We start from the raw sequence: 59,750 nt of genomic DNA on the forward strand, positions 1-59,750 counted from the left end.
GGGGGAGACAGGAGGAAACTTTAAGAGAGAGGAGGAGACAGACGATTATAGATGGAGACAAACGGAGACCGATGGAGTCAGACGGAGATAGTTGGAGACAGACGGAGACAAACGGAGACGGTAGGAGACAGAAGATTGCAGACGGAGACAGGAGGAGACAAACGGACACGGGGAGACAGGAGGAAACTTGAGACGGAGGGAGACAGGAGGAAACTTTGGGAGACAGAGGGAGTCAGACGGAGACAGTGGGAGACAGGAGGAAACTTTAGGAGACAGGAGGAGACAGACGATTATAGACGGAGACAAACGGACACAGACGATTACAGGCGGAGTCAGGAGGAGTCAGTTCTCCCTGACCTGCCTGTTGTTCAGTCCCCAGATGTAGAGCTGGTGGAGCAGGAGGTGCTGCAGGTGAAGGAGGAGGTGCTGGAGGCCAACATGTCCCGCGGTGAACAAACAGAAGAAGACGTTCCGCTCATTGGAGATGACGGTGAGTCCAGACAAAACTCTGCTGCATGTGTCCCCACTGACGGTCCTCAGGGACAGACATCAGAGGACAGACTGTACTAAGTGTCCTGCTCTTGTCTCTCTGAAGGACTGCTGGAGTCGGTCCCTTGTGGAGCTGCAGGTCAGAGACAGCAGGACACTCAGTCTGCTTCCATCCAGATCCAGACCCAGAACCAGAACCAGACCCAGACCCAGAGCAGCAGGAGGAGTCTGAGCGTCAGCAGCAGAGGAGTGGAGGTCAGTGGCTCCTCTCCTCTCCTTGTGTGTGATCTGGGTGGTTCGGCCCGGCTGGGAGCCGTGGACCCGGTCCGGTATGTGGACGAGGGCAGCAGAGACTCTCGGTTTGACGTGTTGTGTGACGCCGGTAGAAGCACTGCCTTGCTGGTTCCCGGGTTTCTTGACGAACTGTCGGGCGGTGAAGCGGCGGCTCGGAGGCCGTCGTGTTCGTACTCGCTGGCGGCGGCGGATTTCCCGTCGACCTCCTGCGGTGTTAACGGCTGGACTCGTTACGGCCCCGCCCCCCTCGCATCCTTCAGTGACGGCAACAAAGGGCCTCCTCGACCCGCCAAGGAGAGACTGTTTGTCTGCAGCTACTGCGGCAAAGCTTTCAACCGGCCCAAGAAGGTGGAGATCCACCAGCGTGTCCACACCGGGGAGAAACCTTTCAGCTGCTCCACCTGCGGGAAGACCTTCTCAGAGGCCGGCAACCTGAGGAAGCACCAGCGCGTCCACACCGGGGAGAAACCCTACAGCTGTGGGCTCTGTGGCCGAGGCTTCGCCTGGATACGCAACCTGAAAACACACCAGCACAAGAGTCACCCTGAAATGAAGACTGACGAGGACGTCTGGGAAAAGAACTGAACCTCTGTCTCTGCAGGTAGAAGATGTTCTGATCACTGGACACGACCACTTCAGGTGGAGCAGAACCTGGTCGGTCACTACAGAGACCTCATGCTTCACGTGATTGGCTCGCTTGGGTTTGATAACTCCGGCTGTTAGAGCAGGAGGAGGATCGGGTCGAATCAGAATCAACACGGACATGAACACACTTCATTTCTCAAACAGGAGCGTCAGAGCTGCATCATGTTGTACAGAGCTGGACCGGGACCTGATGGACCGGGACCTGCTAGCAGACAGGCGATAATCAGGGAGGAGGAACATGATCAATACTTATTAAACTGTTCCCTCTGCTGCCATCAATCAGTCTTCATGTTTCCACTGAGACAATTAAAAAGGTGAAATAACTCTCCTCCATCATGTGGTGATTTGTGAAGAGTCTCGGTGGTTTTCTTTGGATCTGGTCGCGTTATTGGACAGAAGTTCTGATGTTCTGAACCCGGGAGATTCTTACTGAGCCTGAACATTTGATTTGATCTGCTAAGACTCTGAGTAAAGAAAGGAGTGAGGAGGTGTGGGAGACCCCGTTGCCAGGTGACACATCCCTTTAAAAGATGTGATTGGTTGATTTAAAAAAAAAAAAAAAGAAGCTGTCTTGGTGATAAAGGGACAGAATGGACAGTGACCTCCAGTGGAAATAAAATGAACTGCGTGTCGATAAGAGTCTGAAAGTGTTTGTGATCAGTGCTGAAGGTTGAACACTCGTCATTTCTGCACTCATCAAACATCTTCATCACTTTCAAACAAACATTGTCCTGCAGATATACAACCTGTTTCCAAAACACTAGTGAGTGTAAAATGTAAATAAAAACAATGTGATGATTATTAAATCACATAAATTTTTATTATTTAATAGAAAACAGTTCACAGACAACATATCGAATGTTGAAACAGAAATTGTTATTTTCTAAAAATAATTTCTCATTGTGAATCTGATGTCAGCAGCACGTCTCTATGAAGTTGTTCCAGGATCATGTTCACCACTGAGCTGCATCAACTCTTCTTTTAACAACACTCTGGAAACGTTGGGAAACTGAGGAGACCAGTTTCTGGAGTTTTGAAAGTGAAATGTGGTCCCATTCTTGCCTGATAGAGGATTTCAGCTGCTCAACAGTTCAGGGTCTCCTTTGTTGTATTGTTCATGTCCTGATGCTCCAGATGTTTCCAATGATTGACAGGTCTGGACTGCAGGAGGCCAGTTTATCAGCGGACTCTTCTACTAGAGAACCATGCTGTTGGAATACGTGCAGAATGTGGTTGGACGTTGTTCTGCTGAAATAAACAAGACCTTCCCTGAAAGAGACGTTGTCTGGATGGCAGCATATGTTGCTCCAAAACCTGAATATATCATTCAGCATTAATGCTTCCTTCCAGATGTTCAAGCTACCCATGCCATGTGCACTAATGCATCCCTGTACCATCACAGATGCTGGCTTTAGAACTGAGCTGATAACAAGCTGGATGGTCCCTCTCCTCTTTAACCTGGAGGATGCAGCGTCCATGATTTCCAAACAGAATCTCAGATTGTGATCCATCAGATCTCAGGACAGTTGTCCACTTCACCTCAGTCCATCTTCAATGATCTCGGTCCAGAGAAGGCGGCGGTGTTTCTGGATCGTGTTTCTATCTGGTTTCTTCTTTGGAGGGATTTAACCTGCATTTGTGGACGCAGCGATGAACTGTGTTCACAGACGATGGTTTTCACAAGTGTTCCTGAGCCCATGCAGTGATTTCCACTCCAGAACAGTGTGTTTTGAATAATTTGAGGGCCCGAAGATCACCACCATCCTCTGTTGGTTTTTAGCTTTGTCCTTTGCGTGCAGACATTTCCCCAGATTTTCTGAATCTTTAATGTAGAATCTTTTAATTAATGTAGTGTTTGATGAATTCTTTGCAATTTTACGTTGAGGAACATTATTCTTAGATTGTTGAACTATTTTCCAACACAGTCTTTCAGAGTGGTGAACCTCTCCCCAGCTTCACTGCTTAGAGACTCTGTCTCTCTGAAATCATCGTTTTATACCCAATCATGTTACTGATCTGTTGCCATGGTAACCTGATTAGTTGTCAGATGTTCCAACAGTTTTTTTTTGTTTTTTTTTACACAACTTTTCCATCTTTTGTTGATCCTGTCACAACTTTTTAGAGACGTGTTGCTGCTCAGATTCAAAATGAGCAGATATTTTTAATAAAATAATTAAATTTCTCAGTTTCAACATTTGTTGTCTTTGATTTATTTTGTTTTAAATATTGAGTTTGTGCTTTATAAATCATCAAATTCTGTTTTTATTTCCATTTTACAGAGCGTCTCCTGTTTCAGAAACGGGTTGTAATCTAGAGTTTCGTAAATGTCATTCAAGAATATTTCTCTGACCTCGCTGTACTTTTTTTCTCTGATTGATGAACTCTTCATCCTCTCAGTCTTCCTCAGTGTCTCTGCTCATGAGCTCTCTGAAGGGTGCAGGTGGGAACTACTCTGAACTTTTGTGGAAAAATCTTTGAAAACGTCACAATTCTAAGAATGTTATCAGAGTTTAGTCACCAGGAGGATCAGCCCGGGTGTGTGTCTGGTTGTGTGTATCTGATTGTATGTGTCTGGTTGTGTGGATATCGTTGTGTATCTGATTGTATGTGTCTGGTTGTGTGGATATCGTTGTGTGTGTCTATATTGTGCATCTGGTGTGTGTATATCGTTGTGCGTGTCTGATTGTATGTATATCATTGTGTGTGTCTGGTTGTGTGTATATCGTTGTGTGTGTCTATATCGTGCATCTGGTGTGTGTATATCGTTGTGCGTGTCTGATTGTGTGTATATCGTTGTGTGAATGGTTGTGTGTATATCGTTGTGTGTCTGGTCGTGTGTATATCGTTGTGTGTCTGGTTGTGTGTATATTGTGTGTGTCTGGTCGTGTGTTTCTGGTTGTGTATATATCGTTGTGTGTCGAGTTGTGTGTATATCGTGTGTGTTGTGTGTATATTGTGTGTATCGTGTGTGTCTGGTCTTGTGTTTCTGGTTGTCTGTGTTCGGTTCTGTGTATATCGTTGTGTTTCTGATTGTGTGTACATCGTTTAAAGGGTCTGGTTGTGTGCATATCGTTGTGTGTGTCTGGTGTGTGTTTGGTCACGTGTTTCTGGTTGTGTGTGTCTAGTTGTGTGTATATTGTTGTGTGTGTCTGGTCGTGTGTATATCGTTGTGTGTTTCTGTTTCTGTGTATATCATTTTTTGTGTCTGGTGTGTATATCGTTGTGTGTGTATCGTGTGTATATCGTGTGTGTGTCTGGTCTTGTGTTTCTGGTTGTGTGTGTTCGGTTTTGTGTATATCGTTGTGTGTATCTGATTGTGTGTATATCGTTTAAAGCGTCTGGTTATGTGTGTTTGGTCATGTGTTTCTGGTTGTGTGTGTCTATTTGTGTGTATATAGTTGTGTTTTTCCGGTTATGTGTGTCTCGTCGTGTGTATATCGTGTGTCTGGTTGTGTGTATATAGTTGTGTGTGTCTGTTTCTGTGTATATCGTTGTGTGTATATCGTGTTTGTCTGGTTGTGTGTGTCTGATTGTGTGCATATCGTTGTGTATGTGGTTATGTGTATATCGTTGTGTTTCTGGTTGTGTGTGTCCGGTTGTGTGTATAACGTTGTGCGTGTCTGGTTGTGTGTATATCGTCGTGTGTGTCTGGTCGTGTATATCGTGTGTCTGGTTGTGTGTATATCGTTGTGTGTATATCGTTGTGTGTCTGGTCGTATGTTTCTGGTTGTGTGTGTTCGGTCGTGTGTTTCTGGTTGTGTGTGTTTGGTTGTGTATATCGTTGTGTGTGTCTGGTTGTGTATATATCGTTGTGTGTCTAGTTGTGTGTATATATCGTTGTGTGTCTGGTTGTGTGTATATCGTTGTGTGTATATCGTGTGTGTCTGGTCTTATGTTTCTGGTTGTGTGTGTTCGGTTTTGTGTATAACGTTGTGCGTGTCTGGTTGTGTGTATATCGTCTTGTGTTTCTGGTCGTGTATATCGTGTATCTGATTGTGTGTGTATATCATTTAAAGCATCTGGTTGTGTGTATATCTTTGTGTGTGTCTGGTCGTGTATATCGTGTTTGTCTGGTTGTGTGTCTGATTGTGCGTATATCATTGTGTATGTGGTTATGTGTATATCGTTGTGTCTCCGGTTGTGTGTATATCGTTGTGCGTGTCTGGTTGTGTGTATATCGTTGTTTGTCTGGTTGTGTGTATATCGTGTGTGTCTGGTCTTGTGTTTCTGGTTGTGTGTGTTCGGTTTTGTGTATCTGATTGTGTGTACATCGTTTAAAGTGTCTGGTTGTGTGTATCGTTGTGTGTGTCTGGTTGTGTGTGTCTGGTTGTGTGTGTCTCGTCGTGTGTACATCGTGTTTGTCTGGTTGTGTGTGTCTGATTGTGCATATATCGTTGTGTATGTGGTTATGTGTATATTGTTGTGTGTCTGTTTGTGTGTTTCTGGTTGTGTCTCCGGTTGTGTGTATATCGTTGTGCGTGTCTGGTTGTGTGTATATAGTTGTGCGTGTCTGGTTGTGTGTATATCGTTGTGTGTCTGGTTGTGTATATATCGTTGTGTGTATATCGTGTGTTTCTGGTTGTGGTACTGGTTGTGTGTATATAGTTGTGTGTGTGTGTATATCGTTGTGTATCTGTTTCTGTGTATATCGTTTTTTGTGTCTGGTTGAGTGTATATCGTGTGTGTGTGTGTGTGGTTATGTGTATATCGTTGTGTGTGTCTGGTTGTGTGTATATCGTTGTGTGTCTGATTGTGTGTGTTTGGTCATGTGTTTCTGGTTGTGTGTGTCTGGTTCTGTGTATATTGTTGTGTGTGTCTGGTTGTGTGTATATCGTTGTGTGTCTGGTCGTGTGTATATCGTTGTGTTTCTGGTTGTGTGTGTCTGATTGCGTGTATATCGTTGTGTGTGTCTGTTTCTGTGTATATCGTTTTTTGTGTCTGGTTGTGTGTATATAGTTGTGTGTCTGATTGTGTGTATATCGTTGTGTATGTGGCTATGTGTATATCGTTGTGTTTCTGGTTGTGTGTATATCGTTGTGTGTATATAGTTGTGTGTTTCTGGTTGTGTGTATATCGTGTTTGTCTGGTTGTGTGTGTCTGATTGTGTGTATATCGTTGTGTATGTGGTTATGTGTATATCGTTGTGTGTCTGTTTGTGTGTTTCTGGTTGTGTCTCCGGTTGTGTGTATATAGTTGTGGGTGTCTGGTTGTGTGTATATCGTTGTGTGTGTCTGGTTGTGTATATCGTGTGTCTGGTTGTGTGTATATCGTGTGTGTATATCGTTGTGTGTCTGGTTGTGGTACTGGGTGTGTGTATATCGTTGTGTATCTGATTGTGTGTATCCAGTTGTGTGTATATTGTTGTGTATCTGATTGTGTGTATATCGTTGGATGTGTCTGGCTGTGTATATCGTTGTGTGTGTCTGTTTCTGTGTATATCGTTTTTTTTTGTCTGGTTGTGTGTTTCTGGTTGTGGGTCCGGTTGTGTGTATATCGTTGTCTGTATCTGGTTGTAGGTAGGTAGGTAGATACTTACTTTATTAATCCCAGAGGGGAATTCTTTTTGCTACAGCAGCATACAGAAGCAATAAGATAACAATAGAAATAATAGAATAAAATAATAGAATAGAATAATAGAAAAGCATAAAATAGCAGTAAAAAATATAAAATATAAAATGCACAGTATATACAGTATATACAGTACATTATATATCTATATATATTATATACAAACAAACCAAGAAACACAGTCAATATATATATATACATATATATATGTATATACACAGTACAGTATATATAATTTTTTTTCATGTCTGCCACACTTTAATGTTTCAGATCATCAAACAAATTTAAATATTAGTCAACGATAACACAAGTAAACACAAAATGAGGTTTTTAAATGAAGGTTTTTATTATAAGGGGAGAAAAACAATCCAAACCCACATGGCCCTGTGTGAAAAAGTGTTTGCCCCCTCCTGTTAAAACATAACTTAACTGTGGTTTATCACACCTGAGTTCAATTTCTCGAGCCACACCCAGGCCTGATTACTGACACACCTGTTCTCAATCAAGAAATCACTTCAATAGGACCTGCCTGACAAAGTGAAAGAGACCAAAAGATCCTCAAAAGATAGACATCATGCCGAGATCCAAAGAAATTCAGGAACAAATGAGAAAGAAAGTAATTGAGATCTATCAGTCTGGAAAAGGTTCTAAAGCCATTTCTAAAGCTTTGGGACTCCAGAGAACCACAGTGAGAACCATTATCCACAAATGGAGAAAACATGGAACACCGGTGAACCTTCCCAGGAGCGGCCGGCCGACCAAAATTACCCCGAGAGAGCAGCGACGACTCATCCGAGAGGTCACAAAAGACCCCACGACAACATCCAAAGAACTGCAGGCCTCACTTGCCTCAGTTCAGGTCAGTGTTCATGACTCCACCAGAAGAAAGAGACTCGGCAGAAATGGCTGCATGGCAGAGTTCCAAGACCAAAACCACCGCTGAGCAAAAAGAACATTAAGGCTCGTCTCATTTTTTCCAGAAAACATCTTGATGATCCCCGAGACTTTTGGGAAAATACTCTGTGGACTGACGAGACCAAAGTTGAACTTTTTGGAAGGTGTGTGTCCCGTTACATCTGGTGTAAAAGTAACACCGCGTTTCAGAACAAGAACCTCATACCAACAGTAAAACATGGTGGTGGTAGTGTGATGGTCTGGGGCTGTTTTACTGCTTCAGGACCTGGAAGACTTGCTGTGATAAATGGAACCATGAATTCTACCGTCTCCCAAAACATCCTGAAGGAGAACGTCCGGCCGTCTGTTCGTGACCTCAAGCTGAAGCCAACTTGGGTTCTGCAGCAGGACGATGATCCAAAACACACCAGCAAGTCCACCTCTGAATGGATGAAGAAAAACAAAATGAAGACTTTGGAGTGGCCTCGTCAAAGTCCTGACCTGAATCCTATTGAGATGCTGTGGCATGACCTTAAAAAGGAGGTTGGTGCTGGAAAACCCTCCAATGTGGCTGAATTACAACAACAACTCTGTAAAGATGAGTCGGCCAACATTCCTCCACAGCTGGAAAAGACTCATTGCAAGTTATCACAAACGTTTGATTGCAGTTGTTGCTGCTGAGGGTGGTCCAACCAGTTATTAGGTTTAGGGGGAAACACTTTTTCACACAGGGCCATGTGGGTTTGGATTGTTTTTCTCCCTTAATAATAAAAACCTTCATTTAAAAATGGCATTTTGTGTTTACTTGTGTTATCTTTGACTAATATTTAAATTTGTTTGATGATCTGAAACATTTAAGTGACAAACAGGCAAAAAAAATAAGAAATCAGGAAGGAGGCAAACACTTTTTCACACCACTGTATATAGTTGTGTGTATCTGATTGTGTGTATATCGTTGTGTGTCTGGCTGTGTGTATATCGGTGTGTATATCGTTGTGTGTGTCTGGTTGTGTGTATAGTGTGTGTGTCTGGCTGTGTGTGATGAAAACATCAAAATTAAACATCTGTTTATTTTCCACATTGAATAAACTGCTGAGTCATGGCGTGTCCCTCCAACATGCTTCACATGTTTCTCTTCTACACTACAGAACAACATGCATGTAAAATCCTCATCACATTACCTAAAGAATCATATAATAATATTGTAAATAACGTGTTCAGGAACCAATCAGCTGCTGTGATTTAAACTCAAACAATAAACATCAGTTAAATAAACTTCATCTGCGATCAGTGATCATCATTTATTTATTATTATTATTATTATTGATTTTTGTCACAGTCTCTGAGGACGTCTCTGGTCTCAGGAACTCTGGTCTCAGAAGACGTCTCTAGTCTCAGAAGACGTCTCCGGTCTCAGAGGACTTAACTTTTCTCAGAGGACGTCTCTGAAGACTTCTTCGGTCTCTGAAGACCTAACTGGTCTCAGAGGACGTCTCTGGTCTCTGAGGATGTCTCTGGTCTCTGAGGACTTAACTGGTCTCTGAGGACGTCTCTGGTCTCAAAGACGTCTCTGGGTTCAGGGGACGTCTCTGGTCTCAGAGGACGTCTCTGGTCTCTGAGGACTTAACTGGTCTCTCAGGACGTCTCTGGTCTCTGAGGACTTAACTGGTCTCTGAGGACATCTCTGGTCTCAGAGGACGTCTCTGGTCTCTGAGGACTTAACTGGTCTCTCAGGACGTCTCTGGTCTCTGAGGACTTAACTGGTCTCTGAGGACATCTCTGGTCTCAGAGGACGTCTCTGGTCTCTGGATTAATATGATGCAGCGTAAAAGTCCTCCTTATGGTGTTGACCTCAGCTCTGAGGAAGATGAAGACCTCTGATGATGAAGACCTCTGAGGAAGATGAAGACTTCTGATGAAGGTAAAGGCCTCTGATGAAGATGAAGACCTCTGATGATGAAGACCTCTGAGGAAGATGAAGACTTCTGATGAAGATAAAGGCCTCTGATGAAGATGAAGACCTCTGATGATAAAGGCCTCTGATGAAGATGAAGATCTCTGATGAAGAGTTCCATGGTGTGTTCTAAATCTCTGAAGACGTCGGTGTGACGAAGGTTACGAAGATTGGGCGGCACAGTGGTGCAGTGGTTAGCACTGTCGCCTCACAGCAAAAAGGTTCCGGGTTCGAATCCGGTCCTGGGCCTTTCTGTGCGGAGTTTGCATGTTCTCCCTGTGCTTGCGTGGGTTCTCTCCGGGTTCTCCGGCTTCCTCCCATCATCCAAAAACATGCACCTCAGGTCAGGTTACCTGGCGCCGCGCTAGTGGCAGCCTGCTGCAGCAGCTCCCCCCTGAGAGCCCCCCTGCTGTAGTGAAGAAATTTCCCCTCGGGGATTAATAAAGTCTATAAAATAAATTACTTTAATCTTGTTTAAACTTGAGAGTTTAAAGAGTTCAGAGAGTTTAAAGAGTTTAGAGAATTGAGAGCTTAAAGAGTTTAGAGTTGAAAGAGTTTACAGAGTTTAAAGTGTTGTTTACAGAGTTTAAAGAGTTTAGAGATTTAGAGTTTTGTCATCGCCTGCACTCAGACCGCCAGTGATCAGCTGCTACATTACATTACATTACATTTTATTTCATTACATTTCATTTCATTACATTACATTTTATTTAGTTTCATTACATTACATTTTATTTCATTACATTTAATTTCATTACATTACATTTTATTACATTAAATTTCATTACATTACATTTTATTTCATTACATTACATTTCATTACATTACATTTTATTTCATTACATTACATTTCATTACATTACATTTTATTACATTAAATTTCATTACATTACATTTTATTTCATTACATGACATTACATTATATTTATCTGACTCTTTTATCCAAAGCGACTTACAATAAGTTCATTCCAACCATGAGGGTTCAAACCAGAACAACAGGAATCAAGAAAATACAATTTCTTCCAGAAAGCCAAACTACAAAGTTCTATCAGTAAGTTCTATTTTAAGATACTAAAGTTCTACTGTTCAAGGTAAAGGAGGAGAAGAAGGAGGAGAAGAAGGAGGAGGAGGAGGAGAAGGAGGAGGAGTGAGCGGGCTGGGATGTAAGATTTGACCATGTCCTGGATGTAGACTGGATGCAGCTACAGTCGCTTTGAATGTGTTTCCTCCGTGATGTGTGTCGGAGTAACACGTTTCCTCCGTGTTGTGTCACAGTAACATGTTTTCTCCATGTTGTGTCATAGTAACATGTTTTCTCCATGTTGTGTGTCACAGTAACACGTTTCCTCCGTGTTGTGTGTCGCAGTAACACGTTTCCTCCGTGTTGTGTGTCGCAGTAACATGTTTCCTTCATGTTGTGTGTCACAGTAACACGTTTCCTCTGTGTTGTGTGTCGCAGTAACAAGTTTCCTCCGTGTTGTGTGTCGCGGTCGTTTCTCTGTGTTGTGTGTCGCAGTAACAAGTTTCCTCCGTGTTGTGTGTCGCAGTAACACGTTTCCTCCGTGTTGTGTGTCGCAGTAACATGTTTCCTTCATGTTGTGTGTCACAGTAACACGTTTCCTCTGTGTTGTGTGTCGCAGTAACATGTTTCCTTCATGTTGTGTGTCACAGTAACACGTTTCCTCTGTGTTGTGTGTCGCAGTAACATGTTTCCTTCATGTTGTGTGTCACAGTAACACGTTTCCTCCGTGTTGTGTGTCGCAGTAACAAGTTTCCTCCGTGTTGTGTGTGTAACACGTTTCCTCCGTGTTGTGTGTCACAGTAACACGTTTCCTCTGTGTTGTGTGTCGCAGTAACAAGTTTCCTCCGTGTTGTGTGTCGCAGTAACACGTTTCCTCCGTGTTGTGTGTCGCAGTAACATGTTTCCTTCATGTTGTGTGTCGCAGTAACAAGTTTCCTCCGTGTTGTGTGTCGCAGTAACATGTTTCCTTCATGTTGTGTGTCACAGTAACACGTTTCCTCCGTGTTGTGTGTCGCAGTAACAAGTTTCCTCCGTGTTGTGTGTCGCAGTAACACGTTTCCTCCGTGTTGTGTGTCACAGTAACACGTTTCCTCCGTGTTGTGTGTCGCAGTAACAAGTTTCCTCCGTGTTGTGTGTCGCAGTAACACGTTTCCTCCGTGTTGTGTGTCGCAGTAACATGTTTCCTTCATGTTGTGTGTCGCAGTAACACGTTTCCTCCGTGTTGTGTGTCACAGTAACATGTTTCCTTCATGTTGTGTGTCGCAGTAACAAGTTTCCTCCGTGTTGTGTGTCGCGGTAACACGTTTCCTCTGTGTTGTGTGTCGCAGTAACAAGTTTCCTCCGTGTTGTGTGTCGCAGTAACACGTTTCCTCCGTGTTGTGTGTCGCAGTAACATGTTTCCTTCATGTTGTGTGTCACAGTAACACGTTTCCTCTGTGTTGTCCTTCATGTTGTGTGTCACAGTAACACGTTTCCTCTGTGTTGTGTGTCGCAGTAACATGTTTCCTTCATGTTGTGTGTCACAGTAACACGTTTCCTCCGTGTTGTGTGTCGCAGTAACAAGTTTCCTCCGTGTTGTGTGTCGCAGTAACACGTTTCCTCCGTGTTGTGTGTCGCAGTAACACGTTTCCTCCGTGTTGTGTGTCACGGTAACACGTTTCCTCCGTGTTGCGTGTCGCGGTAACACGTTTCCTCCGTGTTGTGTGTGCAGAAAAATGACGAGCCGGATGTGGTTCTGGTGAAGGTGGAGGAGGCGGAGCCGGTGACAGTGAACCAGACGAGCCTCAGCATCCAGGAGGGTGAGAGGACACGTCCACCACGACTCACAGGGTCACATGTCTCTACTGCTGTCTCTTACGTGCTTAGTTAGCATTTGTTCGGAATTTCAAAATAAAATGCCCACTTCCTTTTCACTGGTAAACTGGAGCTGCAGGGTGTTCACTGTTTTGTGTTATGTAAGCATCACTGGTGGTCCGTCCCTCTCTAATGAAGGACCAGAGCGTCCCGTGAAAACTCTGAACATGTTTCTCTGTGTGCAGGGTTGGTGGAGTCGAGCACAGACGACTACAGAGGAGCGCTGCCGTTTGAAGAGACCCCCTCCAATCAGCTGTCTGACCTGCAGGACTGTGGGCGGGGCTTTTTAGAGGTCAGCTATGGCCCTTCTTCGATGTGGACTAATGGGGGGGTTGGTTATGGTGACAGCCTCCCGGGGCCGTCCTCACACTGCGCTCCCCTCTCATACCTGCCGGGCTCTCTCATTGGTGCAGAGCCTGGCAGCTCTGGGAGGGGATTGGCTGTTGAGGGCTCCGCAGAGAGGAGCTCTCGAGGTTTCCCCCCCGTTTCCTTTGAACAGCAGCTTCCTGTTATTGATCTGTCGGACGAGTCCGGCCTCTCTCAGGCGTCAGGTCAGATGCAGGTGGGACCGTCTGCTCAGGGGTCGAGTCAGAGCACCACGAAGAGGGTTTACATCTGTAGTTTCTGTGGGAAAGGCTTCCGCTCTCCGGCCAACTTAGAGTCCCACCTGAGGACCCACACCGGAGAGAGACCGTACGGCTGCGTCATCTGCGGCAAAAAGTTCTCCCAGTTCTGGAACCTGAAGATCCACAGGAACATCCACACCGGAGAGAGACCGTACGAGTGCCCGCTCTGCCCCGAGAGGTTCTCCGACCCCAGCAACCTGAAGAAGCACCAGAAGAGACACCACCCTCAGGACACGGGGCTGTCAGGGACGTCTTAGCTGGAGGACGGAGGGCCACAACAAGCGTCATGTTTAACAATCCCTCTGTAATTTACAGACACGGCACGCGAATGACCTCCTCGCTCAACAGAACGGGTGACAGGAAGTGGAGGTCTGAGGGCTGTAACGGTACGGGCTTCAGCGCAGGACGCTCGCTTTCCATCAGGAGTCTCTTTACGTCCTCCTGGAACTGAAGGTCTGTAGCTTCAGTTCCAGGAGGACCGATTTGTCAGAGCACTAGCTGCTGTTTATCAGCTGCAGCAGGCAACTGCAGGGTTAGACTGCTAGCAGCAGCGTTAGCCTGCTAGCAGCAGCGGTTCTTCGCTCTACAGATCAAACTGCAGATTTTAACCGTTCAACTTAATCATTAACTTTTTTCTACAATGTATTTCTTTAGTGTTACGATCATCGCTGACATCTGTCGTATATATTTTCTCTTGTTGACAGCGTGCACCTTAAATCTTAGTTCGACTGATGGTCCATGAGCTATTAAACGTCAACACATTTCAAAATAAAAGACAATGTTTTTTTTATATTATCTCTGCGTTCTGAAATGTGTAGAATCGTACGAAGCGAGCTTCATGCTGAGAGGTACCGTTACCCCGACTCAGCAGAACTCTGTAGAACCACTCGTATACATGTTCTAATGTTCTGATGAGTTCTAATAGGGTTCTGATGGAGGTTCTGATGGGGTTCTGATAGGGTTCTGATGGGGGTACTTATGGGGTTCTGATAGGGTTCTGACAGGGTTCTGTAGAAAACAGTTGAATGAGTGGTGGGTCCAAACGGTTGAACAGAACTTCCTGCGGTCACATTTTTTTTATTGTGTCACAGTTTTGTAAAGTTTGAACTGAAATCATTAAAACATTTCACAAACAAACATGAATTTGTGTTTTTATTATAAATCTATAAAATTGTGACACAATAAAATCAGTAAAGTGTTCTGATTCCCACATGTCCCTTCACAATAAGAGCGTGTCCCTGCACAATAAGAGTGTCATTCACATTGAGTGTGTCCCTTCACATTAGCAGCGTGTCCCTTCACAATAAGAGCATGTCCCTTCACATTAACAGCGTGTCCCTTTACATTAACAGCGTGTCCCTGCACAATAAGAGCGCGTCCTTGCACGTTAAGAGCGCGTCCCTCCACATTAAGGCCGTGTCCCTTCACATTAACAGCGTGTCCCTTTACAATAAGAGCGTGTCCCTTCACATTAACAGCGTGTCCCTTCACAATAAGAGCGTGTCCCTTCACAATAAAAGCGTGTCCCTGCACAATCAGAGCATGTCCCTCCACATTGAGAACGTATCCCTTCACATTAACATGTCCTTTCACAATAAGAGCGTGTCCCTTCACAATAAGAGCGTGTCCTTCACATTGAGTGTGTCCCTTCACATTAACAGCGTGTCCCTTCACAATAAGAGCATGTCCCTTCACAATAAAAGCGTGTCCCTGCACAATCAGAGCATGTCCCTCCACATTGAGAACGTATCCCTTCACATTAACATGTCCTTTCACAATAAGAGCGTGTCCCTTCACAATAAGAGCGTGTCCTTCACATTGAGTGTGTCCCTTCACATTAACAGCGTGTCCCTTCACAATAAGAGCATGTCCCTTCACAATAAGAGCGTGTCCCTTCACATTAACAGTGTGTCCCTTCACAATAAGAGCGTGTCCCTTCACAATAAGACCGTGTCCCTTCACACAGACATCTGTCTCCACCCTGATGAGACTGACATCCTTAAATCCCATCTCCCCCCAGTTGGCAGCAGCAGAGCGGACCCCCATGGTATCAGAGGAGTCCAGCAGGATGGCGGCGGTCCAGCTGAAGGTCTCAGACACCAACACGTCCGGTACCAACAACCCAGTGAGCTCTGAGTACTCTCTGTTCGAACTGGAGACCTTCTTCACCCGCTGGGCTCCTGATGACGACTCGGCCCCTTGCACCAATGATGACTCAGCAAAATGTGAGGAGGACGGCGTTATCATCGTAGAGACCCAGACGCAGCCTCGGCAGGCGCTTCAGCCACCACGTGCTTCAGGTTCTTCATCATCGAGGCAGAGTTTCTCCTCTTCATCACCAGGTAACATCCGCTTCTCTTGACACGCCACGCTTTTGTTCTGCAGCTTTTCATGCTGTTTTAAATAATCCTGTCCTGTGACTCATCTATCGGTATTTATTATTGGACTTTATTAGAGCTTCCATCTGTTCGTTTTTATGTACCAAACGACAGATTACACTCATCTATTTGTGATATTTTATTATACAACAAGTAGCTCCTCCCCAGAGATCTGATTGGTCAACAGAACATTTGGAACAAATCATGACATCACATCCTGCTCATCACTGGAAATATCACTCCACCTCCTCAATGGGAATATAGAATTAGAATAGAAATTCATATAATATGTGGTTTCTACTTGTTATAGTTCTATTAAATGAGCCATTTGGTGAAGTCGGGTCTCTTTTGGTCCTTTTTGGTCGCTCTGAGCACCCGTACCGTAACACCACGGATAGTCACGCACTTACAATCCTAGACGAGGCTAGCTGGACCGGTTTGGTTTGAACACATGACACGGAGCTAAAATGTTAAAAACACATGAGAACATGGATATCTTTGTTCATCAGATATCTTTGTTCAACAGATATCTTTGTTCATCAGATATCTTTGTTCAACAGATATCTTCGTTCATCAGATATCTTTGTTCATCAGATATCTTTGTTCATCACATATCTTTGTTCATCAGATATCTTTGTTCATCAGATATCTTTGTTCCAACCAGACTGAGCTAGCTGATCAGTTTAGTGTTTCTATGTTCTGTATTTATTCAGTTGGAGACTAGAAATCCTCTCTGTTGCTAGGTGGTTGCTAAGGGTCGGACTACTTCCTGGAGTAGTAAACGTTACATACGTTACATAACAGTCTACTGATTGTTTTCCAGTTGTTAGTCATACCCATTGTGTTGCCATGGAAATGGAGATCACACTATTCAATTAATTTCAATTCAATTTTATTTATATAGCGCTAAATCACAACACAGGTTATTTCATGGCACTGAACACATTAAAGTTTTTACAGCAGAACTTTAAAATATTATACAGAGAAACCAACAATTCAACAATTCCCACATAAGCTAGGAGGGAAAAACTCCTCTTTTAGGGAGAAAAACCTCCAACAGACGGAAGAAAAACTCCCTTTAACAATCACAGAGCAGAGACATGCAGCTCCATGACGGGACATCTGGAAAAGAAAGAACAGAAACTACACGAGTGAAGGAACTGAATGGAGACAACAGATAATAAGAAGAAACCATGGGAGAGAAAAAGATGAAGTTAATGAGATGTGATGGTGAGATGTGAGTTATAGAGAGTGAAAGAGTGAGAGGTAAGAAGCCCAGTGCATCATGGGAGGTTCCTCAGCAGCCTCGGTCTATAACAGCAGAACTGCAGGATGGTTCAGGTTCACCTGAGCAGCTCAACTATAAACTTTATCAAAAAGGAACGTTTTGAGTGGGACCTTAAAGCTCGAGAAGGTTTCTGCTCCTGAAAACAAACTGGGAGCCTGAAAACTGAAACTCTGATTTACATCCTGCTGGTGGAAACTCTGGGAACCACAAGTAGGCTGAGAGAAGATCTCTGTCAGGATGATGTGGTTCTGTAAGATCTATCAGGATGATGTGGTTCTATAAGATCTGTCAGGATGATGTGGTTCTATAAGATCTATCAGGATGATGTGGTTCTATTAGATCTGTCAGGATGATGTGGTTCTATAAGATCTGTCAGGATGATGTGGTTCTGCAAGATCCGTCAGGATGATGTGGTTCTATAAGATCTATCAGGATGATGTGGTTCTATAAGATCTATCAGGATGATGTGGTTCTATTAGATATATCAGGATGATGTGGTTTTATTAGATCTGTCAGGATTTCAGAAATAAACGTCAGGTTGTAAATCGGTCTTTAGTTTCCTAAAACAGCTGATCAAGATTCTTTTTAAGTAAAGGTTTAATTACAGCCACTTTAAAAGCTTGCGGTACATAGCCGGTTACATCTGATATGGAAGCACTAATTAAAGGGAAGATTTCCTCAAGGAGTTTAGTTGGGATGAGATCCAGGAGACAGGTAGATGATCCAGAGGAGGAAATAATTGCAGTTAGCTCAGAGAGCTCAACAGGAGAGAAATGTTCAAAATATAAATCTGGTCCTACAGTTGCTTTCAGGGCTGCTGTTGCTTAGCAACACATCAGTGACAGTAACAGGAAGGGTCTGCCCAATTCTCTCCCTGATAGTGAGACTTTTATTGCTGAAGAAGTTGATGAAGTAATTACTGCTGAGATCTGAAAGGATCAACAGAGCTGTGACTCTTTGTATCACAGTATCACACTGGAGGGTGTTTTAACACTTCAGTGATGCTGACGTCGCCACCTCGGTCTCGAAGGCATCACTAATCCCGTTAAAGCTCCCTCTGGTGTGATATTGCTGAAACATTACATTACATTTCATTTATCTGACTCTTTTATCCAAAGCGACTTACAATAAGTTCATTCCAACCATGAGGGTACAAAACCAGAACAACAGCAACAGCAAGAATAAAGAAAATATAATTTCTTCCAGAAAGCCAAACTACAAAGTTCTATCAGTAAGTTCCATGTTAAGATACTAAAGTTCTACTGTTCAAGGTAAAGTCTGAAGAGGTGTGTTTTTAGTTTGTGGTGGAAGATGTTCAGAGTTTCTGCTGTCCTGATGTCGTTGGGGAGCTCATTCTACCATTTAGGAGCCAGGACAGCAAACAGTCATGATTTTGTAGAGTGTTTAGCTCAGTGAGGAGCAACAAGCTGATTGGTAGAAGCAGAGTGGAGGGAGGGGCTGGGATGTAAGATTGGACCATGTCCTGGATGTAGACTGGATCCGATCTGTTCGTAGCACGGTACGCAAGTACCAATGTTTGGAAACGGATGCAGGCAGCTACTGGTAACCAGTGAAGGGAGCGGAGGAGGAAGAGGAAGAGGAGGAGGAGGAGTGGAGTAGTGTGAGTGAATCTAGGAGGTTAAAGACCAGTCGAGCTGCTGCATTCTGGATGAGCTGCAGAGGTCAGATGGTACGAACAGGTAGACCTGCTAGGAGGGAGTTACAGTAGTCTAGATGTGAGTTGACCAGAACCTGGACCAGAACCTGGACCAGAATCTGCACCAGAGCCTGGACCAGGGCCTGGACCAGAGCCTAGACCAGAACCTCCTTCTGAGTGAGAAGAGGACATATTCTCCTGACGTTGTGCAGCATGTATCTACAGGAACGTGTTGTTGCAGTGATGTTGGCAGTAAGAGAGAGTTGACTGTGGAGTGTCTCCGAGGTTCTTATCAGTCAGGGTCGGGATAACAGAGTTGTTGAAGGTAGTAGTCAGGTCGAGGGTGGGAGAGTCTTTCTCTGGAAGGAAGAGCAGTTCGGTCTTGTGGAGGTTGATTTCCAGGTGGTGTGAGGACATCCACTGAGAGATGTCAGTCAGACAGGCAGAGATTCATGCTGCTACCTGTGTTTCAGATCTGGAAAAGAGAGGATCAGTTGGGTGTCATCAGCATAGCTGTGGTAGGAAAAGACATGCGAGTGAAGGACAGAGCCGAGAGAGTCGGTGTCGAGAGAAGAGGAGGGGACCCGGGACGGAGCCTTGAGGGACACCAGTAGTGAGAGGACAAGGTTCAGACACAGATCCTCTCCAAGTTACCCGGTAGGTGAGGTGGTTGAGGTAGGATGAGAACAGGGAGAGAGCAGAGCCTGAGACACCGAGGTCCTGAAGGAGGAAAGAAGGATCTGGTGGTTCACTGTGTCAAATGCAGCAGAAGGTCTAGAAGGATCAGGACAGAGGACAGAGAGGCTGCTCTAGCAGTGTGAAGCTTCTCAGAGACAGAAGGAGGACCGTCTCTGTTGAAACCAGACTGGTGGTCAAGAAGGTTATTATGGTGGAGATAGGAGGAGAGTTGGTTAAAGATAGCTCGCTCCAGAGTTTTAGAAAGAAAGGGAAGAAGAGAGACAGTCTGTAGTTGTTTACTTCAGACAGGTTGAGGGGGGGTTTCTTCAGGAGAGGGTTCACTCTCTCCTTCAGAGAGTTCAGGAAACAGACCGTTGACAGAGAAGTGGTGATGAGATGGACAGAAAAGGAAGAAGGTCTGGAGCAATAGACTGGAGAATGTGAGATGGGATGTGGTGAAGGGGGCTGGTGGTTGGGGGTGGGGTGGAGGTTACCAAGGTAACAACTTGATTGGGAGACGACTATTGTCTCTGCTGGAAACGGTCCTCAGCGGTCCAATCGGGCTTTTTGGACATCTGCTGACTGCTTGTGTCTCTCCTCTGGTCTGCAGGGACTTCTGTGTCCACCGCTCTGAGGATACCGGCAGCTTCCCAGCCTCCGTGGAGCAGAGCAGCTTGCGTGATGAGAGGTTCTCCGGCTCAGCTGCTGCAGCATCGGAACAGGATCCGCTGTGCAAAGAGCTCGCTGTCCTGCAGCTCCAAGGCGCCAAGTGTCTCCGGTATCAGCTCCACCGTGGCTCCACCCCCTCTCCCTGTCACGGGATCCACAGCAGCGCTGGCTGGGCTTGAGATGGCCATTGCTGCCCAGCATCGAGCCCGCCTCCTGGATCGCCACGACAACAACTCGTCGGTCAGCGTCGTGCCCGGCGACCGTCGCAGGAAGAGCTACGTGTGCCGAGCCTGCGGCAAAGCTTTCTCCGGCTTGTCCAACCTGGAGGCCCACGAGAGAGTCCACACGGGGGAGAAACCTTTCCACTGCCAAACCTGCGGGAAACGCTTCTCTGAGGCCGGAAACCTGAAGAAGCACCAGAGAGTTCACACCGGGGAGAAACCCTTCAGCTGCCAGCAGTGTGGGAAGAGGTTTGCCTGGATCTGCAACCTGAGGACTCACCAGCAGTCGGCCACCGGCTGTGGTGCGCCGGCCCGGGGGGGGTTAGACCTAGGCTGACCTCCCTGCAGGCCTGGGGGGGTTAGACCCCAGAGGACCCGTCTGCTGCTGGAAGGACTCTGACACTCTCATGGTGACGTGGTGCAGCAGCTCTCCATTAAACAACCAAAGTGGTTTTAATCCTATAAATCATTTTTTACTGACCGGCTAGCAAACGTCTGATTTCTTGATTTAAACATTTTTTTGTTTTTTTAATAGTTAATGGTTCACATCACTGAACACCGACGTGGTCGCTTGAGGAAACAGAACCTCCACAAGACTTCGGTGTCCTTCGTCCTCTTTGCTGTTAATGTCTTCCTCTGACTTGTTCTCAGGTGTTTCTGGATTTGGATTCCTGTGGGGATCAATAACACTCTTTATGTTGCAGGACATAATGTAGAGATGTGACATTGTGTCTCCAGCTGGAAACCAACAATCCCGCTGATCAGCCTGTTTCTGCAGAGCACACAAACGTTCCACATGTCTGCTTTTATACCGTGAACATTAAAATGACTGACAATAAATTCAGACTTTATTCGAGTGAGTTTATTTGTACTTTATTTATTTTATTTTATTTATTTATTTTATTTGTACTTTATTAATCCCCGAGGGGAAATTTTTTCGCTTTATAAACAGTGTCTGTAAATCTACGACATCAAACCGATCCAGCGCTCCGTTCTGAGACTTCCTGCTGATGTTTGTCTGTCCAACAGAGACTCTTCACTGTGTCTCAGTGAGTCTGACTGATCGGAGACAGTAGTTACTGCCAGCAGTCGTCAGGTTCACACACAGACAGCGATGAGCACCGCAGCCTCAGGATCAGGATGTCAATCAGTCTGACTGACTGATTGACTAAATATGAGGAGCACCTGTCAATCAGACTGAATACCTGTTCACTGTTACGTCCCCCAACTGATGTCTAGGGCAGGCGGGGAGTAGAAATGTAAATAAACTAGGGAAAAAGGATCATGGGCAACAAATTAATAAACAAAAGGGATTTATTAACCATAAATCAAACAACCATAGAAGGCACAAACTTAAAACTTTTCCACAAGGGATAAAGCGACACTCAGCAATGCTACCACAATAAACAATCTAGCTAAATGGTCACCTACCAACGCACTGGCACACACAACACCTACGCACACAAAATGTAACGTGCTTGCTGGCCCACAGGATTGTCTGCCTGGCTTCCCCAGCCTCTTATCCACTGGGGCACCAATCAGCAGATTCCTAAAAAAGGCTAATTTAGACTCTGCCAGGCCAATATCAAACCTCCCATTTTTAAGTAAAATAATTGAAAAGGCGGTTTTTCAACAGCTGAATAACTTCTTGGCCATAAATAAGTGTTTTGATGTCTTCCAGTCAGGCTTTCGACAGCAACACAGGACTGAAGCTGCTCTTGTTAAGGTTTTCAATGACATCCACTTAAACACAGACAGTGGCAGAATTTCAGTCTTAGTATTACTGGATCTCAGTGCTGCATTCGACACGGTCGACCATGACATACTACTAGACAGACTAAAAATCTGGGTGGGACTCTCTGGCACTAAACTAGTTTGAATCCTACTTGAAGGACCGAGAATACTTTGTGTCTGCAGCTAATTACACATCAGAGCGCACTAAAATGACGTGGTGTTCCCCAAGGTTCAATTCTGGGGCCTCTTCTGTTCAACATCTACATGCTTCCACTAGCTCAGATTATGGAAAGAAACAAAGTGTGTTATCATAATTATGCAGACAACACACAAATCTACATAATTATATCACCAGGGGACTATAATCCCATACCAGGATTGTAAATGCATTGAACAAATCAACAACTGGATGTGCCAAAATGTTCTTCAATTAAACAAAGATAAAACAGAAGTAATTGTTTTTGAGGCTAAAGATGAACTATTGAAAGTCAATGCTCAGCTTCAATCTCTGATGTTAAAAACCACAAACCAAGCTAGAAATCTGTAGTTATGGATTCAGACCTCAATCTGAACAGCCATATCAAGACAATTACAAAATCAGCCTGCTATCACCTGAAGAATATATCGAGGATTAGAGGACTTATGTCGCAACAGGATTTGGAAAAACTTGTCCATGCATTCATCTTCAGTAGACTGGACTACTGTAACGGTGTGTTTAAGGGTCTCTGTAAAAAGTCAGTCAGAACGCTGCAGCTGATTCAGAGCGCTGCAGCTCGAATCCTCACTAAGACCAGGAAAGTGGATCACATCCCTCCAGTTCTGAAGTCTTTACACCGGCTTCCTGTCCAACATGAATCCACTTTAAAATCCTGCTGTTGGTTTATAAAGCACTGAATGGTTTAGGGCCAAAATACATTTGTGATCTGCTGCAACCTTCTGAACCATCCCGACCCCTCAGGTCATCTAGGACGAGTCTCCTTTCTGTCCCCAGAGTCACAACTAAACATGGAGAAGCAGCATTCAGTTTCTATGCTCCACATATCTGTAGCAAACTCCCAGAAAGCTGCAGAGCTGCTTCAAATCAAGATTGAAGACTTTTCTGTTTGCTGCCTTCAATTGAACCAGATTCAAGGATGTTGATCAATTTCCTGCATTTCTGCATTTTATTACTGTATTTTATTTCTTAAACTGCTCTGCAACATTCATTCTATTTTTAGCTTGTTAAATTTTTTTTTTTAAATGTTTTTCTTAATTGTTTTTAAATTTGCTTTTCCTTTGCCGGATGTTTTGATGGTTTTAATGGTTTTAATGGTTTTGTGAAGCACTTTGAATTGCTTTGTTGTTGAAATGTGCTATACAAATAAACTTGCCTTGCCTTCAGGTGTTCGTGATTTTGTGTTTGTGTTCATGTGTTGATGATTTTGTGTTCATGAATTCATGTATTTGTGTTCATGAGTTTGTGTTCATGTGTTCATGTGTTTGTGTTCATGAGTTTGTGTGTTCATATGTGCATGAGTTTGTATCCATGTGTTTGTGTTCAAGTGTGTGTTTGTGTGTTCATGTGCTTGTGTTCATGTGTGCATGAGTTTGTCTTCATGTGTTCATCAGTTTGTGTGTTCATGTGTCCGTGTTCATGTTCATGTGTTCATGAGTTCGAGTTTGTGTTCATGAGTTCATGAGTTTGTGTTCATGTGTTCGTGTGTTCATGTGTTCATGAGTTTGTCTTCATGTGTTCATCAGTTTGTGTGTCCATGTGTGCATGAGTTTGTGTTCATGTGTTCATCAGTTTGTGTTCATGTGTTCTTGTTCGTGTGTTCATGTGCTCATGAGTTTGTGTTCATGTGTTCATGAGTTTGTGTGTTTGTTTATGTTCGTGTTCATAAGTTCATGAGTTCGTGTTCATGAGTTCATGAGTTTGTGTTCATGTGTTCATGTTCGTGTGTTCATGTGTTCATGTGTTCGTGTTCATGTTTATGTGGTCATGTGTTCATGATTTTGTTTGTGTTCATGAGTTTGTGTGTTTGTTTATGTTCATGTTCATAAGTTCATGAGTTTGTGTTCATGAGTTTCTCTGTTCATGTGTTTGTTTGTGTTCGTGTGTTCACGTGTTCGTGTTCATGTTTGTGTTCATGTGTTCATGTGTTCATGTGTTTGTGTCCAAGTTTGTGTTTGTGTTCATGTGTTCATGTTCACGTGTTCATGTGTTAATGTGTGCATGAGTTTGTGTTCGTGTGTTCATGATTATGTGTTTGTGTTCATGAGTTTGTGTGTTTGTGTTTATGTTCATGTTCATGTGTTCGTGAGTTCATGAGTTTGAGTTTGTGTTCGTGAGTTCATGAGTTTGTGTTCATGTGTTTGTGTGTTCATGTCTCCATGTTCATGTGTTCATGAGTTTGTCTTCATGTGTTCATCAGTTTGTGTTCATGTGTGCATGAGTTTGTGTTCATGTGTTAATGTGTTCATGTTCATGTTTGTGTGTTCATGTGTTTATGTGTTCACGTGTTCGTGGTTTTGTTCACGTGGTCACGTGTTCATGAGTTCATGTTCATGTGTTCATGTGTTCGTGGTCATGTTCATGTATGTGTGGTCATGTGTTCATGATTTTGTTTGTGTTCTCGAGTTTGTGTGTTTGTTTATGTTCGTGTTCATGAGTTTGTGTTCATGAGTTCGTGTTCATGAGTTCATGAGTTTGTGTTCATGTGTTCATGTTCGTGTGTTCATGTGTTCATGTGTTCATGATTTTGTTTGTGTTCATGAGTTTGTGTGTTTGTTTATGTTCATGTTCATAAGTTCATGAGTTCGTGTTCATGAGTTTCTCTGTTCATGTGTTTGTTTGTGTTCGTGTGTTCACGTGTTCGTGTTCATGTTTGTGTTCATGTGTTCATGTGTTTGTGTTCAAGTTTGTGTTTGTGTTCATGTGTTCATGTTCACGTGTTCATGTGTTCATGTGTGCATGAGTTTGTGTTCGTGTGTTCATGATTATGTGTTTGTGTTCATGAGTTTGTGTGTTTGTGTTTATGTTCATGTTCATGTGTTCGTGAGTTCATGAGTTTGAGTTTGTGTTCGTGAGTTCATGAGTTTGTGTTCATGTGTTTGTGTGTTCATGTCTCCATGTTCATGTTCATGTGTTCATGAGTTTGTCTTCATGTGTTCATCAGTTTGTGTTCATGTGTGCATGAGTTTGTGTTCATGTGTTAATGTGTTCATGTTCATGTTTGTGTGTTCATGTGTTTATGTGTTCATGTGTTCGTGTTTTTGTTCACGTGGTCACGTGTTCATGAGTTCATGTTCGTGTGTTCATGTGTTCGTGGTCATGTTCATGTATGTGTGGTCATGTGTTCATGTATTCACATGTTCGTGTGTTCATGTGTGCATGAGTTTGTGTTCATGTGTTCATGATTTTGTGTTTGTGTTCACGAGTTTGTGTTTGTTTATGTTCGTGTGCTCGTGTTCGTGTTTTTGTTCACGTGTTCATGTGTTCATGTGTTCATGTGTTCATGAGTTCGTGTGTTCGTGTTCATGAGTTCATTAGTTAATGTGTTCGTGTGTGCATGTGTTGCGTGAGTTTATGTTCATGCGTTCATGTGTTCATGAGGTCGTGTGTTCATGTGTACATGAGTTTGTGTTCATGTGTTCATGAGTTCATGATTTTGTGTATCTTCATGATTTTGTTTGTTCATGTGTTCATGAGTTTGTGTGTTTGTGTTTATGTTCGTGTTCATGAGTTCATGAGTTCATGATTTCAGTAGTTTGTGTTCATGATTTTGTGTGTTTATGATTTTGTGTGTTCATGTGTTCGTGTTTTCATCAGTTTGTGTTTTTACAAGACTTTACAATATTATACGGAGAAACCAACAATTCATCAATTCCCACATAAGCTAGGAGGGAAAAAAAAACTCCTCTTTAAGGGAGAAAAACCTCCAACAGAGGGAAGAAAAATTCCCTTTAACAGGAAGAAACCTCCGATAGAACCAAGCTAAGAGGTGGGCGGAGCATCTGTTAACAGAACCAGGATCAGAGGTGGGCGGCCATCTGCCTTGACCAGATGGGGTGAGAGCAGAGCAGAGAGAGAAAAGGACAGCATAGAGATAGAAGAGAAGAACTGTTGGTGGAGACGACAAGCGCAGAGCAGAGACATGCAGCTCCATGACGGGACATCTGGAAAAGAAAGAACAGAAACTATACAAGCGAAGGAACTGAATGGAGACAACAGACAATAAGAAACTATGGGAGAGAAAAAGATGGTGGGGTATGAGTCAGTTAAAGAGTAGGAGGAAAGAAAAGAAGTTCAGCATGTAACGAGGTCCTCCAGCAGCCTCGGCCTTTAACAGCATAACTAAGGGTTGGTTCAGGTCTACCTGAGCCAGCCCTAACTATAGGCTTTATCAAGAAGAAACGTTTTGAGTCTAATATTAAAGCTAGAGAGGGTTTCTGCCCCTCCAACACAAACTGGGAGCTGGTTCCACAGGGGAGGAGCTTGAAAACTGAAGCTCCGCCTCCCATTCTACTTCTGGAAACTCTAGGAACCACAAGTAGACCAGCGTACTGAGAGAGAAGTGCTCTGCTAGGATTATATGGTTCTATAAGATCTCTAAGATATGATGGAGCCTGGTCATGTAGAGCTTTGTAAGTCATCAAGAGAATTTTAAATTATATTCTTGATTTAACAGGAAGCCAGTGAAGAGAAGATAAAACTGGAGAAATATGATCTCTCTTGTTAAATCCCGTCAGTACTCTTGCTGCAGCATTTTGGATCAGCTGCAGGTTTTTAATGAGTAATTTGGACATCCTAACAACAAGGAATTACAATAATCGAGTCTAGAAGTAACAAACACATGAATGAGTTTTTCTGCGTCACGCTGAGGAAGGATTTTCCTGATTTTATTAATATTACGTAGATGAAAGAAGGCAGTTCTGGAGATTTGCTTTATATGGTGTCTAAAGGACAAATCCTCATCAAATATGACTCCAAGGTTCCTCACAGTTTTGCTGGAGGCCAAGACAATCTCATCTAGAGTAACTAAGTGATTACAGAAAGGGTTTCTGAGGTGTTTAGGACCCAGTACAAGAACTTCTGTTTTGTCTGAATTTAGAGGCAGGAAGTTTTTGGTCATCCAGGTCTTTATGTCTTTTAGACAGGCTTCAAGTTTTACTAACGGATTAGTTTCATCTGGTTTTATAGAAAGATATAGCTGAGTGTCATCTGCATAACAATGGAAGTTGATGCAGTGCTTCCTGATGACATCTCCTAATGGAAGCATGTACAAAGTAAAAAGTATTGGGCCTAACACTGAGCCTTGTGGAACTCCATAACTAACTCTTGTTTGTCTGGAAGACTCATTGCTGACATGGACAAACTGGAATCTATCTGATAAGTAGGATTTGAACCAGTCTAATGCAGTTCCTTTAATCCTCGTAACGTCTTCTAATCTCTGTAATAAGATCGTATGATCAATCGTATCAAAAGCAGCACTGAGGTCCAGAAGAACAAGTCCAGAGACGAGTCCATTATCTGAGGCTAACAAAAGGTCGTTAGTAACTTTCACCAGAGCTGTTTCTGTGCTATGATGAACTCTAAAGACTGAAAATCTTCAAACAGATCATTCCTTTGTAAATGATCACAAAGTTGATTTGCAACAACTTTTTCAAGGATTTTAGAAATAAACATCAGGTTGTAAATTGGTCTGTAGTTTCCTAAAACAGCTGATCAAGAGTTGTCTTTTTAAGTAAAGGTTTAATTAGAGCCACTTTAAAAGCCTGCGGTACATAGCTGGTTACAATAGATAGGTTGATCTGATCTAATATGGAAGTATTAATTAAAGGGAAGACTTCATTAAAAAGTTTAGTTGGGATGAGATCTAACAGACAGCTAGAGGATCCAGATGAAGAAATAATTCTAGTTAACTCAGAGAGATCAACAGGAGAGAAATGTTCCAAGTTTACATCTGGTCCTACAGTTGCTTTCAGGGCTGCTGTTGCTTAGCAACACATCAGTGATGGTGTCAGGAAGGGTCGGACCGATTCTCTCCCTGATAGTAAGAATTTTATTAGTAAAGAAGTTAATGAAGTCATTACTGCTGAGAGCTGAAGGAATAGAGGACTCAACAGAACTGGGACTCTTTGTCAGCCTGCTACAGTGATGAAAAGAAACCTGGGGTTGTTCTTGTTGTCCTCTATTAATGATGAATAATATAAAGTCCTGGCCTTACGAAGAGCTTTCTTATATAATATTAGACTCTCCTTTCAGGCAGGTGAAATTCTTCTAAATTAGTGGAACTCCATTTCCTTTCCATCTTTCTAGTCGCTGCCTAGCAGAGCGTAGTTCTGAGTTGTACCACGGAGACAACTTCCTCTGGTTCATGACTCTCTTCTTCAGAGGGGCGACATCATCTAGAGTTGTAGCAGAGATACTGCAGTGTTTTCAGTGTGTTCATGATTGTGTGTGTCTTCATGATTTGGTTTGTTCTTGAATTCATGTTTGTGTTCATGTGTTCATGAGTTCACGTGTTCATGATTTTGTGCGTCTTCATGATTTTATTTGTTCATGAATTCGTATTCATGAGTTTGTGTGTTTGTTTATGTTCTTGTTCATGAGTTCATGATTTTGTGTGTTCATGTGTTCACGTTGTTGTGTCTTCATGATTTTGTTTGTTCATGAATTCACGTGTTTGTGTTCATGATTTTTTGTCTTCATGATTTTGTTTGTGTTCACGTTCATGAGTTTGTGTTCGTGTTCAAGAGTTCATGTGTTCATTAGTTCTTGTTCATGATTTTGTGTGTTCATTAGTTTGTGTTCATGTTCATGAGTTTGTTTGTTTGTTAGTTCACGTGTCTTCATGATTTTATGTGTTTGTGAGTTCAATACTACATTACATTTAATTTAGCTGACGCTTTTATCCAAAGCGACTTACAACACACCGATGGTAAACCATCGGGAGCAATTTTAGGGTTCAGTGTCTTTCTCAAGGACACTTAGGCATGTGAACAGGAGGAGCTGGGATCGAACCACCAATCTTCCTGTTAGTGTGCAAACCACTTTACCAACTGAGCCTCCCACCCCAGTCAGTATTCGTGTTTGTGTTCATGTTTGTATTCGTGTTTATGAGTTCGTGAGTTCATGTGTTCATGATTTTGTGTTTGTGTTCATGAGTGTGTGTTTGTGTTTATGCTCGTGTTCATGAGTTCAGGAGTTCATGTGTTCATGAGTTCATTAGTTTGGGTTCATGATTTTGTGTGTTCATGAGTTTGTGAGTTTGTGTTTTTGTTCATGTGTTCATGAGTTAATGAGTTCATGTTTTCATGTGTTCGTGTTCATGATTTTGTGTTTGTGTTCATGAGTTTGTGTGTTTTTGTTCATGTTCATGAGTTCATTAGTTTGTGTTCATGTTCATGTGTTCATGATTGAGCTGTTGTGTTTTGCTTCATGTTGTGTTTAAGTCATCAGTCACTCAAACTTACATAAAATTACTTTAATAGGTCTCACATGGTTCGCAGGTCCTGATTGGTCAGCGGTCCTCTGACCAGAACCAACCTTACACTTTATTTGAAACACTGATAGAACCAGAAAGACCTGAAAACAATCTGACACAATAACAACAGGATGTTCAAACATGTAGTTAGAAAGTCCATCTTTACCTGTTTTAAACGTCCAACAGTGATTCGTTCTCCTTCTTCACTTACTCTTCATTACAAATAATAACAAAGGGAAAATATATTGGGTTTTTTTCACAAATTTTAGAAATTAATTAATTATCAAAAACTGAAATCTCTTCTTTACTGAAATATTCTGTGATGTGGTGCTTCCTGTTAGCTTTAATTATCATTAAACTGTGTGGAGAGTTGACTGCAGTGGAATCGTCCCCCAGTCAACTCTTCATCCAGTCCCTGCTCCACCAGGAGTAACAGAACCAGAACTCGTCCCTTGAACAGAACATCTGGTCCACTGCATAGAAAGAACCTCCTGAAGGACCACCTTCTCAGCATCTCTCCCTCGATTAGCCAGGTGGAAGACTGGGTCTGGTTCTGTTCGATGTTCTCCACCTCTGGTTCTGGTTCTGTTCGACGTTCTCCACCTCTGGGTCTGGTTCTGTTAGATTTCCACTCGTACTTAAAGGAGTTGATTTTGTTCCCTACAGAAAAGTTTCAGTTCATGTCAGATGGAGCAGTGATGGAATAAATATTTATACAAATATTTATATATCTATAAATATTTACATAAAAATATATATATATATATAATTTATATCATATATATAAATATGTATATATATATATAAATATGTATATATATTTATAAATATACATATTTACATATATATACAATACACCAGTCTCTTTCTTCTGGTGGAGTCATGAACACTGACCTGAACTGAGGCAAGTGAGGCCTGCAGTTCTTTGGATGTTGTCGTGTTTTGTGACCTCTCGGATGAGTCGTCGCTGCTCTCTCGGGGTAAGTTTGGTCGGCCGGCCGCTCCTGGGAAGGTTCATCACTGTTCCATGTTTTCTCCATTTGTGGATAATGGTTCTCACTGTGGTTCTCTAGAGTCCCAAAGCTTTAGAAATGGCTTTAGAACCTTTTCCAGACTGATAGATCTCAATTACTTTCTTTCTCATTTGTTCCTGAATTTCTTTGGATCTCGGCATGATGTCTATCTTTTGAGGATCTTTTGGTCTACTTCACTTTGTCAGGCAGGTCCTATTGAAGTGATTTCTTGATTGAGAACAGGTGTGTCAGTAATCAGGCCTGGGTGTGGCTCGAGAAATTGAACTCAGGTGTGATAAACCACAGTTAAGTTATGTTTTAACAGGAGGGGGCAAACACTTTTTCACACAGGACCATTTTTTAAATTTTTTTATTTTTATTTCACTTTATTAATCCCTGAGGGGAAATTTCTTCACTACAGCGGGGGGGCTCTCAGGGGGGAGCTGCTGCAGCAGGCTGCCACTAGCGCGGCGCCAGGTAACCTGACCTGAGGTGCATGTTTTTGGATGATGGGAGGAAGCCGGAGAACCCGGAGAGAACCCACGCAAGCACAGGGAGAACATGCAAACTCCACACAGAAAGGCCCAGGACTGGATTCGAACCCGGAACCTTTTTGCTGTGAGGCAACAATGCTAACCACTGCACCACCGTGCCACCCAGACCATGTGGGTTTGGATTGCTTTTCTCCCTTAATAATAAAAACCTTCATTTAAAAACGGCATTTTGTGTTTACTTGTGTCATCTTTGACTAATATTTAAATTTGTTTGATGGTCTGAAACATTAAAGTGTGGCAGACGTGCAAAAAAATTGGAAATCAGGAAGGGAGCAAACACTTTTTCACACCACTGTGTATATATATATATATATACATATATATACGTATATATATACACATATATATATATACGTATATATATATGTATATATATATATGCATATATATATTATCTGTCATAAAGTATCAGCTCCACTCAGCCTTGTATTCTCTGAAATTCAGCAAATGATCTCGACTTCATTAACAGCTTCTTCTCCGTCCTGCATCAGCTCGTCTTCAGCAGCTGTGCTCCTCCTCTTCCTCTGCTCCTCCTCCAAGTCCTCCTCCTCATCCTCCTCTGCTGGACCTCCTTCTAGGTCTCCCTCCTTGTCCTCCGTCCTCGTCCTCCTCTTGTCTCTCAGGGCACAGGGCAGACAGTTTGCCAGGAAGAGGACAGCAGAGAGACCAAATAGAGACATGACGGCGCCCACGCTGACCTCCACCCCCTCTCCCCCCTCCCCCCCGTAACCACCCTCCTCCTCCTCCCTCTCCTCCTCCATGCTGGGGGAGAAGTATACCCTGCCCTCCTCCATGCTGGGCATCAGCACAGCTCTCTCCAGGGTGTTCCGACTAACCATCCCTCCGTTGGCCACCTGCTTCCACTTCCTGTTGGTCGTCCTCCCGCCGTCGTCTCTTCCTGTGCTCACATTCACGCTTTCATCCTCGTTTGAAGTGTCTTCGTCACTGTCGAATTCAACCAGCACGTCTGAGATGTCCAACTTGAAGTCCTCGCCCTCCTCGTCTTTTTTCTCTCCCGGCTGCAGGACGCCCAGGTCGAGGTTGACCCGGATCCAGCCGGACCCCATGGCTAGTGCCCTGGTCCCTCCTCCACCCCCGGAGTCGCTCCACTCCGCGCCGCCTTCACTGACGGAGTTGGAGGTGATCAGCTGGTCGGCACAGGTGGAAACCAGAAGCTCTGCTCTCAGTAGAGGCCCGCCTCCGTCACCCTGGGCGAAGATGCGGTGGTTGGGGCTGGGAGTTACTACGACAACGGACTCAGCCAGTGACGAGAGATGCAGGAAAAAGGGGAGGTCGCTGAAGGTGGAGAGCAGGGAGGCGGTGTCATCGCTGAACTGGAGCCAGACGCTAATGGACGCCTCCTGTAGAGGATGAGTGGAGAGCTTAGTAGATCCGCTACAGAACCGGCCAGGTTCTGGACCTCAATTTGATCTGCAGCTGCAAACTTCACAAACTACAATCACCTGTAGTCGGGATCAATCAGGACAACGTCCACCTCAACATCATCTATTCATCTCCAATCAAGGAGCTGTCTCCACGCAGAACTACAACACATAGAAGCACTCCCCTCATCACTGCTCTTCCTGCCCAGAAGTTCCACATTAAATGGATTCCAGAGACTGGAGGGACATGTTCAACTCTGACACTACACAGATTTACAAAGAACATCATACATGTGTTATAAATACAGTTTTTAATGAAGTGGATGTGCAGGTGAGAAACCCATCCAGAGCTCATCTTACCACAACTTGGCTTGACTCATTTAAAGGAGGAAAAAATAAAATATTGAACTAAAAGATTTAAAGAAACTGAAACTAGGAGAAACAGCAGAAACGTGCAGCAAAAGGGAGTCAATAATTTAAATAAAGTCCACCACAAATACTAAAGAACATTAAAGTAATAACAACGTTTTAATTATTTAAAGCTGTCTACCAAGTGTTCGTTTAGTGCTTCCCCCTGCTGGTATGAGAGAAAGATGGTCTCGCTGTTGGGGAAGAATATATTTGTAGGAAGTTTTACAGAAAAGTTTCAGTAAATATCTGTCCTTAAATCTTTGTAGGATGTTTATATCAAATATGATCAATATTGTAAGTTAATCAAACAGAGGTGAAGCTCGTTCCTGGATTTCAAAATGTAGCTCGTTTCACAAACCTTTTTTTTTTTTTTTTCCAAGATATGGATTTTATAGAGATATGTGTCCAGTGTCAGAGGTTCAATGATAGAAGACAAAAATCTGCGTCTTATAAAAACTGACATCTTTTAAATGTCAACGTGAGCGAATGAGCAGAAGTTATTTATTCACAATTAAAGCTGCAGATTCATTCATTAACCCTTAAAAATCAAACTCCTCCCCATTCGATTCATTCATTAACCTGGCAATTTTAATGGGGAAGTAAGGTCCGACGATAAGACTGATGAGCTCGGCGCACTGGTAAAGACCCAGAGGGAGTGCAGCATCATGTGTTTCACTGAGATATGGCTGCACTCACATCTCCCGGACCACAGTACGGCCGTACCTGGCTTCAGGACGATTCCCGGCTTCAGGACCGTTCCCGGCTTTAGTTACCGGCTCCAGGACAGTTCCTGGCTTTAGTTCCTAGCTTCAGGACTGTTCCTGGCTTTAGTTCCCAGCTTCAGGACCGTTCCCGGCTTTAGTTACCGGCTCCAGGACAGTTCCCGGCTTTAGTTCCTAGCTTCAGGACCGTTCCTGGCTCCAAGACCGTTCCCGGCTTTAGTTCCCAGCTTCAGGACCGTTCCCAGCTTTAGTTCCTCGCTTCAGGACCATTCCCAGTTTTAGTTCCTGGCTTCAGGAGTCTTCCCGGCTTCAGGACCGTTTCCAGCTTTAGTTCCCGGTTTCCGGACCCTTCCCAGCTTTAGTTCCCGGCTTCAGGACCTTTCCCGGCTTTAGTTCCCGCCTTCAGAACCGGTCCCGGCCTTAATTACCGGCTTCAGGACCGTCCCCGGCTTTAGTTCCTGGCTTCAGGACCGTTCCCGGCTTTAGTCCCCGGCTTCAGGACCATTCCCGGCTTTAGTTCCTGGCTTCAGGACCGTTCCCGGCTTTGGTCCCTGGCTTCAGGACCGTTCCCGGCTTTAGTTCCCGGCTTCAGGACTGACTGTTCCTGGCTTTAGTTCCTGGCTTCAGGACCGTACCCGGCTTCAGGACCGTTCGGGGGGACAGGAACGTTGTGCAGAGCGGCAAATAAAAAGGTGGAGGGATTGCAGTCTATGTGAACGAGAGGTGATGCAATCCCGACCACGTGTGTGTGAAGGAACGTTTCTGTAGCCCGGACATTGAACTTCTAGCTGTGGGGATGCGTCCGTATTATTTGCCGAGGGAGTTCATGTCCGCCATTGTCATCACTGTGTACGTTCCTCCATCAGCTGACGTAGAGGCAGCAGTGGACACCATCTACTCCACTGTGTCTAAACTGCAGACTAAGCATCCCGGTGCATTTTTGTTAGTTACTGGAGACTTTAACCAGTCTGGATAAAGTACTGCCAACTTTTCACCAGTATGTTAACTGCCCCACCCGGAACAATAAAACTCTGGACCTACTGTATGCTAATGCCATGGATGCATACAGTACTACTGAAGGAGATAACTGGCTTCAAGGTTAGAGGGAGACAACCAGGGGGAACCTGGAGAGGAACAATCAGCTCAACAACATGTTTAGTTCACCGCCCTCATCTGTCTCCTCCACACACCACACCTCCTAAACACCTCCACTGCCTTCCCCCCTCCCCCTTCTGTCCCCCCAGGTGAGCTGCATGGACACAGGTAGAAAGGTAGGTAGGTAGTTACTATATTAATCCCCAAGGGGAAATTTTTTGCTACAGCAGCATTTATAGATACAGGAAAGAAATAAAATAACAGTAAAAAATATTAAATATAAAAATGCACAGTATATACAGTACAGTATATATATATATATATATATATATATATATATATATATATATACAAACAAACAAGAAACACAGACGACAATGTTATTGTTGTGTGATGGATTTTGCCAGAGGTGAGTTATTGTACAGTCTTATTGCGGTGGACAGGAATGATCTCCTGTATCAGGAATGATCTCCTGTATCTGTCATTGTGACAGCAGCTGGAGGAGTCTTTTGGAGAACGTCCTCCTCTGTCCCTGCAGCAGGTGGAGAGGGTGGTCAGGATTATCCAATATGGATAATAGTTTGTTCAGCGTCCTTCTCTCCACCACCTTTTCCAGACTGTCCAGTTTGCAGCCAATGATGGAGCCGGCCTTCTTCACGAGTTTGTTAAGTCTGTTGGTGTCACCGGCTCCAATGCTGCCCCCCCTCCACCTCTCCCCCCCCAGCAGACTACTAGAAGTACAGTTCACTGGCCACAACAGATGGTAGAACATCTCCAACATCTCGCTGCACACATTGAAGGATCGAAGTTTCCTCAAGAAAACGAGTCGACTCACCCCCTTCTTGTAGACAGCGTTGATGTTGGTCTTCCAGTTCAGTCTGTTGTCATGGAGACACCAGGTACTTGTACTCCTCCACCATGTCCACCTCCTCTCCCAGAACTCTCAGCAGTTGTGGAGCCGTCGTCTTCCTCCTGAAGTCGACCACAATCTCTGTTCTTGGCCACGTTTAGAAGGAGGTGATTTCTACCAGCCCACTCCCCAAAGTCCTCCACTACTGCCCTGTACTCGTCCTCCCGTCCATCCCTTATACACCGACCACTGACTCCTCCTCCCGTCCATCCCTTATACACCGACCACTGACTCCTCCTCCCGTCCATCCCTTATACACCGACCACTGACTCCTCCTCCCGTCCATCCCTTATACACCGTCCACTGACTCCTCCTCCCGTCCATCCTTTATACACCGTTCACTGACTCCTCCTCCCATCCATCCCTTATACGCCGTCCACTGACTCCTCCTCCCATCCATCCCTTATACACCGACCACTGACTCCTCCTCCCGTCCATCTCTTATACACCGACCACTGCAGAGTCATCAGAGAACTTCTGCAGATGTCTTGACTCTGAGTTGTTCTGGAAGTCAGTTGTGTATAAGGTGAACAGGAAGGAGACAGAACAGTTCCCTGAGGAGCTCCAGTACCACTGACCACCGTATCAGACAGCACACTGCCCAGACGGACAAACTGTGGTCTGCCTGTCAGGTAGTCAGTGATCCAGGAGACGGTGGACGTGTCCACCCCCACCACCCCTCCACCACCTGCAGCTTCTCACTCAGTAGCAGTGGTTGGATGGTGTTAAATGCACTGGAGAAATCAAAGAAAGTGATTCTCACAGATTCACCGGTTCCATCCAGGTGAGACTGAGTTTGTTGCAGCAGGTAGATGATGGCATCGTCCACTCCCACACGAGGCTGGTACGCAAATTGTAGAGGGTCCAGAGAAGATTTCACCAGCGGCCTGAGGTGGGCCAAGACCAGCCTCTCCAGCACCTTCATCACATGAGATGTGAGGGCAACCGGTCGGTAGTCGTTGAGGCCGGATGGATTCGTCTTCTTAGGGACTGGAACCAGGCAGGACGTCTTCCTAGGAACTGGAACCAGGCAGGACATCTTCCACAGACTTCCAGGACTTCCTCCTGCTTCAGGCTCAGGTTGAAGAGGTGTTGCAGGACCTCAGCCAGCTGGACGGCGCAGGTCTTCAGGACCCTGGGGCCGATGCTGTCAGGTCTTCAGGACCCTGGGGCCGATGCCGTCAGGTCCTGCAGCCTTGCGCTGGTGGAGTCTCTCTAGCTGTCTCCTAACCTGGCCAGTCATCACAGAGAGAGAGGGGGGGGGGGTCATAGTGTCGATGGTGGAAGAGCCCTTTGGAGTTGAGGGCTCTGTGTCCATGCAGCTCACCAGGTGGGATAGAGGGGGAGGGGGGAAGGCAGCAGAGGTGTTTGAGTGGTGTGAGGGTGTGGAGGAGACAGATGAGGGTGGTGAACTAAACCTGTTGAAGAAACAGTTTAGCTCATTGTTCCTCTCCAGGTTCCCTCTGGTTGTTCCTCTCCAGGTTCCCCCTGGTTGTTCCTATCCAGGTTCCCCCTGGTTGTCTCTCTCTCCCCTTGAACCCAGTAATCTCCTTCATACCGGTCATCACATCCCTCACGTTGTTCTGCTGGAGTTTGGCCTCCAGCTTCCTCCTGCAGGAGTCAGCACGACCAGGTTGTGATCCGACCTACCAAGGGGGGGAAGGGCAGTAGTACTGTATGCATCCATGGCATTAGCATACAGTAAGTCCAGAGTTTTATTGTTCCGGATGGGGCAGTTAACATACTGGTGCAAAGTTGGCAGTACTTTATCCAGACTGGTTAAAGTCTCCAGTAACTAACAAAAATGCACCGGGATGCTTAGTCTGAAGTTTGGACACAGTGGAGTAGATGGTGTCCACTGCTGCCTCTACATCAGCTGATGGAGGAACGTACACAGCAATAACAATGGTGGACGAGGACTCCCTCGGCAAATAATACGGACGCATCCCCACAGCTAGAAGTTCAATGTCCGGGCTACAGAAACGTTCCTTCACACACACACGTGGTCGGGATTGCACCACCTCTCGTTCACATAGACTGCAATCCCTCCACCTTTCTTGCCGCTCTGCACAACGTCTCTGTCCGCCCGAATGGTCCAGAAGTCGGGGACAGCCGCGCTGTGATCCGGGAAATGTGAGTGCAGCCATGTCTCGGTGAAACACATGATGCTGCACTCCCGGTATTCCCTCTGGGTCTTTACCAGCGCGCCGAGCTCATCCGTCTTATTGGCCAACGACCTCACGTTCCCATTAAGATCTCCGGTACCGATGGTTTATATTTCCTCCTCTTTGCCTTCAGTTGAGCTCCAGCTCTGTAACCCCGACGTCTTCTCCAAAGTTCGTTACAAAGAGGGAAAAAAGTAGAAGAGCCACCAGAAAAGTGGAAAAGTTACGGTCCATTGTCTGACCGTCACTTAACACGTGAAAGAAAAAAAACATCTCCGAAGAGGAGAAAGAAAGAAAAATACTTAAAATACACTCGAGGGGGGAGCTGCTGTAACAGGCTGCCACTAGCACGGCGCCATTTTACTTACTTATTACCTACCTACCTTCCGACCTACCGACCTACCTCCCTCGGCTCTCTCACCTGGTGATGGCTGTACAGGATGTTGTAGGCTGTCACTGTTGTTGTGATGATGGATGGGTGGGCGGGGCCGGCTGTGACCGACATGCGGAGGCCACTGACCACCTGTACAGACAGGTCGCCGGGGGTAACAGGGTCAGAGGTCACAGAGAACTCACATCTGCCCAGCATGCCATCCCACTGCTCAGAGACGACCTGTGAGAGAGAGAAACAGAGAGTGAGGAGGATGATGTTGAAGATGATGAAGATGACAATCAGTCAGTGAAGATGTGAAAGTGAAAAAACTGTCACCGACATTGACTGATGTCTTTCCGGGTCGTAAACCAATCAGGATGTTCTGGGGGCCAAGTGAAGCCACTCGGGGGTCCGCGACTCTCAGCCAATCACGGACGAGCTCTGTCACATCCACAAACCAATCAGACGAGCCCAGGAGGTGTGTGGTTCTGCTGAGGGAGTCCTGAGCTGTGAACTGAGTCAGAACCTGGACTGAGGAGCGCTGATGGACCGGCACACACCTGAAGAGACATGACACACACGAGGAAGTGAAGACCTCCAAATGGAAGTGTTCAGGGAAACTTCATCCGACATCCATCCATCATTTATTCATCATCCAACCATATGGAGAACAGAGGTAGGGAAGACAGACTGGTTGGTCTCATACCCTTCCTCCGTGAAGACGTTCCAGCCCTCGATGGCATTGAGAACATTGTCTGCCAAGGATACTCGCAGGGGCACTGATGGAGCCCAGACCTCCAGACACACTGACCCGCTGAGCGTGCCTAGTAGAAACTCAACCACCCCGCAAGTGTTTCCCAATCCTGATTCGCTGCCATCCACAAAGAGGGTGGAGCAATCACTGGACACCTGCTTAGAAGACACTCCGATTACACCACTGATTAAAAGGACAGTAGGACAGTGTGTCTGTCAAGAAAATGAATCATGGAGGAAAACTGTTTTCATTCACTTCTGTTAACTTGTGTTATGAGTAAATAACATTAATGAGTACTAAAATTATAGAATACTAACATTAAAGCGTACTAACATTATAGACTACAAATATGTTGAAAAAGTAACATGTAGGAGTAGTAACACGGAGAACTACTAAAACGTTGCAGTACTAACACGTAGGGGTACTAACAAGTAGCAGTACTACCACTTAGCAGTACTAACAGGTAGGAGTTGTAACAAGTGGGAGTACTAACATGTAGAAGTACTAACATGTAGAAGTACTAACAAGTATGAGTACTAACATGTAACAGTACTAACATGTAGGAGTACTAACATGCAGAGTACTACCATGTAGGAGTAATAACATGTAATAGTAATAACACGTAGCAGTACTAACACGTAGCAGTACTAACACAGGATTACTAACACGTAGGAGTACTAACACGTAGGAGTACTAAAATGTAGCAGTAGTAACACGTAGCAGGACTAACACGTAGCAGTACTAACACGTAGGAGTACTAACATGAAGCAGTACTAACACGTAGGAGTACTAACACGTAGCAGTACTAACATGTAGGAGTACTACCATGTAGCAGTACTAACACGTAGGAGTACTAACACGTAGGAGTATAAACACGTAGCAGTACTAACACGTATGAGTACTAAAATGTAGCAGTACTAACATGTAGCAGTACTAAAATGTAGAAGTACTAACAAGTATGAGTGCTAACATGTAGCAGTACTAAAATGTAGCAGTACTAACATGTAGGAGTACTAACATGAATCAGTACTAACACGTAGGAGTACTAACATGTAGAAGTACTAACAAGTAGGAGTAGTAAAATGTATCAGTACTAACATGTAGGAGTACTAAAATGTAGCAGTACTAACATGTAGCAGTACTAACATGTAGACGTGCTAATACGTAGGAGGGCTAACAAGTAGAAGTACTAACACGTAGGAGTACTAAGACGTACGAGGACTAACAGCTGGAAGTACTAACACGTAGGAGTACTAACATGTAGAAATACTAAAATGTAGGAGTACTAACACTTAGAAGTACTAACACGTAGCAGTACTAACACGTAGGAGTACTAACAAGTATGAGTACTAAAATGTATCAGTACTAACATGTAGGAGTACTAATACATGGAAGTACTAACACATAGCAGTACTAACACGTAGGAGTACTAATACATAGAAGTACTAACACATAGCAGTACTAACACGTAGGAGTACTAACACGTATGAGTACTAAAATGTAGCAGTACTAACATGTAGGAGTACTAACATATAGAAGTACTAACATGTAGCAGTACTAAAATGTATCAGTACTAACATGTAGCAGTACTAACATGTAGAAGTACTAATACGTAGGAGGACTTACAAGTAGAAGTACTAACATGTAGGATTACTAACACGTAGGAGTACTAACATGCAGAAGTACTCAAATGTAGGATTACTAACACTTAGAAGTACTAACATGTATGAGTACTAACACATAGCAGTACTAACACGTAGGCGTACTAACACGTAGGAGTACTAACAAGTAGAAGTACTAACACGTAGGAGTACTAACATGTAGAAGTACTAAAATGTAGGAGTACTAACACTTGGAAGTACTAACACGCAGCAGGACTAACAAGTAGCAGTACCAACACATAGGAGTACTAACATATAGAAGTACTAACATGTAGCAGTACTAAAATGTAGCAGTACCAACACATAGAAGTACCAACAAGTATGAGTACTAAAATGTATCAGTACTAACATGTAGGAGTACCAAAATGTATCAGTACTAACATGTAGGAGTACTAAAATGTATCAGTACTAACATGTATCAGTACTAAAATGTAGCAGTACTAATAAGTATGTGTACTAAAATGTAGCAGTACTAACATGTAGCAGTACTAACATGTAGAAGTACTAATACATAGGAGGACTAACAAGTAGAAGTACTAACACGTAGGAGTACTAACACGTAGAAGTACCAACAAGTAGAAGTACTAACATGTAGAAGTACTAAAATGTAGGAGTACTAACACTTAGAAGTACTAACATGTATGAATACTAACATGTAGCAGTAATAACACGTAGGAGTACTAACATGTAGGAATACTAAGATGTAGGAAAACTAACACGTACAAGTACTCACATGTGGGAGGACTAAAATGTAGCAGTACAAACACGTAGAAGTACTAACACATAGAAGTACTAACACGTAGCAGTACTAACATCTAGCAGCACTAACATCAATGAACCCGTGCAGTGTCTCCTGTCAGTCAGGTTTCATACCTGACCCTTGACCCCTGAGTTTTGTGAACCGTTCCACATCTTAACAACACTTGTGTCTGCTGTGTTTTACCTTGATAGTGTTCTCATTGGTGGAGCGACAGGTGACTGCAGACGTGACATCTGACACCTTCCCATCGTGACTTGTTGCGAGCACGATGACAGGGAGGGACACCGGCTGGTTGGTCAGTATGGCCGTGTTGATATCACTCTGCTCCTGTTGGACTAATGAAGCGTGTTCTACAATCACTCTGCTCCTGTTGGACCAATGAAGCGTGTTCTACAATTATACTACTTCTGTTGTTCTAATGAAGCGTGTTCTACAATCACTCTGCTCCTGTTGGACTAATGAAGCGTGTTCTACAATCACTCTGCTCCTGTTGGACTAATGAAGCGTGTTCTACAATCACTCTGCTCCTGTTGGACTAATGAAGCGTGTTCTACAATCACCCTGCTCCTGCTGAAGCGTGTTGGACTAATGAAGCGTGTTCTACAATCACTCTGCTCCTGTTGGACTAATGAAGTGTTTTCTACAATCAACCTGCTCCTGTTGTAGTAATGAAGCGTGTTCTACAATCACTACTCCTGTTGGACTAATGAAGCCTGCTCTACAATCAATCTGCTCCGTTTGGACCAATGAAGCGTGTTCTACAATCACTCTGCTGCTGCTGGACAAATGAAGCGTGTTCTACAATCACTTTGCTCCTGTTGGACTAATGAAGCGTGTTCTACAATCACTCTGCTGCTGTTGGACTAATGATGCGTGTTCTACAATCACACTGCTCCTGTTGGACTAATGAAGCGTGTTCTACAATCACTCTGCTCCTGTTGGACTAATGAAGCGTGTTCTACAATCACTCTGCTCCTGTTGGACTAATGAAGCGTGTTCTACAATCACTCTGCTCCTGTTGGACTAATGAAGCGTGTTCTACAATCACTCTGCTCCTGTTGGACTAATAGCGTGTTCTGTTGACTACAATCACTCTGCTCCTGTTGGACTAATGAAATCTACAATGAAGCACTGCTCTGCTGTTGGACGAATGAAGCGTGTTCTACAATCACTGCTCCTGTTGGACTAATGAAGCGTGTTCGACAATCATCACTCCTGTTGGACTAATGAAGCCTGTTCTGTAATCACTCTGCTGCTTTTGGACTAATGAAGCATGTTCTACAATCACTGCTCCTGTTGGACTAATGAAGCGTGTTCTACAATCACTCTGCTCCTGTTGGACTAATGAAGCGTGTTCTACAATCACTCTGCTCCTGTTGGACTAATGAAGCGTGTTCTACAATCACTCTGCTCCTGTTGGACTAATGAAGCGTGTTCTACAATCACTCTGCTCCTGTTGTACTAATGAAGCGTGTTCTACAATCACTCTGCTCCTGTTGGACTAATGAAGCGTGTTCTACAATCACTCTGCTCCTGTTGGACTAATGAAGCGTGTTCTACAATCACTCTGCTCCTTTTGGACTAATGAATCGTGTTTTACAATCACACAGCTCCTGTTTTTCTAATGAAGCATGTTATAGAATCACTCTGCCCTTGTAGAACTAACGAAGCGTGTTCTAAGATCACACTGCTTCTGTTGTACTAATGAAGCGTGTTCTACAATCACTGTGGTCCTGTTGGACTAATGAAGCGTGTTCTACAATCACACTGCTCCTGTTGGACTAATGAAGCGTGTTCTACAATCACTCTGCTCCTGTTGGACTAATGAAGCGTGTTCTACAATCACTCTGCTCCTGTTGGACTAATGAAGCGTGTTCTACAATCACTCTGCTCTGTTGGACTAATGAAGCGTGAACAATCACTACTGCTCCTGTTGGACTAATGAAGCGTGTTCTACAATCACTCTGCTCCTGTTGGACTAATGAAGCGTGTTCTACAATCACTCTGCTCCTGTTGGACTAATGAAGCGTGTTCTACAATCACTCTGCTCCTGTTGGACTAATGAAGCGTGTTCTACAATCACACTGCTCCTGTTGGACTAATGAAGCGTGTTACTACAATCACTCTGCTCCTGTTGGACTAATGAAAGCTGTGTAATGAAGCGTGTTCTACAATCACTCTGCTCCTGTTGGACTAATGAAGCGTGTTCTACAATCACTCTGCTCCTGTTGGACTAATGAAGCGTGTTCTACAATCACACTGCTCCTGTTGGACTAATGAAGCGTGTTCTACAATCACTCTGCTCCTGTTGGACTAATGAAGCGTGTTCTACTATCACTCTGCTCCGTTTGGACTAATGAAGCGTGTTCTACAATCACTCTGCTGCGTTTGGACTAATGAAGCATGTTCTACAATCACTCTGCTTTGTTTGGACTAATGAAGCGTGTTCTACAATCAACCTGCTCCTGTCGTAGTTATAAAGCGTGTTCTACAATCACTGCTCCTGTTGGACTAATGAAGCGTATTCTACAATCACTCTGCTCCTGTTGGACTAATGAAGCGTGTTCTACTAATGAAGCGTGTTCTACAATCACTCTGCTCCTGTTGGACTAATGAAGCGTGTTCTACAATCACTCTGCTCCTGTTGGACTAATGAAGCGTGTTCTACAATCACTCTGCTCCTGTTGGACTAATGAAGCGTGTTGTTACTAATGAAGCGTGTTCTACAATCATCCTGCTCCTGTTGGACTAATGAAGCGTGTTCTACAATCACTCTGCTCCTGTTGGACCAATGAAGCGTGTTCTAAAATGATACTACTTCTGTTGTTCTAATGAAGCGTGTTCTACAATCATCCTGCTCTTGTTGGACTAAAGAAGCGTGTTCTACAATCACTCTGCTCCTGTTGGACTGCTCTACTGTTGGACTAATGAAGCGTGTTCTACAATCACTCTGCTCCTGTTGGACTAATGAAGCGTGTTCTACAATCACACTGCTCCTGTTGTACTAATGAAGCGTGTTCTACAATCACTCTGCTCCTGTTGGACTAATGAAGCGTGTTCTACAATCACTCTGCTCCTGTTGGACTAATGAAGCGTGTTCTACAATCACTCTGCTCCTGTTGGACTAATGAAGCGTGTTCTACAATCACTCTGCTCCTGTTGGACTAATGAAGCGTGTTCTACAATCACTCTGCTCCTGTTGGACTAATGAAGCGTGTTCTACAATCACTCTGCTCCTGTTGGACTAATGAAGCGTGTTCTACAATCACTCTGCTCCTGTTGGACTAATGAAGCGTGTTCTACAATCACTCTGCTCCTGTTGGACTAATGAAGCGTGTTCTACGACAAACTAATTCTACTGGGCGCACCAGAGAGCCATTAGAAGCCCGCAGTCACGGTTTAACAACCACCAATTTATTTTCTGACGGTAACGAGGGTCGACCAAGCGTGAACAGCGAGCAGCACCGTGACTCATCAAATGTGTTCCAAATTTTTTCACTTCATCATCATCAGCTCCTGATTTACATGTTTTTGTGAGCGCTGGTCCGTGACATAGATATTATAAAAGTGTTCGTAGCTTCAAGTCTATAAAATGGTTCCGATCTAGAAGTGTCTTCAGCTGCAATACCAGCGAGTGCCACTAGAGGTCGGCTCCAAAAAGCCTCCGGCTCCATAGACTCCCATTCAACTTCTCTCATCAAATCCAAAGTGAATAAAATGTGTCCATCAGTTATCTCGGTGTTGTTAGCTAAAGTCACTCCTTCTTATTAGTTTTCTGGAGGTCCATCTGAAAATAATCCCTCATTCATTAGAAAAGAAGATTCAAGAAGACCTGTTTTTGGGGGCGTGTCTGTTTGATTGACAGGCCTGTGGTGCAGTCAGGTTACAGCTATCGGTGGGCGGGACGTAGTATCGTCAGGTTTCTGATCAGATCAGACCGGCACATCCTGGAAATTTGGCTTTCAGCACATCCCCGCCCCTTTTTGGGGGAAAACAAGTGACGCTTGCCAGACTTTAATGTAAAATACCAACCTATTAGAACAGCAGTTAATCTCCCTGCCAGAGACACGCTGGACAGAGAAAAACGTTTCGTTTAATTTCTCCTTATAGTCTCGTTCCTTCAGTCTCCTGGCTAGCATCAAGCTAACGCTATAACCTCCACCGACTGCTCCTTAACCTGCCTGAGACTCCAAGTGAGCAAATTACCGGTGAATCATTTTATTTTTCAGTCCTGCTATACAGACAGTCTGCTAACTAACAGCTCCATTAACTGATCGACCCTCGTACCGACACGGTTGGATGTCAGACCTGATCTGTTCGAAACGTCTCTGAAAGGTTAAATGAAGTGAAACCTGATGGCTGCTGTGAACTGTTTGCTTCTGTCTGTGTTTCCACGGTGATGGTGCACGGAGGCAGAGTCAGACGTACTCGTGAGATGTCAGCGTACTGTGTTTGTGGCACCGGATGGACACCACGTCGTGGTTGGAGCCTTGGCTTCTCTCCAGGGTCACTGCCCACAGGTCAGAGGTCAGAGTTCTCTGGGCCACCATGGACATCAAGCCCTTCTTCACCTTCAGCCTGAGGACACACAGAGGTCACTCAGAGTTAAAGGTCAACACACAGAGGTCACTCAGGGTTAAAGGTCAACACCTTCAGAAGAGGGTTGGACAGGTGACTTCATCGCTACCTGATGATAACAAACTCAGCACTGAAGTTGGCTCTCAGATTCACAGATACACAGACTGGCTGTCCAATCAGGACAGGGCCCCGCTGATAGCGAATCACGACATGGAAGTCCACATTAAGCTCCTCCCCTTCCTGCCCGTTGAAGCAGGCTTGTTGTTCTTCGGTCTGTCTCTGCTGTGCGGCTCCTACCTCCCTCAGGGCGACTGCTCGGAGGAAGAAGAGTTGTCTCTGGGACGGAGACGCTCGATCCTCCTCACATCTGCAAGTACAACAAGACATGGACATGAGACGATCGGAGGCTGTGTCTTCCCCAGGTGACCATGTGACCTGAATGAGATGCATCATGGGAGTTCAAACAAGAAGTGAATGTTCGTCTCCTGTTTGGTCTGAAGTCCTGTCAGAGGTGAAGGTACGATTCCAGCAGGTCATAGGAATGTTAAAGACTTTAGTGGGCAGAGTGCTGGTGAACAATTATTCAGTCATCAGAAACATTAACAACCAGCTGGTTTACCGTCGTCATGGTGACTGTAGCACCACAGCTCCAGAGATCAGAGCCTGAACCTCCAGACCAGTCGGGTTCCTACTGGTTAAAATCTGGATGATGTCAGTCCACTGCTTCTTCACTCATTACAAACTGACAACACGCTGCAGCTCAGAGGTTTGAAGGAGAGGATCTGATTGGTCAGGGACGGCTGTGACACACCTTCTAACCGTCGACTCCTCCTACTTCACCAGATGCACCAAACCTGCAGAGCGCCGACCTACTTCAGTAGTTTGGTTCTTCTTCACCCCAACTCAAAGTGAGCCTCCATCTCCTCCCAGACCGCCGATCCGTCTCCAGGTGAATTCTGTATCAGCAGGTGTAAGTAGAAGACAAAGAGTCTCTGCATCACCACGGTAACGTACCCTGATGTCAGCTGGGAGTCCAATGAAGAGTAGTAAAGTTGTATTTGGTCTTTTGTGGAAGTGCGTTGATGTCTGAGGGCCCGTTGAGCTTCCATCTGGACGTCATCAACACCTGGATGGTACCTGAAGGAGGCATGAAGTCATCGGTCACACAGGAAACCATCATCACAGGAAACTGTTTCATCTGTCAGGGCAGAGCTGGAGCTCTTCCATTTAACAAAACTGCACATCGACAGATGGATGACTGATTGGATCAAGACGATAACTCTTCTTACGCTGCATTTGTGTCCACTCATCAAAAAAAGAAGACACATTGACGACAGCTGTTAGAGCTGTAAAACAGTAAAACTACAGCATGACAGGTAACTACAGAAGGTCACATGTCAGAGCTGGTAACTGAGGAAGGTCACATGTCAGAGCTGGTAACTGAGGAAGGTCACATGTCAGAGCCGGTAACTAAGAAAGGTCACATGTCAGAGCAGGTAACTACAGAAGGTCACATGTCAGAGCAGGTAACTAAGGAAGGTCAAATGTCAGAGCTGGTAACTAAGGAAGGTCACATGTCAGAGCAGGTAATTAAGGAAGGTCACATGTCAGAGCTGGTAACTAAGGAAGGTCACATGCCAGAGCAGGTAACTAAGGAAGGTCACATGCCAGAGCAGGTAATTAAGGAAGGTCACATGTCAGAGCAGGTAATTAAGGAAGGTCACACGTCAGAGCCGGTAACTAAGGAAGGTCACATGTCAGAGCAGGTAACTACGGAAGGTCACATGTCAGAGCTGGTAACTAAGGAAGGTCAAATGTCAGAGCTGGTAACTGAGGAAGGTCACACGTCAGAGCAGGTAACTGAGGAAGGTCACATGTCAGAGCCGGTAACTAAGGAAGGTCACATGTCAGAGCAGGTAACTACGGAAGGTCACATGTCAGAGCTGGTAACTAAGGAAGGTCACATGTCAGAGCAGGTAACTACAGAAGGTCACATGTCAGAGCAGGTAACTAAGGAAGGTCACATGTCAGAGCAGGTAACTAAGGAAGGTCACATGTAAGAGCAGGTAACTACGGAAGGTCACATGTCAGAGCAGGTAACTAAGGAAGGTCACACGTCAGAGTATTTATCACGTATTGCCTATGAAGGGCACTCAAACTACAAATTAAAGAACAAACTTTTTGACTTTACCTCAGTGAAGGAGAAACTGCTTGCTGACTGTTACCATGGTGATGACGGCCTCGTCGGCGCTCCCGCCCGTGCACCCGGTGACGGGCGTGTATATTACCGTACCATCTGTCCAGTTCCTGATGTGATTGGCTGGCGTGCTGATCCATGAACCAATCAGTGGGTAGCGTCATGGTTACTACACACAGTCCAAGAGGAGGCTGGGAAACAAGAGAGGGACGGACTGATGAAGACAGAGGGACAGACAGGAAGAACCGTCCTTACATGATGATGACAGAGACGGACAGGAAGAAGAACCGTCCTCACCTGGACGACGCAGGACGCCCTCTGCTCCTCCGTCTCCCTGAAAGCGTGCAGGCTGATGCAGGTCCTGGTCCTGAGGTCCCCTCGTCTGTGGAACAGCGCCCTCACCCTGAACCTCTCCTGCCCCCCCCCATCCCTCTCCCTCTCCACATAGTGTGAGAAGAGGGAGGCGGAAAGGGTGGGGGACAGGCGTGAGGACGGGGAGGACACCGGGAGGACTGGCTCTGATATGAGCTGTGGATGGAGACAGACGTACAGATCAAAGACTGACACCAGTAGGAAACTCTGTCAGAGGTGATCTCTGCTCCTCCTACCTGAGTCACAGAGTACGGACCAAACGAAGCCTGGAGGCCCGGGGGCGGAGCCCAGCCGAGGGGGGGCAGCATGAAGATGTTCTGGGAGGAGGTGAAGGGGCTGGAGTTGGAGAACAGAGGATCCAGATCGGCCTGGGACAGAGGCAGGAACCGCCAGGGAGGAGGGACCACCGACATCTGGACCGGCAGGGAGAGAGGAGGCTGCAGGAGGGATGGAGGGACTGGGAGGAGCCACAGAGGGGGTGGAGTCATGTTAGAAGGTCATAAAGACACACATCTTCTTCCACAATGACTTAAAGTGTAACTGCTGTGATCTTCTGCTGGCATATAACATGTTGGAGAGAAGCTGAAGAAACAACAGTGTTCACTGAGAAACTACAGCATTCTGTTAGAAACAGGAAGTCAGTCAGAGACATGATGATGGTGATGGTGATGATGGTGGTGGTGATGGTGATGATGATGATGGTGGTGATGGTGATGGTGATGATGGTGATGATGGTGATGCTGATGACGATGATAATGATGGTGATGATGATGATGGATGATGATGATGATGATGATGATGATGATGATGATGATGATGATGGTGATTGATGGAATATTCCTCATCACGGGGGATGGTCCTCTTCCCACCTGTAATCTGTGTTTGACGTATCTGTGTTTCAGCTCAGAGGAGCTGCAGATGTCATGTGACCTACTTTTAAAATGAATATCTTTGAACCACGTCAGACAATAAAAATAGTTTTTAAAATACATTCAGAGTTTCTTTAAAGAAAAAAGGTGAAAACAGAAAAACGACCAGAGGAACAGCAACAGGAAGTGACCAGCTCTACATGATCTCTGACCTCTGACATCTCTCAGTGGATGTCCTCACACCACCTGGAAATCAACCTCCACAAGACCGAACTGCTCTTCCTTCCAGGGAAAGACTCTCCCACCCTCGACCTGACTACTACCTTCAACAACTCTGTTATCCCGACCCTGACTGATAAGAACCTCAGAGACACTCCCAGTCAACTCTCTCTTACTGCCAACATCACTGCAACAACAAGTTCCTTTCCGCTCCGTTCCAACTCTACATCCCAGCCCCTCCCTCCACTCTGCTTTTACCAATCAGCTTGTTGCTCCTCACTGAGCTAAACACTCTACAAAATCATGACTGTTTGCTGTCCTGGCTCCTAAATGGTAGAATGAGCTCCCCACCAACATCAGGACAGCAGAAACTCTGAACATCTTCCACCACAAACTAAAAACACACCTCTTCAGACTTTACCTTGAACAGTAGAACTTTAGTATCTTAACATGGAACTTACTGATAGAACTTTGTAGTTTGGCTTTCTGGAAGAAATTTTATTTTCTTGATTCTTGTTGTTCTGGGTTTTGTACCCTCATGGTTAAAATGTACAATGTTCCAAAAAATAAAGTGAACACTTAAACAACTCAATGTAACTCCAATCAATCCCACTTCTGTGAAATCAAGCTGTCCAGTTAGGATCAACACTGATTGTGGATCAGTTTCACCTGCTGTTGTACAAATGGAACAGACAACAGGTGGAAATGAGGCAATTATCAAGACAACCCTATAAAGGAACGGTTCTGCAGGTGGTGACCACAGACCGTTTCTCTGTCCTCGTCCTTTCTGGATGATTGTTGGTCCCTTTTGCATTTTGCCAGTGTCCTCACCACTAGAGGGAGCATGAGGTGTCTCCAGCCCACAGAAGTTGTTCAGGTAGTGCAGCTCATCCAGGATGGCACATCAATGCACGCTGTGGCAAGAAGGTTTGCTGTGTCTGTCAGCACAGTGTCAAGAGGACGGAGGACATACCGGGAGACGGGCCGGTCCACCAGGAGACGTGGAGGGGGCCGTAGGAGGACAACAACCCGGCAGCGGGACCGCTATCTGCTCCTTTGTGCAAGGAGGAACAGGAGGAGCGCTGCCAGAGCCCTACAAAATGACCTCCAGCAGGCCACTAATGTGCATGTTTCTGCTCAAACTGTCAGAAACAGACTCCATGAGGACGGTACAAGGGCCCGACGTCCACAAGTGGAGTCTGTGCTTACAGCCCGACACCGTGCGGGGAGATCGGACTTTGCCGGAGAACACCGAGATCGGCAGCTTCTCCGTCGGCGCCCTGCGGTCTTCACGGATGAGAGCAGGTTCACACTGAGCACATGTGACAGACGTGACGGAGTCTGGAGACGCCGTGGAGAACGTTCTGCTGCCTGCAACATCCTCCAGCGTGACCGGTTCGGCGGCGGGTCAGCGACGGTCTGGGGAGGCGTTTCTTCGGAGGGCTGCGCAGCCCTCCGTGTGCTAGCCAGAGGTACCCTGACTGCCATCAGGTCCCGGGATGAGATCCTCAGACCCATTGAAGACCATCTGCTGGTGCAGCGGGTCCTGGGTTCTTCTGATGCAGGACAATGCTCGGCCTCATGTGGCTGGAGTGTGTCAGCAGTTCCTGCACGATGAAGGCATCGATGCTACGGACCGGCCTGCCCGTCCCCCAGACCTGAATCCAATCCAGCACATCTGGGACATCGCGTCTCGTTCCGTCCGCCGACGCCACGTCCACCGCAGACTGTCCGGGAGTGGACCGATGCTTTGATCCAGGTCTGGGAGGAGATCCTTCAGGAGAACATCCATGGTCTCATCAGGAGCATGCCCAGGCGTTGTAGGGAGTGATACAGGCACGTGGAGGACACACACACTACTGAGACACATTTGGACTTGTCTTCAGGAATTTCCACAGAAGTTGGATCAGCCTGTGATCTGATTTTTCCACTTTTATTTTGAGTATGATTCTGAATCCAGACCTCCATGGATAATGATTTTGATTTCCAAATCAAAAACGGAAAAAAAATCACATGTACATAAGTATTCACAGCCTTTGTCATTACACTCAAAATTTAGCTCAGGTGCATCCTGTTTCCACTGATCATCCTTGAGATGTTACTACAACTTGATTGGAGTCCACCTGGTAAATTCAGTTGATTGGACATGATTTGGAAAGGCACACACCGTCTATATAAGATCCCACAGTTGACATGTCAGAGCACAAACCAAGCCATGAAGTCCAAAGAATTGTCTGTAGACCTCAGACAGGATTGTATGGAGGCACAGATCTGGGGAAGGGTACAGAAACATTTCTGCAGCATTGAAGGTCCCAATGAGCACAGTGGCCTCCATCATCTGTAAATGGAAGAAGTTTGAACCACCAGGACTCTTCCTAGAGTCGGCCGCCCGGCCAAACTGAGCCATCGGGGGAGAAGGGCCTTAGTCAGGGAGGTGACCAAGAACCCGATGGTCACTCTGACAGAGCTCCAACGTTGCTCTGTGAAGAGAGGAGAACCTTCCAGAAGGACAACCATCTCTGCAGCACTCCACCAAGCAGGCCTGTATGGTAGAGTGGCCAGATGGAAGACACTCCTCAGTAAAAGGCTCATGACAGCCCGCCTGGAGTTTACCAAAAGGAACCTGAAGGACTGTCAGACCATGAGAAACTAAATTCTCTGGTCTGATGAAACAAATATTGAACTCTTTGGCCTGAATGCCAAGCGTCATGTTTGGAGGAAACCAGGCAGCGCTCATCACCTGGCCAATACCATCTCTACAGTGAAGCATGGTGGTGGCAGCATCATGCTGTGGGGATGTTTTTCAGCGGCAGGAACTGGGAGACTAGTCAGGATGGAGGGAAAGATGAATGCAGCGATGTACAGAGACATCCTTGATGAAAACCTTCTCCAGAGCGCTCTGGACCTCAGACTGGGGCGAAGGTTCATCTTCCAACAGGACAACGACCCGAAGCACACAGCCGAGATGACAAAGGAGTGGCTTCGGGACAACTCTGTGAATGTCCTTGAGTGGCCGAGCCAGAGCCCAGACTTGAACCCGATTGAACATCTCTGGAGAGATCAGAAAATGGCTGCGCACCGACGCTCCCCATCCAACCTGATGGAGCTTGAGAGGTCCTGCAAAGAAGAACGGGAGAAAGTGCCCAAAAATAGGTGCCAAGCTTGTAGCATAATATTCAAAAAGACTTGAGGCTGTAATTGCTGCCAAAGCTGCTTGAACAAAGTATTGAGCAAAGGCTGTGAATACTTATGTACGTGTTATATTTCCGTTCTTTATTTTTAACAGATTTGCAAACATTTGAAACAAACTTTTTTCACTTTGTCATTAAGAGGTATTGTGTGTAGAATGTTGAGGAAAAAATGAATTTAATCCATTTTGGAATAACAAAATGTGGAAAAAGTGAAGCGCTGTGAATACTTTCCGGATGCACTGTCTTGTAAGTCGCTTTGGATAAAAGCGTCAGCTAAATGTAATGTCTCATGCTCCACAGACAAACGTCAAATGAGAGAAGGAAAGACTCACCAACGGTGGAGATCCAGAGGAGGACCAGCTTTCCTCGTCGGCCCCCCCACCCAGCGCAGCAGCTGACCATCATTGCAGACGTCCTGCAACACAGGTGATGTCATCATCCAGATGTTGAAGGACAGGTGTCTGTCGACGTGTCTCTCGAGGTGTCTTTAGACGTGTCTGTAGAGGTGTCTGTCTATGTGTCTGTAGGCGTGTCTGACTACGTGTCTGTCGAAGTGTTTGTAGAAGTGTCTGTCGAGATGTCTGTAGAGCTGTTTGTTGACATGTCTGTAGAGGTGTCGCTCGGTCGAGGTTTCTGTAGATGTGTATGTAGAGGTGTCTGGAGATGTGTATGTAGAGGTGTTTTTCGACGTGTCTGTCGACGTGTCTGTCTACGTGTCTGTCAAAGTGTTTATAGAAGTGTCTGTCAACATGTCTGTAGAGGTTTCTGTAGACGTGTCTGTAGAGATGTCTGTTGAGGTGTCTGTAGACATGTTTGTCGACGTGTCTATAGAGGTATCTGTCGAAGTGTCTGTCGACGTGTCTGTAGATGTATCTGTCGATGTGTCTATAGACGTGTCTGTAGAGCTGTCTGTAGACCTTTCTGTGGAGGTGTCTTTCGACGTGTCTGTCGACGTGTCTTTAGACGTATTTGTCGAGCTGTCTGTCGACGTGTCTTTTGATGTGTCCATAGAGGGTTCTGTCGACATGTCTGTAGACGTATCTATAGAGGTATCTTTTGACGTGTCTGTAGAGGTGTCTGTCGAGATGTCTGTGGAGGTGTCTGTAGACGTGTCAATAGAGGTGTCTGTCGATGTGTCTGTAGATGTATCTGTAGAGGTGTCTGTCGATATGTCTGTAGAGGTGTATGTCAATGTGTCTGTTGACATCTGTAGAGGTTTCTGTAAACGTCTGTCGAGGTGTCTGTCGAGTTTTCTGTAAACATGTCTGTCGAGGTGTCTGTAAACGTGTCTGTCGACGTGTATGTATAGGTGTCTGTAGATGTATCTGTCGATGTGTCTGTAGACGTGTCTGTCTACGTGTCTGTCGAAGTGTTTGTAGAAGTGGCTGTCAATGTGTCTGTAGAGGTTTTGTTAGACGTGTCTGTAGACGTGTCTATAGAGATGTCTGCCCAGGTGTCTGTCAACATGTCTGTATCCTTTCTGTTGAGGCGTCTGTAGTGGTATCTGTCGACGTGTCTGTCGAGATGTCTGTCGACGTGTCTATAGAGGTATCTATCGAAGTGTCTGTAGAGGTGTCTTTCGAGGTGTCTGTAGACGTGTCTTTAGACGTGTCCATAGAGGGTTCTGTCGACAGGTCTGTAGACGTGTCTATAGAGGTATCTTTCGACGTGTCTGTAGAGGTCTCTGTCGTTGTGTCTGTAGAGGATTCTGTAGCCATGTCTGTAGACGTGCCTGTTGACGTGTCTTTAGACGAGTCTGTAGACATGTCTGTAGAGGTGTCTGTCGACTTTTCTGTAGACATGTCTGTCGACGTGTCTGTCGAGGTGTCAGTAGACTTTTCTGTTGAGGTGTCTGGAGATGTGTCTGTCGGTGTCTGTAGACGTGTCTGTCAAGGTGTCTGTAGACATGTTTGTCGATGTGTCTTTCGACGACTCTGTCGAGGTGTCTGTAGAGGTGTCTTTCGACGTGTCTGTGGAGGTGTCTGGAGAGGTGTCTGTAGAGGTGTCTGTCGACGTGTCTGTCGACGTGTATCTCGAGATGTGTTTTGACGTGTCTGTCGAGGTGTCTGTAGAGGTGTCTGTCAAGGTGTCTGTAGAAGTGTCTGTCGGTGTCTGTAGACGTGTCTTTCGACGTGTCTGTAGAGGTGTCTTTCTATGTGTCCGTAGGCGTGTCTGTTGAAGTGTTTGTGGAGGATTATGTCAACGTATCTGTAGAGGTTTCTGTAGACATGTCTGTCGAGGTGTCTGTAGACCTTTCTGTCGAGATGTCTGTAGAGGTGTCTGTCGACGTGTCTGTAGACATGTCTCTCGAGGTGTCTTTCGACGTGTCTGTCAACGTGTCTTTAGACGTGTCCATAGAGGGTTCTGTCGACAGGTCTGTAGACGTGTCTATAGAGGTATCTTTCGACGTGTCTGTAGAGGTCTCTGTCGTTGTGTCTGTTGAGGATTCTGTAGCCATGTCTGTAGACGTGCCTGTTGACGTGTCTTTGGACGAGTCTGTAGACGTGTCTGTAGAGGTGTCTGTCGACTTTTCTGTAGACATGTCTGTCGACGTATCTGTAGAAGCGTCTGTCGAGGTGTCTGTAGACTTTTCTGTTGAGGTGTCTGGAGATGTGTCTGTCGGTGTCTGTAGACGTGTCTGTCGAGGTGTCTGTAGACATGTTTGTCGATGTGTCTTTCGAAGTGTCTGGAGAGGCGTGTGTAGAGGTGTCTGTCGACGTATCTGTAGACGTGTCTGTCGACGTGTATCTCGAGATGTGTTTCGACGTGTCTGTCGAGGTGTCTGTCAAGGTGTCTGTAGAAGTGTCTGTCGGTGTCTGTAGATGTGTCTTTCGACGTGTCTCTCGAGGTGTCTGTAGACATGTCTGTAGAGGTGTCTTTCTATGTGTCCGTAGGCGTGTCTGTTGAAGTGTTTGTGGAGGATTATGTCAACGTATCTGTAGAGGTTTCTGTAGACATGTCTGTAGAGGTGTCTGTAGACCTTTCTGTCGAGGTGTCTTTAGAGGTGTCTGTCGAGGTGTCTGTAGACGTTTCTGTAGAGGTGTCTGTTGAGGTGTCTGTAGAGGTGTCTGTAGATCTTTCTGTCAAGGTGTCTTTAGAGGTTTCGTTCGATGTGTCTTTAGACGTGTCTGTAGACGTGTCAGTAGAGGTGGCTGTTGATGTGTCTGTAGAGGTGTCTGTAGACCTTTCTGTCGAGGTGTCTGTAGAGATGTCTGTCGACGTGTCTTTAGACGTATCTGTCGAGATGTCCGTGGAGGTGTCTGTAGAGGTGTCTGTAGATCTTTCTGTCAAGGTGTCTTTAGAGGTTTCGTTCGACGTGTCTGTAGACGTGTCAGTAGAGGTGGCTGTTGATGTGTCTGTAGAGGTGTCTGTAGACCTTTCTGACGAGGTGTCTGTAGAGATGTCTGTCGACGTGTCTTTAGACGTATCTGTCGAGATGTCCGTGGAGGTGTCTGTAGAGGTGTCTGTAGATCTTTCTGTCGAGGTGTCTGTAGAGGTGTCTGTCGACGTGTCCGTAAAGGGTTCTGTCGACATGTCTGTGGACGTGTCTATAGAGGTATCTGTCGACGTGTCTTTAGACGTATCTGTCGAGATGTCCGTGGAGGTGTCTGTAGAGGTGTCTGTAGATCTTTCTGTCGAGGTGTCTGTAGAGGTGTCTGTCGATGTGTCCGTAAAGGGTTCTGTCGACATGTCTGTGGACGTGTCTGTAGAGGTATCTGTCGACGTGTCTGTCGACGTGTCTGTAGACCTGTCTGTCGACGTGTTCAACAAGCTCCTCCCCCTTTATTTCAATTCAACTCTCTTTATCGGCAGGAAAGTAACATGTTTGTATTAAACATGTTACCAAAACATATATTCTTACAGAAATAGTAGAATATAAATTACAAACTAGATCTGTATTTATTATTATTATTATTATTATTATTATTATTATTATCATTGATACTTTTATTTTTTTAAATGTATTTATACTGTTAATTATTATTAACATTGACTATTCATGATGTTACTTCTTCTCATCATCATTTATCATTGTATAGAATCTTATTTATTGTTAGCATATCATTATTTGCAATGTTATTTTTTGTTTTTATTATTTAGTGGAGAAACAGAGCACACACACACACAAACACACAAATACACACACACAGATGTGTCCCGTCACTTCGGACTTCATTACATTGACTCACATTAATTTAATATCTCCATGAAATGATTGACATTCAGTCTGAACAGGAAACACATGAATGTCCTCACATCACTAGTAAAGTCCTCCACCCACCTCAATGTGTTTCAGAGTCCATTATTTCCTCGCAGCGTTTTAACGTCCATGATTCCAACAGGAAACTCTTCCAAAGTCACAAAATGTACAACAACACTTCTGTCCTCTCTTTGTCTCTCGCTTGAATCCATTTGCTGCAGCTCTAAATCTCCTCTCTCTCTGTTCCACATTCACACAATACGGATTTATTCCTTTAAAACGGTAAATAATCCCACACACACACAGACTGACACACTGACAAACACACACTGACACATATACACACTCACATGCACACTCAAACACACACACACAAACTGACAAACACACACTGACACATATACACACTCACATGCACACACACACACAAACTGACACACTGACAAACACATATACACACACACACACACACACACACACACACGGGACATTTGAGATGTGTGTGTGCGTGTGTGTTAGTGTGTGTGTGTGTATATATATACAGTGGGTACGGAAAGTATTCAGACCCCTTTACATTTTTCACTCTTTGTTTCATTGCAGCCATTCGCTAAAATCAAAAAAGTTCATTTTATTTCTCATTAATGTACACTCAGCACCCCATCTTGACAGAAAAAAACAGAAATGTAGAAATTTGTGCAAACTTATTAAAAGAGAAAAACTGAAATGTCATATGGTCATAAGTATTCAGACCCTTTGCTCAGTCTTGAGTAGAAGCACCCTTTTGAGCTCGTACAGCCATGAGTCTTCTTGGGAATGATGCAACAAGCTTTTCACACCTGGATTTGGGGATCCTCTGCCATTCTTCCTTGCAGATCCTCTCCAGTTCCGTCAGGTTGGATGGTGAACGTTGGTGGACAGCCATTTTCAGGTCTCTCCAGAGATGCTCAATTGGGTTTAGGTCAGGGCTCTGGCTGGGCCAGTCAAGGATGGTCACAGAGTTGTTCCGAAGCCACTCCTTTGTTATTTTAGCTGTGTGCTTTGGGTCATTGTCTTGTTGGAAGGTGAACCTTCGGCCCAGTCTGAGGTCCAGAGCACTCTGGAAGAGGTTTTCTTCCAGGATATCTCTGTACTTGGCCGCATTCATCTTTCCTTCAATTGCAACCGGTCGTCCTGTCCCTGCAGCTGAAAAACACCCCCATAGCATGATGCTGCCACCACCATGTTTCACTGTTGGGATTGTATTGGGCAGGTGATGAGCAGTGCCTGGTTTTCTCCACACATACCGCTTAGAATTAACGCCAAAAAGTTCAATCTTGGTCTCATCAGACCAGAGAATCTTATTTCTCATAGTCTGGGAGTCCTTCATGTGTTTTTTGTCAAACTCTATGCGGGCTTTCATATGTCTTGCACTGAGGAGAGGCTTCCGTCGGGCCACTCTGCCATAAAGCCCCGACTGGTGGAGGGCTGCAGTGATAGTTGACTTTGTGGAACTTTCTCCCATCTCCCTACTGCATCTCTGGAGCTCAGCCACAGTGATCTTTGGGTTCTTCTTTACCTCTCTCACCAAGGCTCTTCTCCCACGATTGCTCAGTTTGGCTGGACGGCCAGGTCTAGGAAGAGTTCTGGTCGTCCCAAACTTCTTCCATTTAAGGATTATGGAGGCCACTGTGCTCTTAGGAACCTTGAGTGCTGCAGAAATTATTTTGTAACCTTGGCCAGATCTGTGCCTTGCCACAATTCTGTCTCTGAGCTCCTTGGACAGTTCCTTCGACCTCATGATTCTCATTTGCTCTGACATGCACTGTGAGCTGTAAGGTCTTATATAGACAGGTGTGTGCCTTTCCTAATCAAGTCCAATCAGTTTAATTAAACACAACTGGACTCCAATGAAGGAGTAGAACCATCTCAAGGAGGATCAGAAGAAATGGACAGCATGTGAGTTAAATATGAGTGTCACAGCAAAGGGTCTGAATACTTATGACCATGTGATATTTCAGTTTTTCTTTTTTAATAAATTTGCACAAATTTCTACATTTCTGTTTTTTTCTGTCAACATGGGGTGCTGAGTGTACATTAATGAGAAATAAAATGAACTTTTTTGATTTTAGCAAATGGCTGCAATGAAACAAAGAGTGAACAATTTAAAGGGGTCTGAATACTTTCCGTACCCACTGTATAGTGTGTGTGTGTGTGTGTGTGTGTGTGTGTGTGTGTGTGTGTGTGTGTGTGTGTGTGTGTGTGAGAGAGAGAGAGAGTGTGTGTATTTAGTGCTCAGCTCCTGGTATCAGATGATAATCTGGCCTCATCTCAAATGTCCCGTCAGAGAAACAATGACAGATGACAGCAGATTACAGCTGCAGATTATCCAGCAGAGGATTGACACGCGGGATGAATGCTGAGGGAGAGGAGCAGAAGAAAGACACAAATGTGGAAGAGTGAAATGAAATATACAGAAAGATGAAGACAAATGGGACGAGTTCCTGAAGAGATCCAACATGTTGTCATATTAGATAAATATAAACAGAACATTAAATCTCAAAATGAGGATGTTTGGACTCGTGAACACATTCATATTTTCATCTTCCATCTTCATATCATACACAGTTTCTCCAGTTTCTCCAGGTGCTCTGGGTACTGTGAGGATTCCTGTCTGATCCTGGTGTGTTTCCCTGTTTTGTCCCCGATCACCTCTCCTCGTGTGCGGTCATTTCCCTCCCTGTTTGTAATTGTTTGCCACCTGCTTGTGTTTTGTCTTGTGTTCCTCCACAGTATCCTGCTCTAAGCTCCGCCCACTCTCACACCCATCTCCAGAGATCCAGCTGGATTAAATACCCCGGTTTCCTGTCTAATCACCATCAGTCCGTCCGTTTAACTACCCGACATC

The 59,750-nt window shown here is 44.9% G+C and overlaps 2 protein-coding genes across 2 annotated transcripts; one reads left to right on the plus strand and one right to left on the minus strand.

The window, feature by feature from the left end:
- The first annotated feature begins 8 nt into the window (after window positions 1-8).
- On the plus strand, window positions 9-21,092 carry LOC138614784 (zinc finger protein 420-like). Its single transcript, XM_069688361.1, has 7 exons — window positions 9-490; window positions 596-1,356; window positions 12,577-12,664; window positions 12,905-13,595; window positions 14,698-14,908; window positions 15,366-15,687; window positions 19,957-21,092. The coding sequence occupies exons 1-7, from the start codon at window positions 52-54 to the stop codon at window positions 20,571-20,573; spliced, it is 3,129 nt and encodes a 1,042-aa protein (XP_069544462.1). The 5' UTR covers window positions 9-51; the 3' UTR covers window positions 20,574-21,092.
- Window positions 21,093-31,446: 10,354 nt separating this feature from the next.
- tmem132a (transmembrane protein 132A) lies at window positions 31,447-51,266 on the minus strand. Its single transcript, XM_069688360.1, has 14 exons — window positions 51,203-51,266; window positions 50,632-50,761; window positions 49,002-49,126; window positions 48,623-48,843; window positions 48,312-48,542; window positions 48,111-48,205; window positions 46,832-46,954; window positions 45,927-46,184; window positions 45,668-45,817; window positions 41,423-41,606; window positions 38,771-38,973; window positions 38,405-38,624; window positions 38,113-38,304; window positions 31,447-32,367 (listed from the first exon to the last, which is right to left on the minus strand). Exons 1-14 carry the CDS (start codon window positions 51,264-51,266, stop codon window positions 31,447-31,449), a joined length of 3,117 nt encoding a protein of 1,038 aa, XP_069544461.1.
- Window positions 51,267-59,750: the final 8,484 nt, after the last annotated feature.

The sequence above is a fragment of the Brachyistius frenatus genome, unplaced genomic scaffold (genome assembly GCF_029030835.1).
Source record: "Brachyistius frenatus isolate BFR_SWC_R1_liver_20210118 unplaced genomic scaffold, ASM2903083v1 Contig_570, whole genome shotgun sequence".
NCBI lineage: Eukaryota > Metazoa > Chordata > Actinopteri > Embiotocidae > Brachyistius > Brachyistius frenatus.

Excerpts from the sequence above, each read along its gene's own strand:
- LOC138614784 (XM_069688361.1), top strand. The coding sequence starts at position 52 with ATGGAGACAAACGGAGACCGATGGAGTCAGACGGAGATAGTTGGAGAC. Across the intron at positions 14,909-15,365 it reads TGTCCCTCCACATTGAGAAC|TTGGCAGCAGCAGAGCGGAC; the intron begins GTATCCCTTCAC and ends ATCTCCCCCCAG. Across the intron at positions 15,688-19,956 it reads TTTCTCCTCTTCATCACCAG|GGACTTCTGTGTCCACCGCT; the intron begins GTAACATCCGCT and ends TCTGGTCTGCAG.
- tmem132a (XM_069688360.1), bottom strand. The coding sequence starts at position 51,266 with ATGGATGTTCTCCTGAAGGATCTCCTCCCAGACCTGGATCAAAGCATC. Across the intron at positions 41,607-45,667 it reads AGTACGCTGACATCTCACGA|GAGCAGAGTGATTGTAGAAC; the intron begins GTACGTCTGACT and ends TTGGTCCAACAG. Across the intron at positions 38,625-38,770 it reads AACGTCTTCACGGAGGAAGG|GTGTGTGCCGGTCCATCAGC; the intron begins GTATGAGACCAA and ends ATGTCTCTTCAG.